This window comes from Sceloporus occidentalis, unplaced genomic scaffold (genome assembly GCF_023333645.1).
Source record: "Sceloporus occidentalis isolate IW3139 unplaced genomic scaffold, rSceOcc1.0.p SCAF_114, whole genome shotgun sequence".
Lineage (NCBI taxonomy): Eukaryota > Metazoa > Chordata > Lepidosauria > Squamata > Phrynosomatidae > Sceloporus > Sceloporus occidentalis.
This window is the reverse complement of record NW_028317094.1, coordinates 2,992,304-3,053,251: the sequence shown is the minus strand read 5'-3', so window position 1 is coordinate 3,053,251 and position 60,948 is coordinate 2,992,304. Positions and strand designations below refer to the sequence as shown.

General features: G+C 42.8%; 4 protein-coding genes across 4 annotated transcripts; 1 reads left to right on the top strand and 3 right to left on the bottom strand.

Moving 5' to 3' along the window:
* Window positions 1-8,375: 8,375 nt before the first annotated feature.
* Window positions 8,376-12,384, bottom strand: LOC149282498 (uncharacterized). The gene is made up of 2 exons (XM_089498184.1): window positions 12,369-12,384; window positions 8,376-9,193 (listed from the first exon to the last, which is right to left on the bottom strand). The coding sequence occupies exons 1-2, from the start codon at window positions 12,382-12,384 to the stop codon at window positions 8,376-8,378; spliced, it is 834 nt and encodes a 277-aa protein (XP_089354310.1).
* Window positions 12,385-25,995: 13,611 nt separating this feature from the next.
* Window positions 25,996-30,033, top strand: LOC149282497 (uncharacterized). Its single transcript, XM_089498183.1, has 3 exons — window positions 25,996-26,070; window positions 26,921-27,041; window positions 29,486-30,033. The coding sequence occupies exons 1-3, from the start codon at window positions 25,996-25,998 to the stop codon at window positions 29,797-29,799; spliced, it is 510 nt and encodes a 169-aa protein (XP_089354309.1). The 3' UTR covers window positions 29,800-30,033.
* Window positions 30,034-45,096: 15,063 nt separating this feature from the next.
* LOC149282496 (uncharacterized) lies at window positions 45,097-46,897 on the bottom strand (the record flags this gene model as incomplete). Its single annotated transcript, XM_089498182.1, has 2 exons — window positions 45,097-45,183; window positions 45,739-46,897. A coding segment is annotated over one exon (1,074 nt), but the record flags the coding sequence as incomplete, so codon positions are not given.
* On the bottom strand, window positions 46,870-59,647 carry LOC149282495 (uncharacterized). Its single transcript, XM_089498192.1, has 4 exons — window positions 59,620-59,647; window positions 53,840-54,006; window positions 51,373-51,493; window positions 46,870-47,701 (listed from the first exon to the last, which is right to left on the bottom strand). Exons 2-4 carry the CDS (start codon window positions 53,912-53,914, stop codon window positions 47,058-47,060), a joined length of 840 nt encoding a protein of 279 aa, XP_089354318.1. The 5' UTR covers window positions 53,915-54,006; window positions 59,620-59,647; the 3' UTR covers window positions 46,870-47,057.
* Window positions 59,648-60,948: the final 1,301 nt, after the last annotated feature.

Genomic DNA, 60,948 nt, shown 5'->3' with positions numbered 1-60,948 from the left:
AGAGCCTCATGTGGCAAACACCATAAAGGTATTTTTGGGCTTATTCTACACTTGTTTTTCCCCCAGATCTTCAAAAGAGCTTTTCTTACTAAATGATTTCTGCTTTCTTTATGAACTTTCTCTTTACCGTAAATTAGGTATCCATTCAACCCAAATCTTAAATGTTCACCCTCCAGACATAACAATTGTTCTTTCTCTAACAGAACCCATTGTCTAATCCAAACTAAACAACAAGCAGCATAATAAAGTTTTAAGTTTGGTAAACCCAGACCTCCTCTACTTTTGTCATCACAAAGTATTTTCGTTTTTATCCTAGCTCTTTTTTAATTCCAAATACATTTTGAGATTTCCTTTTGCCATAGATTCAATGGTTTTTCATTCTGGATGATGGGTATCGCTTGAAACAGAAATAGTATTTCAGGAAGGAAACTCATTTGGATCAGTGATATTGTTCCTAATAGCGATAAGTGTAATTTCCCCCATTTTTCTAGGTCTTTTCTGATTTCCTTCCATGTGTCTCATAGTTATTCTGAAATGGATATGAGTTTTTATTTGTTACATTTATTCCTAAATATGTAACTTTCTTTCTCACTTTAAATCCACTAATTTCTTCCAGGATTTGTTCTTCCTTTTCCCCATATTTTGTGTTATTAATGTTGTTTTGTCTCTGTTTACTTTTAGTCCTGAAACATATTCCAATCCCACTATTACATTCATCAATTGTCTTGTGCTCTTTTCTGGATTCTCCAGGGAATACAAATGTCGTCTGAGAAGACTCTCATTTTAAACTCAGTTGTTTTTAATTTTTATCCCATTGATCTTATTTTCTAATCTTATCCTATTATTCAGTGCTTCAAGGATCAGAATGAACAAAAAGGGTGAAAGTGGGAAAGCTTGCCATTTACCTTTAGAAATCTTAAATTCCTCTGGTTTTTTAATAGTTAATAATTAGTTTGGCTCTTTGATCTTTATACATTGCCTTTATCCATCTTAAAAAAGAAGCTCCTATTGCGATTTTTCAAGTGTCGCAAATAACATATCCCATCCTATGTTATTGAAGGCCTTTTCTAAATCAACAAAGAGAAGTGCAAGTTGTTTTTTGTTGTGCCTTTCAAAATATTGAATTATATTTAAGATGCTTTGTATGTTATCACTGAGTTGTCTGTGAGGGAGAAATCCCAATTGGTCCTTTTGAATCCAGTCTTTAAGAAATTTTTTGAGTCTATCGGCAAAAATCATAGAAAATAGTTTATAATCCATATTTAATAAAGAAATTATAGCTCTTTACCTCAGATGCATCTCTATCTTCTTTTAACAGCAAAGTTATATTATATTGTTTCCATGTTTCAGGATAATGGTTTTCTTTGATGGCATTTAATTTTAATTTGAGTGGTGTTAACAATTGATCCTCAAATACTTTATAATAACTGACGGTGAAGCCATCAGTCCTCGTGTTTTCCCTTTTTTAAACTTTTTCTTATTACTTCAATGATTTCTGCTGCTGTGATCAGTCCATTTAATCTATTTCTTTCTATTTCTATACTCATTTTGGGGATATGTAAATTCATTTTATAAACCCAGTGAAACTAGTAACTTACAAAGCTCTAGTAAACAGCATGTACACACACAATCCCCACACAAAGGACTCACTGGCGCACTGTGTGTCTGGGGTCTGGAAATCTCACTTCCACCTTCTGGGAAGACAATGCTGCCAGAGACTGAATTTGGGGCTTTATTGTTGGGGCGTGGAAAGATGCGCTCTGTCCACCATGACCACCTGAAAAAGTTGAACCACGTCAACAGGACGCCACGGAGAGGGAATCTGAAGAGATGTCTGCAAAGATATTCAAGGAAAATATTTCTTCACCACTGCAAATGGTCTTGAGCTCCCGGCTTGAGAAATAAGAACAATAGCACTTCAAGCTTTCACCCTACACGAGGGCTTTAATAAATAAGTTACTTTGTCAACCAATCAACAATAACAACAAAACAGAGAGGCGGTTACTCTAACATCCAACTGTCATAATTGACACACTCTCTCAGAAGGACTGGCAGCATCAACATTCCATAATGCAAGTGTCAACTGTTAACTGCCACTGGAATTTGACTGTTTACAATACTTAGCTCACAGCTGGTCTTGTGGTCACACACGTGTCATTTTCTAACATTTAAGCCTGCAAATCATGGGCTCAGTCTCTCAGCGGCAACCCTTCCACACAATCCTGGACTGAAAGATTTAAAAAAAGGTCCCCTTTCAGCTCCAGGAATAAACACCTACCTTCAACACAAAGACCCTGACTCCTGCAGCCCCAGAAAGGCCTCTTCCGCAGTCCTTTATGGCCGGAGCTTCCCTGGTTCAGAGGCCGTCTCCTCAGCCATAAGAAGGGTTGCTCTGAGTGCGAAGGAGGAGGAGGTCCACAGGGCTGAGGGAGGGAAGGCAATGGGGAAAGGTCAGTGCCAATGGCTATGGAGGACAGAAGGTGACAATGCCTAAGAAACCCCTCTGAGTCCCAGCCATTCTAGGAATGAGTGGCAGGAGTGAGTCCAGGGGGCTGAGGGGGTCTCCTTTCCCAAAGGGGGAGGAAAGGACCAGTAGGACCCTCCCCAGCTAGGGCCCAAAGGGAGGGTCTCATTCTCCACCTCTCTCTCCCAGCCTCCAATGGACAGCCTCCCCACTGGCCCTGAGTCCCTGCCTCCCCTTCCTCAGACCCCCACAGGTCCCTCCCTCCCTCCCTTCCTTCCTTCGCCCCAAAATGGAGGGCCAGAGGCAAAGGGACACACTTCCTCCCTTCTGGCCCAAGGAGCCTGGCCTCCTTCTCTCTCTGGAGCCTCAGGAGAGAAAGAGAAGCCTCTGTTCAACTGAGGCCTCAGAGAAGGTTCCAGAACATTATTCCCTACAGTCACAAGAAGCACAAAATGGCCACTGGAACACAAAATGGCTGCCTCTGCCTCAGCGCTTGGCAGTTCTGGCCTTCTGGGAACCCAAAATGGAGGACAAAAGGGCCCCAAAGTCGGAAGGGACCCCAAACAGGATTTCCAAACCTTAACAACACCTAAAATGCCAAACCAAAAGAACATTCCCAGAGTTCCATAGCACTGAGCCATGGCCATTACAGTGGTGCAAAGCAAGAATGCCTAGTGATGGTGGCATTAATGATGATTAAGGCGGCAGCTCCATCCCTCCCCCAGACCTGATAATATCATCATCATCATCTTTGCTACAGCATGAGAGCCACCATTAAAAGCATTGAAATCCCTTTGGGGAGTCCCACTCTGCCACCTTCAGAGAGAGTGGGCCATGCCTAGAAGGACTGCTGGGCCTCCTTCCTCCCCTCCTTAATGGCAGTGGCCAAAGAAAAGCAGCAGAAATAGTAGAACCAAGCCAGGCCCAGCCGGACCTCAGGGCAGCAGTAAAGCCTAGTAGTTCCAGGCCTTGTCTCTCTGCTGTTGCTTCACTCCTCCCCTCTCTCTCTCTCTCTCCTTCCTGTCTGTCTGTCTATCTCTTTCTCCCTCTAAAACTCTGCTGCTCTCTCTTCCGCACGCAGAGCTAAATAGAGAAGCAGAAGCTCTGCCTCTTTTTGAGGCTGGCCAATGGGGCAGAGGACCTGGAAGACCCTGCCCCCTGCCATAGACTCATATTTTGTTCTGGCAGCCATTTTGTGTTCTGGAGGCCATTTTGTGCTGGTTGTGACTGTGGGGAACAATGTTCAGGAACCTTCTCTGAGGCCTCAGTTGAACAGAGTCCACTCTTTCTCTCCTGAGGCTCCAGAGTCAGAAGGAGGCCAGGCTCCTTGGGCCAAAAGGAAGGAAGTGTGTCTCTTTGTGTGTCTTTTGTGTCTCTTTTTTTCTTCTTTTTTTAATATAAATTTTATTAAACATTCTAAAAGAAAAAAAGTACAATACAATCTTATTCACATTAATTAAAATACATTCCACTACATCCTATAAGATATTTTTCTTCAGTTCTTAATAAAGTTGTTTACTTCCTAGATTACTGACTTATCTCGTTAGTCCTTTATTATCTTAATTATTTCAACTGGACTCTACAAAAACCCTTTTCCCCTATTAAATCCTATATAAAAAAGAAATATCTTATTCAAACATCCTAATACATTAGCGTTTTCTACTTTCCCCTTTTATTATTAGCTTATCCATCCTTAAATATTTCAGTTCTAGCTGTGGCCAAAGCATACAATAATACTTTTTCATTTATTTCTTTACCGTATTCCTTGATGTCAAATATATTTAGGAGGTAAAATTTAACGGTCGGTCTTCCCTTTAATCCAAATTATTTTTCATTTCGATATGTATCTTTTTCCAAAATTGTTTCGCTGTCGGACAATTCCACCAAATATGTAAATAGCTACCTGTCTCTTTGTTACATTTCCAACACAAATTTTTATTTTTTTAAACATTTTTGCCAATCTAAGTGGGGTAAAGTACCACCGATACATGGACTTAGATATGTTTTCTTTTACGTCAACACTTATCATATTTTTTATTTTTCCCCTCCAAAGATTTTCCCATTCATCCAATTGTATTGTTTCATTTATATCTTTGGCCCATTTAATCATGAATTCTTTTACTGTTTCAGATTCTAATTCATATTCCAATATTTTAATTTATATAAATTTGAAATTTGTTTTTTTGGGTCTTTTATAATCTTTTCTAGATTTAGGTCACCCTCCCCAATTCCTTCCTCTTTTGTATCCACTAGAAAGCGTTCCCGGATTTGTCTGTAGGCAAACCAGTTACTAATAATATCCTCATCTTGTAATTCCTCCTGTGTTTTCATAATCCTATTTCCCTCAACCATTTTAGTAATATCATTGTAAGTCACTCAATCATCCTTTTTATATTGCTCCCTTCCAAACATAGCCTCGTTCATTGATGCCCATAAGGGGATTTAGGACACCACTTTCTCTTAAAGTTTTGCCAGATCCGTAGTAAAGATTTTCTGATAATACGATTATTAAAAATTGTATCTAATTTTATTTTGTCATAGATTAAGTATCCATGTAAGCCAAATTTTAATTCGAATTTTTCTAACCTTACCCAATCCAGAATCCAATCTAAAGAGCATTCCTGGTAGTACCATTTTAAACTTGGAAGTGCCATTCCCCCCCTATTCACCGAATCATACAATATTTTCATTTTAATTCTGGGCTTTTCCCCATTCCAAATAAATTTAGATAGATCTCTCTCCCATTGTTTGAATGGGACATCACTAATTATAATAGGGAGGCTTTGAAAGAGGAAAATCATTTTGGGGAGTACATTCATCTTAAAGAAGATCCTAATGATCAGGGCTATGATCTTTCATGGTTCTTTTACAGACAATTAGAGAGCTCTTCCTAATGGATAAAAAACAATCCGGTATTGCCAAATCAGAATCTGATCTAGAACAAGAAATAATGTTGAATAAAGATGCCTTGTTAGCAAGACTTTATAATTGTATTCTTAAAATCTGTACACAAGAGAATTTTATTAGAGAAACTATGATCAGATGGTGTCAAAACTTTGGTTTTGTAATTGAATTAGACCATTGGGAATAAACTTGGAAAAAAAGATTGAACTATACTTTTTGGGGGGACTAGCCTCCTCTTAGAAGCCAAAGCCCAATGTTTGTGAATAATAAGAATAAGGATTGTATTACAACTATCTTCCTATTTCTGATCCCTTTTAAAACCCATGTTCCCCAGAAGGAGCAGAGCTGTGTAATAAGAAAACCCTCTCAGAAAAGAGACACAAAGAGACACACTTCCTTCCTTTTGGCCCAAGGAGCCTGGCCTCCTTCTGACTCTGGAGCCTCAGGAGAGAAAGAGAGGACTCTGTTCAACTGAGACTCAGAGAAGGTTCTGTAACATTATTCCCCAGAGTCACAAGCAGCACAAAATGGCCACCAGAACACAAAATGGCTGCCAGAAAACAAGGAGGCAGGGGCTGAGATTCTAGCCAATCAGGGCCAGGGATGGTGGGATGGACAGGAATTCCAGCCAATCAGAGCCAGAGACTGTGGGAGGGACAGGGAATCCAGCCAATCAGGGCCAAGGATTGTGGGTGGGACTGGGATTCTTGCCAATCAGGGCCAGGGATGGTGGGAAGGACTGGGATTCCAGCCAATCAGAGCCAGAGACTGTGGGAGGGACAGGGAATCCAGCCAATCAGGGCCAAGGATTGTGGGAGGGACTGGGATTCTTGCCAATCAGGGCCAGGGATGGTGGGAAGGACTGGGATTCCAGCCAATCAGAGCCAGAGACTGTGGGAGTGACAGGGAATCCAGCCAATCAGGGCCAAGGATTGTGGGAGGGACTGGGATTCCAGCCAATCAGGGCCAGGGATGGTGGGAGGGACTGGGATTCCAGCCAATCAGGGCCAGGGATGCTGGGAGAGACTGGGATTCCAGCCAATCAGGGCCAGGGATGGTGGGAGGGACTGGGATTCCAGCCAATCAGGGCCAGGAATGGTGGGAGGGACTGGGATTCCAGCTAATCAGCGCCAGGGATGGCGGGAGGGACTGGGATTCCAGCCAATCAGGGCCAGGAATGGTGGGAAGGAGTGCGATTCCAGCCAATCAGGGCCAGGGATGGTGGGAAGGAGTGCGATTCCAGCCAATCAGGGCCAGGGATGGTGGGAGGGTGCGGACTCTAGCCAACGGCAGCAACTCAGAGGAGACAATCATGTGTAAAATACATATCATAAAAACATCACAAAGTATAGACATTCCAGTTGCAGGAGTCGCAGGGCAGTTATGCTGTTATGACCGGAAGTAAACATGTATACAATTATAATTATATCTACATGCTGATGTTGACCAGAACCTGTGGGGTGTATACATGCGCATTCATATGTACTTACATATTCCTCTATGCATTTCCTTATGTTTAAATTGTATGCAAGTAGAAGAGTATATATAAATATATAAATCATATATATATGATCCAACATAAATGTGTACATGTGTTTGCATCTCTCTCTCTCTCTCTCTATATATATATATATATATATAAAAATACATGTGCGTACACAGGTATCTATGGGTATGTATAGATGTATCTATGGGTATTGTATGCAAGATCTATAGACTTTAAACATTCCATGTCTGTGTGTGTAGGCTCTTAAAAGTATAAGTCTGAATGCACTTAGATAGAGATGCCTCCACATACATACATATATATACAGATGTATATATACAGAGGTATATGCACAAACACACATGCCACATACATCTGTTGTTGTCCATTGTTCTGGTCCGTTGTTCCAGGTGATGCTGGAGAAGAAGCCCTGCCTCCAACGGAACCAGAGGCTGCAGGCGATGAGCGAGCCCCCATATTTTAACCCAAACCTTACGGCTGGCAGTGGATCAGAACTCCAAAGCCTGTCTCTTATAGTGGAATCGTAATGGGTTAACAAAGGAAGTGTGTCCCCACTGCTTGGTTAGTTCTCTTTCCGCTTTCAGGGATCAGTGCAGAAGCTCCAGAAGGTGAAATGAGAGATCACACTCCTGTCACCAATCTAGGTGTTCTTCTTTACATCTAGAGTGGTGAGTAAATACAGAATTGGACTATAAAACTTTTAATCAGACACATAAGAGACCAGATCTGGGTTCAAACACTTTGTATGTAACATTTATTCTAACATTAGGGACATTCATTCTAATATATTACATATCAAGAGGCCTCAAATCATGCACACATTCATACAATGCTCATGCACACAAATCTTCCCAGAGGTCCATCAGTTTTCTGAAAGAGCGATGGGTGCCAGTTCCAGCTGATTTTGGCACACTATCACCATGGTTTTGAAGATTCCTTTATGCTTTTTAATATGTGCATCATTTTTCCTGATGAGTGACGTCTTGTTCCCATTCCGTTCTTGTTCTGGTGCTCTTTACATCAAGTTGTGTTATACAAAGGCCATTCTTCATTTAGTACATTCGGTTTCATGTCCTTGCATTATGGTGTCTTTATCTATTGCATATTCACTTTGAGTTTTTCTTGCTTCTCTGTGCCAGATCCTTCATCTCATCCTTCATCTTCTAATTCTGTCATATTCACACATAACACACCTACCCACCATGCTACATCTTCCTATATGGCAGGGGCTTGGACTAGAAGGTGCTTGTGGTGCCTTACAAAGCCAGAATCCTATAAATCCATGCTTTGTCATCCTGTGTGTCGGGGGTTGGACTGCATGGGTCTTGTGGTCCATTCTTATTCTAGAATTCTATAAAAAAAATAAAAACAACAACATACCAAAATCAATAACTTTATGAACAGACAACCCTTAAAAACAAAATCACAAGGGCTTTCTCTTATCACCAATGCATTGAAAATATTTTTCTTGTAATACTTCTTAACAAAAACAGTGTTAGTTCACTGCTGGCATTTATGTGGTTTCTCTCCTGCATGGACTCTCTGATGTATCACTAAGTTTGACTTCGAAGAGAAACATTTCCCACAATGCTGACATTTGTATGGCTTCTCTCCTGTGTGGACTCTCTGATGTCTCACTAGGTATGACTTCTGAGAGAAACCTTTCCCACAATGCTGGCATTTGTGTGGCTTCTCTCCTGTGTGGACTCTCTGATGTTTCACTAGGTTTGACTTCTGAGAGAAACCTTTCCCACAATGCTGGCATTTGAATGGCTTCTCTCCCGTGTGGACTCTTCGATGCATGACAAGGACTGGCTTATAGGCAAAACATTTCCCACAATGCTGGCATTTGTGTGGCTTCTCTCCTGTGTGGATTCTCAGATGAATCAGGAGGCTTGATGTCTGAGAAAAACCTTTCCCACAATGCTGGCATTTGTATGGCTTCTCTCCTGTGTGGACTCTCTGATGTGTCACTAGGTTTGACTTCTGAGAGAAACATTTCCCACAATGCTGGCATCTGAATGGCTTCACTCCTGTGTGGATTCTCAAATGTTTCACTAGGTGTGGCTTCCAACAAAAACATTTCCCACAATGCTGGCATTTGAATCGCTTCTCTCCTGTGTGGATTCTCAAATGTGTCACTAGGTTTGACTTCCAAGAAAAACATTTCCCACAATGCTGGCATTTGAATGGCTTCTCTCCTGTGTGGACTCTCTGATGTCTCACAAGGTCTGACTTTGAAGAAAACCATTTCCCACAGTGCTGGCATTTATGTGGCCTCTCACATGTATGGACTCTCTCAAGACTGACATGTTCTTCTGAAAAGAAAAAAAGAACAATGACACAGAAGACTGACTCTCTGAATCAAGAGAGGAATGTGTTACCCCAAGATTTAGCCACCTGTTAACCCTTCCCTATTTGATATAAAATTAATAAAGTTGGAGTGGGTGCCCTGAATTTAGCATTTTTGCAGGTATGGATCCCTACTCATAGGAGGTAGCAAAGAAGAGATTGTAGGAGAACCTGCCTTGAGAAAATGAGTGGATTTAGCTGCATGATCCATTTATGTCTGTAGAGGTTGAAGGGATTATGGCTAAGGAATGGGACTGAAAGGAAATAGTCAGAAAAAGGCTCTGAGAATCAGTGTGCTAATCCCTTTTGTCTGAGGTACTTGCACCAATAATAATAATGATGCTGATGATTTATTTATAGCCTGCCCAATCACAAGGAATCCAGGCGGGTTACAACAATAAAAATAAAGAGAATAAAATAAAATACAAAAATAAATAAAATACAGTAAAATAAAAGAGAGCGATGTGAGTTACAGTAAAATTCACAGTTAGGCCTGATGGAAATTGGGCCTGTCTTTTTCACTCCCTCCCAGGTCTGATGATGACAGTTGGGGCGGAGGGAGGGCTCTTCTTTTTGAGGCCAGAATATAATTTTAATTTAATTTAATTTAATTCTCCTCATTAATTTAAGAGAAGAAGTGATGGACAGAGTGAAGGAAGTCACAGTAAATGGGGAGAGCTTAAACCAAGCCCTCATTGCATTAAATTTGGTTTCAGACCATTCTTTCCTCACCCAGGAAACATTCTAAAGCAATTTAAACCTTTCATACCCTCAGTTTCTGCCACTAAGGAACAATTACAGCATAAATATCTGCTCCTAGTGGCTGTTCTTCAGCCTCAGTCCAGTTGCAGGCAGACACTCTGCTCCCTATTGCATGGGGTAAGAAAGACAGGGTACCTTTCCCAAAGAGAATTTTAATTTGGGCTATGTCCGGGTCCAATCTTATGTAAATCACTGCTGAATCTATTGGCCAAATCCATCCCAGATGTAGCCTGTGTCCGAGGCATGCTCAGCCATCCCCCTCTTTTTTAAGCGGAAGCTTCCAACATTAAAAAATGGCCCTGAAGTGCTGCAGGGATTTGGGCTGAATCCAGGATGGATTTGGCTGGTGGATTTAGCGGAGATTTACATAGGACCCGGATGCAGCCCGAATCAGAATTCGGTTCAGAAAAGTTAAGCTGGCTTTTTTATCCCATGCGATAGGATCCTCTGTCGGTTTACATGGCTAAGCACCTCAATACACTCTCCAACCCGACTTGCCATGGGAGCTACTGACTTCTCTCCCCATTCCGGATTCTCAGCAACTGGGATTGAGATCCATCCAGGCAACATATTACCATTAGCAAAGTCTTACATTTATTCACCACTCCCACCTTTGTTACATAATTCTCTGTGTGCATGTGTGTGCATTTTGCCTTTCAAATGCCTCTGGAGTTCTGTGTGATTGCAGACCTGCTATAGCTTTGCTGGATCCTGAGGTCACTGTTGCCTCAATCAAACTATATCTCCCCTTTGAGCTAAGTATCTAATTCCCCTAAAAGCATAGCACTTGCAGGTGTCTTCCCCAAACTCCAGCATTTCAGGTAAAAGACCCTAAGCAAGCTCAGGTAGGAAAAAGAAACATTAGAGAAAAAGGAATTTTTGTGTTGCCTTTCCTTTCTTCATAGACATTGTTCATAATTGCTAAATGGAAGCCCTTAATATGTCTGAAAACCAGGGTCTGAGCCGGTTCTCACCAGTTCAGTTCTTAAAACCTGTCAGGTTGGTGGCTGCCTCCCAATCCCCAAGGCCCCTCTCTTGACCCTTCCCAGAGGTCCTTTCCTGTCCACATACCTCACCTTATTTCCCCTCACCTTCCCACTAGGGCCCTCCCTTCTGGTAGTCAAGCCTGCTGTCCCAGCCCAGGATTTCCTCTGCCCCATCTAGGATTCGCCCCTTCTCACTCGCTGCCCCTCACTCCTGGAACCTTCTTCCCCCGCGAGCAAGAGCCATCACTTCATTAACCAGCTTCAAAACGGAGCTGAAGACCATCCTGTTCAGAGAAGCGTTCCCAGGCATTGCATAATTGTCACTTGCTATTTGATGTTCTTTTCTTGTCTGTTTTATTGAATCATTTCCGGTATTGCTATGTATTTTATATGTATTATCTTAGTAGACAGGCCCCTTAGCCACCACCACTCCCTTCTCCTTCTGTGTCATGTCTTTTTAGATTGTAAGACAGAGGGCAGGGAACCGTCCAATTAAAAAGATTGTATGTACAGCGCTGTGTAAATTTACAGCGCTTTATAAATAAAGGTTAATAATAATAATAATAACAACAACAACAACAACAACAACAACAACACAGAGCTAGGCAATCCTGGCTTTGCTCCTGCTTTCCTTTCCTGGCTCCCAGAGACCTGTTCCCTTTCTCCCTCCACTCTCCAACCTTCCCTCTTGCCCATCCGCACTGCTTTACCATTTCTCCTTCAGCATCTCTTTCCTGCCTTTCTGTTTTTCCCATTCCCTCCATCTCTCTATCACAGACACACATCCACAGCATGTGATGCACAAAAGGGACATTCTGAGTCCCATTTGTTGAGAAAGGCAGGATAATCAATATACAAATAAGTCATTGGGAAAGCAAGAGCAAGGGGGCTGGGGATCTGGTCTCCAATTTTGGTGAGGGTCAAGTGCCAGCCTTAAGGCATCTATAAGACAGAGATGGCCTAATGTTGGGGATGGGGGGGTCACACTGGCCACAGAGGATCTCAGGAGCAACCTAACATTGTATTGTCTGGGGGTGAAATGAAATACTATTTTGGTCCTCAATATCCCACAGCATCCTTTTGGGGGAAAAGAGGCCATTTTGCCACTATTGGGCTCTCTCTGAGCCATTGTAGGGCCAAGGGAGGCCTTTTCCCCAAGAAGACACTCCTGAGCCTGAAAAGCCTGGAAGAAGGGCTAAAAAAGCCAGGAAACATTGGCCCTTTCCAGAAGGGCACCCTAGTACGTAATATGTACATACTAGGGTTGCCCGGGGGCATCTCTTTCAGACGCCCCCAACCCTAGTACACACACAGTACGTACACAATGGTGGCGCCCATTCTACATGCAGATGGTGGTGCCCATTAGGACGTCACGATCGTGCTGACTCCAAACGGAGCAGCATGGACATGACGTCCTGGCGTCGCGAAAGGGCGCTTGTGGCGCCCTTTCCACGGCGCAGGAAGGAACTCCATTTCGGAGCTCCTTCGTTCATTTGTGTCACTGGCGCAGCCTTTAGAAAGCTGCGCCAGCGATACAAAAGAGAAAGGTGCCGAGCAGCCCCTTTCTCCTTTCCCCACCGCTGTTGGGGTGTCCTTGGGGCTTGAAGCCCCAAGGACACTTTTTCCAGGCCACGGCCTGGAAAAGCGGCAGATTGGGGCCTCAGGGCTGCCGCTGTGGCAGCTGAGGCCCCGATCCGTTGATGAAAGGGGCGGGTACAGGCCACCCCAATGGGGCGGTCTGTAAACAGCCCTACTCAGGGATGTGCTGAGGAGCATTTGTGGGTGAAAAGCATTTATTTCCATAGTTCCTTCCCACAGAATCCTAGAATTGGCAGTTTAGAATGGGATATTTAGAATCCTTAGAAAGTGGAGAGCAATAGTGCCTCACCAAACTACAAATTCCAAGATTACACAGGATATTGTTATGACAATTAAACTACGTGTGAAAGTAGCTTAGGACTCATAGTAGACCACAAGTTAAACATGAGGCAGCTAAAAAGGTCAATATGATCCTAGGCTTTATCAATAAAAGTATAGTGTCTAGATCAAGAGAAGTAATAGTGCCACTCTATTCTGCTTTGGTCAGGCCTCACTTGAAATAACCCTGTGTCTAGTTCTTGGCACCACAATTCAAAAAGGATGTTGAGAATCTGGAGAGTATCCAAAGGAGGGCAACCAAAAAGGTGAAGGAACTGAAAACCATCAAGCCCTATGAGAAGTGGCTTAGGAGCTGGCTATATTTATCCAGGAGAAGAGAAGGTTAAGAGTGGATATAATAGCCCTGTTCAAATATTTGAAGAGATGTCACCTTGATGGATCAAGCTTGCTTTCTCCTATTCCAGAGAAAAGGAGAGGAACAGTGGATGCAAGCCACAGGAAAAGAGATGCCACCTAAAGATTAGGAGGAACTTGCTGACAGTAAGGGCTGTTCGAGAGTGCAATATACTTCCTCTGAACGTGGTGGAGTATCATTATTGTTATTATTGGCCTGGTACAAATGGGCACTTTGTGGCATGCCGGCGGTGATTTTAGGGTTTGGGAGCGTGCAGTAACTGCACACTCCCAAAGCCTAATACTTATGGGCAGCACAATCTTGACGCAGCGCCATCCATACGGCGCATGCATCCATGACGTGTCTTGTGTGACGCGTCCAAACAGCACGGCGCATAAGAGATATCACCGTGACGCTCCAAGGTGCAAATGGCGCCTTGGTGGCATCACAGGAAGGAGTTCCATTTCTGAGCTCCTTTTGGCTGCAGATCGTTCTTTCAGCCATGAGGTTGCTGCGGCAATGATCCGGAGGAGAAAGGGACAGCCTGTGGCCACCCCTTTCTTCTAATCTGTACTGAGCCATTGTTATTATTATTAAGATTTATTTCTAAAGCGTTCCTCCTTTGGAGATCTTTAAACAAAGGCTGGATGACTATCTGTTGGGGGTGCTTTGAATGTGTATTCCTGCATGGCCAGGGGTTTAACTGGATGGCCCTTGTTGCCTATTCCAACTCTATGATTCCATAATTCTAAAGTAGAAACATAACACCATAACAATGTAGTATGAAAGGACCTTCAGTCTTCACAGGAAGGGCAGTGGAGTCAAGTTCCTTACCCACAGAGGCCACATTCTCATAATTCGCCATCATAACATCGCTGTACAGAAGTCTCTGCTTCTTTGTCAAGAGTTTCCATTCATCCTCGGTGAAATATATCGCCACATCCGCAAAAGTCACCTGAAATAGAAAATAGCCCTGATCCACAGAGTGACTAATAAAAGGGAAGGAAAGCACACGGTGCATCCCAAATATTATTTCATTACTTCAGAATTTATCCCAGGAAACAAACTTTAAATAATGTTAGCAAGCAAAAAGCTACTGCCTTTGAAATCCAGTTTGTCTCGAATCCTTTGTGAGGCTACAAGCCCCTCTGTTTGGAAGAGAAAACTGAATTTCTCAGGCAGGCTCCATGCTTTTACACAGGAAAACTTGTAGGTGTTGATAAGGTAAAACATGCCAATGCTGTCCCAATTTAAAAGATATTTTAAAACCTTTGTTGGAGGTAGCAACCTCCAATAGTACAGGTCCCATCCATTGGCCTTCTCTTTATCATTCTCCCGTGAAGCCTAAAATGTGGTATATTCACATCCATATAACATATCCGATATCCTAGATTTGTGGATTTGGGATGCTACTGCTATATGGCCAACATGGCTCCCGCTGGATATGTCAATTGTGTGTGTGTTTGTGTAGGATAAAATCTGGGAAGCAAAGCTCTGAGTTTCTGACATTCTCTGGGTGTCAATAGGAAGGTCTTTTCACATCATCCTGTTTCCCATCCATTTCCTCCTGGGTTCACCCCACTCCATTTTCTTCCAGAGCCCCCCAGCTCTCTGTCCCTTCCAAGGGACTGACTGGGTCTGTGGCCTTCAAGTATGGCCTCCTTTGGAGGAAATGGTGAGCTAACAGGGAGGGCTGAAGGACAAACTCTGCCAGAGCTGGAGAACCATGGTGGCTGCATTACTGGCTCTGGTCGAAGGTGGGGCAGCCCTTGAGGAGGGTGAGGAATGCCTGGAAAAGACACCCCAGTCCCACCATCACCAGAGGTTAGAAGTCAGGTGCTCTGCCTTCCCTGAGGCCATCTCAGTAGCAAGAGCCCCACAGAGTGAGAGTCCAAAAGGACAGGGGGCTACCTGGGTCTTGGACATTTCCTATCCCTTCTTGTTCCTCCCAGGAATGGTCTATTGCAGTTGCTTGCATGGCCAGAGGAATGTAGCCCATAGCAATGTGTTGTGGCTGGGAAGACCCGTTTCTGTCCCACTTACCACTGGGGCTGAGCTCTGGGGGGGTGAGAGGAGAGGGTCAGGGGACTGTTGCCAGAGGAAGGGGCACAGACCAGGTTCAATGCTGCAATATCTTTCACACAGTTGGTCTCAAGGGTGCTGCAAAATCCCTCTGCACACAATCACTACATCTTAGAAGTATAACCCATCCAATCATATTTGATTCACTATTATTCAGTCTGAACCATGAAATGATTTTCATTACCATGATAAGGGCATGAATCATACTATTAGTCTCAGTGCAAGAAGACCTATTGATCCCATAGGATTTACAACCATGTGTGGAATAAGCTGAGTTTCACAAGTATTGTGATTTCACATAAGCAAAACTGCCTCTGTTCCTCACCAGAGTAGACCCACTGAATCAGCTGAATTTACCTATCTGTTGAAGAATCATTTAGTAGTTGATTGAAAGGGTCTATTCTAGCTCGATATACACAATATATCATATATAAACCAAAGATAAGATATAAACAAAATAATTTAGGCTATGGCTGGGATATTGAGGATAGATTAAGATATTGACTATCCCAAAACATATACTACATTTAGCCACCAAAGAATTATAGTGCATTTATCCATTTGTTGCCAAATTTCAGTGGCAAATGTCATATTTAAAAAACAGTTCTGGAGAACGCTGTGGGCTTGAGGGCAACAGTTTAGATCCAGAGATGTTCCCCCATATCCCCCAACATTTCACAGATGGAAAAAGAAAGACACACGTGGACAAACAACACCAGAAGGTGGTCAAGATGGCCAAAGATGTTTATGGGGAAGGTCACAAAAGCGGGGAAGGGCACAGCAGTTTGCTTTTGCCTCAGACTCCTAGCAAGGACTCCCTGCTCCCTTCTTTCCTCTTCTCTCCCCACTTTTGAGTTGATGGGGTTCAAAATCCTTGGCACTCATTTTGTAGGAACTGAAGTGAGCTGAGGACAAAGGGGAAAGTGGGAGGAGGAGAACAAAACCGGGACATTTTTGAAAGCCCCTGAAAAAGTGGGGTGACAGAGGATTTACCAGGACTGTCTCTGCCAAATTGGGAGAGTATGTTCTCCACTTGCTTTCATGATCTGGCCCAGCAGTGAAACACATGACACTAATAACCAGGATGGGGACTCACCAAAGAGCTGTTGTACCTCCGCAGCCTCCTTCTCTTGGAGCCCAACCCCCTCTGCTTGGCCTCTGTGTCGGCCATCAGGTGGGCAGGGGTCCTGGTTGCCCTACTCTTGGGTCAATTCCAGCAACAGAGGCCCAAAGCCGTGTACAAGGAGTCCGAGATGAGGTTCCTGAGGAAAGGGACCAGGATTAGGATTGGCTTGGAAAGAAACTCTGCAGCACTCAAAGACACAGAGAACAGCATCCTGCTGGTGACATACACAGGTGAGCAGAGCTGTGTAATAAGAAAACCCTCTCAGGAAATATACACAAAAGACCCACAAAGAGACACACTTCCTTCCTTTTGGCCCAAGGAGCCTGGCCTCCTTCTGACTCTGGAGCCTCAGGAGAGAAAGAGAGGCCTCTGTTCAACTGAGGCTCAGAGAAGGTTCTGGAACATTATTCCCCACAGTCACAAGCAGCACAAAATGGCTGCTGGAACACAGAATGGCCACCTCCACCTCAGCGCTTGGCAGTTGGAGGCCTCAGCACAGCAGTGAAGCCTACCACTTCCAAGCCTTGTCCCTCTCCTCCCTCCTTGTCTCTCACTCTCTACTCCTCACTCACTCTTCTGCGCAGAGAGCTAAATAGAGAGGCAGAAGCTCCTCCCCTTCTTCAGTCTGGCCAATGGGGGCAGAGGAGCTGGAAGGCCCCGCCCCCTGCCCCACCCTCACAGGCTCCTCCTGCAGTTAATATGGAACAAGGCAGGAGGGACTCTGGAGCCCCAGCCACACGGACGCTGGCCAAAGGCACACGTTCCCAGAGCCTAAGACCCATGAAATGCAGGGCAGGACCCCTCCTCTTTCTGGCCATGTGGATGCTGGGAGATCCAGTCAAGCAAATACACTGTAAATCCCATTGGCAAGAGAAAAGGCTGCTACTGCCTTTCAGAACCAGTTTGCCCCAAATCCTTTATGGGTCCAGAAACCCCTTTGTTAGGAAGCAACCCCAAATATCTCAGGAAAGCCCTATATCTCCCAAGGCCCCTTCCCTCCAGGACCTCCTTCCCTCAGTCTCTCTCTCCCCTGAAGGCCTCAAATGTCAACTGCCAAGCACTCAGGCAGAGACAGCCATTTTGTGTTCTGGCAGCCATTTTGTTTTCTGGTGGCCATTTTTTGTTCTGGAGGCCATTTTGTGTGCTGTTTGTGAGTGTGGAGAATGTTCCAAAACCTTCTCTGAAGCCTCAGTTGAACAGAGGTACACTGTTGCCAATTTTGTGACTTTCACACGGAAATTGGGATTTTTGAGTGCTTTCCGTGTGATTTCCTGCCTGGCTCTATTCTGTGGAGATTCAGGGACTTTTGCACATTTCAGCTCCAGCCCTGAAAAAAAAAAACCCAATTTCCGGGACAAACCCCCGAAATTGGCACCAGTGGCCCTGACTCTGAGAGCGAGGCTACAGAGCAACCAGTCCTGTTGGGAGTCACACTGAGAGTTTTCAGGCAATCAGAGAGAGGAGAGTAGTCGTCCGCCCCCCCCCCCCCCCCCCCGCCCTCAGGAAAAGCTCAGCCAGGGCAGAAGTGCGGGAGACAAGGCTCTTATACACACACACACACACACACACACACATATATATACACACAACACACACACACATATATACACATACATGTCACAACAAACTACAATTCCCAGGATCCCCTGGTTTGACAAGGGAATTGCCTCCACACTTAGAGATCACAGCCCCAGAGAAAGAGTCTACAGTACATCAGTGTTGCCAATTTAAGTCCACTTCTTCTGCTGCATTTGGATTTAATAATGATAATAATAATGGTGATGATGATAGAGAGATAGATCTTGTAGAAAAGTTGCCAGCATGAGCTTTCCTAGACTTAAGCGTACTTCCTCAGATGCATGGGAATTGTAGTTTATTCTGGCACCAGAGCTCTTTCTCAGAAAACTACAATTCCCAGGGTTCCCTAGCACTGAGCCAGGGCAGTTAAAGCAGTCTCAAACTGGATTATTTCTGCAGTATGGATTGGATCTTGAGCATTTATAATAACAAAGGTCCAAAACACACTGCAGAAATAATCCAGTTTGAGACCGCTTTAACTGCCCTGGCTCCGTGCTAAGGAATTCTGGGAAATGTAGTTTATTGTGGCACCAGAGCTCTTTCTGATAGAGAAGGCTCAATGTCTCACAAAACGTTTCTATTTGGCACAAAGCTTCCTGGACCCCCTTCATGTCAAAATAAATATCTTAAGGGTATTAGAAGGACTGAAAGATTCTTTGTTTGGTCCAATGGTAATTTTGAGAGTTGAAATAAGTTACAATTATTTTTATTCAATTAGGGTTATGTTTATTTGCAAAAGATCTGCCATATTAATAAATATATAAATACATCCATTTATTATTACGATTATTATTATTAACATTACGGGAACGTTACAGGGATTTTGACTGAATATTCCGTGTAATATTTGGGGGGGGGGGGGGATTCCGTGGATTTTGGTAAAACATGCCAGGAAATATTTTTGAGGATTGTTAGCAACACTGGTCCTGCCGTGCAGTAAGGCCCCTCCAATCCCTCTGAACCGAGGACTACAACTCCCATATCTTCTTATCTTCTTTCTTTCTTTCTTTTTTTCTTTGTTACTTTCCTTCTTCCTTCCTTCTTTTCTCCCTAGCTGCCTTGTGTTAGTGGTGTTATTGCTCTTGTTGTCATTGTGTGCCTCCAAGTTGTTTCTAACGTATGGCGACCCTAAGGGAAGCCCTTCTCAGGCTTTTCTTGGCAAGATTTGTCCAGAAGAGGTTCTGCAAGTGCCTCCCTCTGAGGCTGAGAGAGTGCTACTTCTTGCCTAAGGTCATTCAGTGGGTTTCCGTGGCCAAGAGGGCATTCGAACCCTGGTCTCCAGGGTCATAGTCCAGTGCTCCAGCCACTAAACCACGCTGGCTCTTCCTTGAGGCTTTGTAGTGTTTTGTGGAGTGCTCCAAGTCATTGCTGACTTCTGGGGAACCTCTCCTGGAGTTTCCTTGGCAAGAGTTGTTCAGAGGAGGTTTGGCATTGCCTTCCCTGAGGCTGAGAGAGTGTGGCTTCTTGCCCAAGGGCACCCAGCTGGTTTCATGGAGGAGTGAGGCACTGGACCCTGGCCTCCAGAGTTGCAACCCAACACTCAAACCATTGCACCACACTGCCTCGCATTCCCATGTACAACCTGAGAAATAAGTACAGACTTTTTTCTGTTCTTCATGTATGTCTTCAAGTCGTGTCCAACTTATGGCAACCCTAAGGCAACCTTATCATGGGGTTTCCTTGGTAGGTATCTTCAGAGAGGGGTTGCCATTGCCATCCTCTGAGGCTGAGAGTGTGTGACTTGCCAAGGGTCAACTAAGTCCGAAACACACTGCAGCAATAATCCAATCTGAGACCGCTTTAACTGCCCTGGCTCAGTGCTAAGGAATTCTGGGAAATGTCATTTTGTGAGACATCAAGCCTTCTCTGTCAGAGTGCTCTGGTGCCACAGTAAACTCCCTTACCCAGGATTCCCTAGCACTGGGCCAGGGCAGTGAAAGCGCTCTCAAACTGGACTATTGCTGCCGTGTGTTTTGGACCTTTCTTGGCTGCAAACTGTCCATAGCCTGCAATGCATCTCCTAATTCTGTTGGCAGTCCCTCCCTCCCAACACTTTCTGATTTCCCCCCAAAACCAGGGCACAGCTGGCAGATGGAAAGAGGTTTTAAAGCAGCATTTAAATCCGCCATATTTGTTTTTAAAATCCTAAATGTCGCAAATGCTATTATCAGTTGTGTAGCTACTATTACAGAAAGACGTAGAGTACAAACTCCTCAAGTACCTTTATTTTCTGGAGTGAGATGGGCTTTTCCAACTGACTCACTGTGATGATCTCCGGTCGTCCAAGCAGCCAAACTGCAGCCCTGTAATAATAATAATAATAATAATAATAATAATAATAATAATGTTTTTATATCCCTCTCTTCAGCCAAAAGGCTATCAGAGTGGATTACAAATTGTTAGTTAGATATTTAGACATTATGGCTCTTAGCCCAGCAGACCCTTAACTTCCTTAAATCCCGCTGCCTCCATCCAGTGAATTATAAAAGGGTTTCCCTTAACCTACACTGGGACCAGTTAAGGAACCTTATTTCTCTTTCTTTACTGATCTTCCCAAGCATCAACCGAGCCAAGAGAAGTGTAAAAGGAGCGTTGAGTAGTAGATACTCCAAGGAGGTATTTATTATAGATAACAAAATATAACTAAAATATAAGTCCTACAAGATATTAAGAACCTTGCAGGTACAATATTTGTAAGTATATAATGTTCAATTCATACAAGCTAACTTCCAAGATCCGCTCTTTAACTCTCTCTCTCTCGATCTCCAACCGACACAATTCCCCCAACTGTCTCTTGGTCTCTCAGGCCTTATATCTCCTTCTCATGGAAGCTTCCAGAAGAAGCTTTATCTTGCTCTCTGATTGGTCAAGAGAGCCTTCCGTAGCAGTGATGTCACTCTGCATTTGCATAAACCTCCCTTTACTGCCTGAAGAAGACCTCCATTGACTGGAGCCCAGTCATTACACTTTCCCAAGGCAAGGCTTGCCCCTATTTCCCAATGTTGCTCTTGGTGTCTGCCTTCCAGTTGTTTCCAGGTCTTATGGTGACCTTATGGGAGTCTCTGAAGGGGTTTTCTTGGCAGGTTTCTTCAGAGTGGGTTTCCCATGGCCATCCTCTGAGGCTGAGAGAGTGTGACTTGGCCAAGGGTTCAGTCCTTTTGGAAGCCTTTTTGCTTTATCTTCTAGAAGGCAGCTGAAGTGTTGCTTCTTGCTCTGAAGAATGAGAGGAACCTTGTGGCATCCAAAAGGCTAACATTCTCTGGAGTTATGTCTGATGATATGTATATATAGGATTGAAATACTTGTTCATTTATCAAAAGGTTTATAGTGCACCCCATATCATAGAATCTCATAGCTATGTCCCTTAATAGTTAACCAAATTAAACAGTATATAAAACAAAAACATGAAACAAGCTAGACAAGGAAACTGTTACATGGATTTATAATTGGTTGACTGGCCAAACCCAAAGGATAGTCAACAGTGGCTCCTTTTCATCCTGGAGAGAAGTGACCAGTGGGGTGTCCTGTGGGGCTCTGTCCTGGGCCCAGGGCTATTCAACATCTTTATCAATGACTTGGAGGACAGAAATAGGGGCATACATATCAAATTTGCAGATGGCACAAAATTAGGAGGTGTAACTAAAATCCCAGAGGACAGGATCAAAATTCAAAATGACCTGAACAGACTAGAAAACTGAGCCAAAGCTAACAAAATGAAATTTGACACAGAGAAATGTAAGTTACTGCATTAAGGGCATAAAAATAAAATGCACAGATACAGAATGGGGGGCACCTGGATGAATGAAACTATGTGTGAAAGGGATCTAGGAGTCTAAGTAGACCACAAGTTGAACATGAGTCAACAGTGTGATGCAGCAGCTAACAAGGCAAATGCAATTTTAGCCTGCATCAATAGAAGTATAGTGTCTAGATGAAGGGAAGTAATAGTCCCATTCTATTCTACTCTGGTCAGGCCCTACCTGGAATATTGTGTCCCATTCTGGGCCCCACAATTCAAAAAGGATGTTGAGAAACTGAAGTGCATCCAAAGGAGGGCGACTAAAATAGTGGTCTGGAAACCATATCCTATGAGGAACGACTTAGGGAACTGTGGATGTTTAGCCTGGAGAAGTGAAGGTTAAGAGATGATATGACAGCCCTGTTTAAATATTTGAAGGGATGCCATATTGTGCAGGGAGCAAACTTGTTTTCTGCTGCTCCAGAGAACAAGAACCGGAGGAATGGATGCAAGCTCCAGGAAAAGAGATTCCACCTCAGAATTAGGAGGGACATTGGGACACACTCCTTCCTCAGAGTGTATTGGAGTCTCCTTCCTTGGAGGTTTTTAAATAGGGGCTGGATGGCCATCTCTCACTATGCTTTGATTGAGAGTTCCTCCATGGCAGGGGGGACTGGATGGCCCCAGAGGTCTCTTCCAACTCTATGATTCTCTAATTCTCTGATTCTGAGATTACAATGGGACAGTCTTAATGCTTAAGGTAAGGAGCAGCAACCTGAAGTAAAAAATAGCACCATCTGAATACTTCAAGCAAGGTGCATCAGCCTGAAATCAAAATGGGCCGACTCAATGCATGAGGGTAGGAGCATCAGCCTTAGGTCACAATGGGCCATTCTCAATCCTTCAGAGAAGGTGCTTCAGGCTGAAGTCACAATGGGCCAGTCTCAATCCTTCAGCTAAAGAGCACCAGCCTCAACTCATAATAGTCCTATCTAAATCTTTAAGGCAAGGAGCTTGAGTCTGAGATCACAATGGGCCAGTCTCAGTCTTCAGGAAAGGAGCATCAGCCTGAGATCACAATGGGACACTATCAATGCTTCAGGTAAGGAGCATCAGACTGAGGTCACAATGGGCCAGTCTCAAAATGGCTGCTGGGCCACAAAATGGCTGCCAGAACACAAAATGGCCACCTCAACCTTAGCACTTCACAGTTGGCAGTTTGAGGCCTTCAGGAAACCCATAATGGAGGATGTAAAGTCCCTAAAGTCAGAAGTGACACCAAACAGGATTTCCCAACCTTAACAATACCTAAAGGTTTTCCTGATGCTCTAATATTGAGACTCCCTGAGATAGTCAGTATTCGCAAGCAAAGGAGGGCCAAGAGAGCCCTGGAGAGCCTTGCTTTGGGGTGGCTCTGGATCTCTGGTGCCAAAACAAACTACAAATCCCAGGATTCCACAGGATGGAGCCAGGAGAGTTAACACAGTTTCGAACTGGAATATATCTGCAGTACAGATACAGCCTGAGCTGGCTGTAAAAGGGTCGAAGCACCCAAGTCTGGTTTTTACCCTCTTAATAATGGTTTTACTTTAAAAAAAGTAAGCACTTTGTTTTTCTGTCTAATCCTTATTTTTGTTGTTGTTTGTTTGTTTCTATATTTGTTTGTTTTATTCTTGGTAATATGAGATGGTCGGGTTTGTCAACTTCCTTCATCCATAAAAATCTCTTAATGAGAAAACTGAGGAGACTTTTAAAAACTCCCAAAGGAGCTACTTTTGGCCTTGTTTGGGGGACTATCCTCCTCTTAGAAGCCAAAGCCCAATGTTTGTGAAGAATAATAATAAGGCTTGTATTAAAACTATCCTCCCATTTCTGATCCCTTTTAAAACCCATGTTCCCCAGAAGGAGCAGAACTGTGTAACAAAACCCTCTCAGAAAAGAGACACAAAAGACACACAAAGAGACACACTTTTGGCCCAAGGAGCTTGGCCTCCTTCTCCCTCTGGAGCCTCAGGAGAGAAAGAGAGGACTCTGTTCAACTGAGGCCTCAGAGAAGGTTCTGGAACAATATTCTCCACAGTCACAAGCAGAACAAAATGGCCGCCAGAACACAAAATGTGAGTCTGGGGCAGTGGGCGTGGTCTTCCAGCTGCTCTGCCCCATTGGCCAGCTTCAAGAAGAGGTGGAGCTTCAGCTTCTCTATTTAGTTTTGCGCGCAGAAGAGTGAGAGAGGAGTAGAGTTTTAGAGGGAGAAGGAGACAGACAGACATTAAGGGAGGAAGGAAGGAAGGAGAGAGAGGGGAGTGAAGTGAAGTGAAGCGACAGCAGAGAGACAAGGCCTGGAACCACTAGGCTTCACTGCTGCCCTGAGGTCTGGCTGGGTCTGGCTTGGTTCTACTGCTGCTGCTTTCCTTTGGCCACTGCCATTAAGGTGGGGAGGAAGGAGGCCCAGCAGTCCTTCTAAGCATGGCCCACTCTCTCTGAAGGTGGGAGAGTGGGACTCCCAAAGGGAATTTCAATGCTTTTAATGGTGGCTCTCATGTTGTAGCAAAGATGATGATGATGATGATGATGATGATGATGATGATGATGATGATATCAGGCCTGGGGGGGAGGATAGAGCTGCCCCCAGACCTTAATCATCATTAATGCCACCATCACTGGGCCTTCTTGTTCTGCACCACTGTAATGGCCATGGCTCAGTGCTATGGAACTCTGGGAATGTACTTTTGGTTTGGCATTTTAGGTGTTGTTAAGGTTTGGAAATCCTGTTTGAGGATCCTTCTGACTTTGGGGCCCCTTCATCCTCCATTTTGGGTTCCCTGAAGGCCTCAAACTGCCAAATGCCAAGTGCTTAGGAAAACGCAGCCATTTTGTGTTCCAGAGGCCATTTTGTGTTCTGGCAGCCATTTTGTGTTCCAGAGGCCATTTTGTGTTCTGGCGGCCATTTTGTGTTCTGGCGGCCATTTTGTGTTCCGGAGGCCATTTTGTGTTCTGGCGGCCATTTTGTGTTCCGGAGGCCATTTTGTGTTCTGGCGGCCATTTTGTGTTCCGGCGGCCATTTTGTGTTCTGGCGGCCATTTTGTGTTCTGGCGGCCATTTTGTGCTGCTTGTGACTGAGGGGAATAATGTTCCAGAACCTTCTCTGAGTCTCAGTTGAGCAGAGGCCTCTCTTTCTCTCCTGAGGCTCCAGAGAGAGAAGGAGGCTCCTATCTAATTCCTCTTGAGAGTTTGTCCATTTTGTTTGTTTGTTTGTTGTTTTTTCTGTTTTTTAAATATTGCTTTGGATTTAATACTTTTTTAAGGAGAGGAGGGTACCATTATTATTATTATTATTATTATTATTAACCTTTATTTATGAAGCGCTGTAAATTTACACAGTCTGGTTTTTAAAGGCTGCAATAGATTCCTCCCAGAGGACCTGAGGGTGCAGTGGGGCAGATTATATGGAAGCAGGCGATCCCTCAAATAGGTTGGACCCAAGCCATGTAGGTTTTTAAAGGTTATAATCAACACCTTGTACTGTGCCCAGAAACTAATAGGCCTGGAAACTAATAATAAATCAACTTCCAAAATTGTATCGCTTTCCCACAATTCCACCACATTTGATAGATTGAGCCCTGCTCCTTTTCACAATGCCAACACAAATTACTGCAATGCTTATACATCTTGCTTATTCTCTCTGGTGTTAAATACCATCAAAATGTTTTATAATAACTCTCTGTTTGATGTTTTGGCTGCAAGTATAGTTCAATCTTTTTTTCCAAGTGTATTCCCATTGGTCTAATTCAATTACAAAACCAAAGTTTTGAGACCATCTGATCATATTTTCTTTAATAACTTCTTCTGTATAGATTTTAAGAATACAATTATAAAGTCTTGCTAACAAGGCATCTTTATTTGACATAATTTCTTGTTCTAGATCAGAGTCTGATTTGCAAATACCGGATTGTTTTTTATCCATTAGGAAGAGCTTTCTTAATTGTCTGTAAAAGAACCATGAAAGATCATAACCCTGATCATTAGGATCTTCTCTTGTCTTTACTCTATAACCAGTTCTATCTATTTGGATTAATTCTTTATGGGAGATCCAATTTGTGTCCTTTTTTGAATCTCTGGACTCTTTTCTCAGGAACTGCATCTCGGCCCCTTGGACACAGCTTTGGGGCACCTTTTGCTGGAAGTGACCCAAGGGCCAGACCACCAGGACCCCTGCCCACCTGATGGCCGACACAGAGGCCAAGCGGAGGGAGTTGGGCTCCAAGAGAAAGAGCATGCAGAAGTACAAGAACTCTTTGGTGAGTCGAGGTTCTTGACTATTAGTTTCATCTGTGTCACTGCTGGGATAGTTCATGAAAGCAAGCGGGGAACATACTCTCCCAATTTAGCAGAGACAGTCCTGGTTAATCCTCTGTCGCCCCACTTTTTCAGGCGCTTCCAAACATGTCCCGGTTGGTCTCCCCTCCTCCCACTTTCCCCCTTCTCAGCTCACTTCAGCTCCTGAATGCCATTCAGTTTGCCCCCCATCAACTCAAAAGTGGGGAGAGGAGGGGAAAGAAAGAGGCAGGATATTGCCCTTCCCAGGAGACTGAAGCAAAAGCAAACTGTTGTGCACTTCCTAGCTTGTGTGATCTTCTTCATAAACAACTTTGGCCATCTTGACCACCTTTTGGTGTTGCTTGTCCACATGTGTCTTCCTTTTCCCATCTGTGAAATGTTGGGGGACATGGTAGAACATGTCTGGGTCTAAATATGGGGTGGTCCCAGTGGCCCTCAAGCCCACAGTGCTCCCCAAAACAGTTTGTTAAAATTAACTTTGGCCTCTGAAATGTGGCAAGAAATATCTAAATGCACTATAATTCTTTGGTGGCTAAATGTACTGTATGTGTTGGGATAGTGAGTATCATAATCCATCCTCTATATCCCAGACATGGCCTAAATTATATTGTGTATTATATTGTATATTATATTGAAAGGATTCAAGACAAACTGGATCTCGAAGGCAGTAGCTTTTTTTCTTGCTGACAGAATTTAAAGTTTATTTCCTGGACTGAATTGTGAAGTGATGAAATAATATTTGGATGCACCATGTGCTTTCCTCCCCTTTTGCTTAGTCACTTTCTGGATGAGGGCTATTTTCTGTTGCAGGTGACCTTTGCAGATGTGGCTGTATATTTCACTGAGGAGGAATGGAAACTGTTAACAAACAAGCAGAGACTGATGTACAGTTATGTGATGATGGAGAATTATGAAAATGTGGCCTCTGTGGGTAAGGAACTGGAATCCATTGTCTTTTCTATGAAGACTGAAGTCGCCTTTATGCTTAATTACCATGTTGCTATGATTCCACTAGAACTAGAGTTGAAATAGACCACAAGGGCCATCCTGTTCAACCCCCTTCTGCCTCTGTTTAAAGACCTCCAAAGAAGAGGACTCTGCCAAACTCTAAGGGAGTATATTCCACTGTCGAAGAGCTCTTACTGTCCCAAAGTTCCTTCTAATATTTCGGTGGAACCTCTTTCCCTGTGGCTTGCATCCATTGTGGTGTCTCCTTTTTTCTGTAGCAGCAGAAAGTATGCTTGCTCCATCCTCAATACGACTCTTTCCGATATTTAAACAAGGATATCATATCCACTCTTAACTTTCTTTTCTCCAGGGTAAGCATTCCCAGCTGTCTAAGTCGCTCCACATAGGGCTTGATGGTTTCCAAATCCTTCACCACTTTGGTTACTCTCCTCTGGGCATGTTCCAATTGTCAACATCCTTTTTGAATTGTGGGGCCCAGAACTGGACACAGGATTATTCCAAGTGAGGCCTGACCAAAGCAGAATAGAGTGGCACTATTACTTCCCTTGATCTAGAAACTATACTCGTATTGATGCAGCCTAGAATCACATGGGCCTTTTTAGCTGCCGCATCACACTGTTGGCCCATGTTCAACTGGTGGTCTACTAGGAGTCCTATATCCCTTCCAAGCGTAGTTTAATTGTGATAGCAACATCCTGTAGAATATCTGAATGCGAAGTTTAGTGAGGCACTATTGGAGAGACACCAAAGGAGAGGGGTCTTGGGGATTGGGAGCCAGCCACAAACCTGACAGATTTTATGAACTGGTTTGAGGGAACCTCTGAGAATTGGTTCAAATCTTTGTTTTCAGACATATTTAGGGGTTGCATTTAGCAATTATGAGTGATACCTATGAAGGGAGGAAAGAAGGACACAAAACCTACATTTTTCTCTTAGGATTCTTTTCCTACCTGAGCTTGCTTAGTTCCATGGTTGATTCCAGAGGCCCTTTGTTACCCAGAATGCTGAAGTCTGGGGAAGACACCCGCAAGTACTATGCTTTTAGGGAGAATTTGGTACTTAGCTGAAAGCAGACATATAATTTGGTTGGGGCAAGAGCGACCTTGGAATTCAGCCCAACTATACTAGGCCTGGAAGCACAGAGAACTTCAAAGGCATTTGAAATAGGTTTTTATGTTTTATTTAGGGGAAAAGCAAAATACCCGCATACACACGCACATACAGATATAAGTGTTCACACACACATACACACACACACATACACACCTGAACTAGGTAACAAAGGTGGGAGTGGTGAATAGTGTGAGGCTTTGCTAATGGTAAAACTTTACCTAGATGGATCTTGATTGCAATTGCTGAGGGTCCAGAAAGGGGAGAGAAGTCAGTAACTCCAAAGGCAAGTGGGGCTGGTGAGTGCATTGAGGTGTTTAGCAATGTAAACTGACAGACTGTCTGTCTGTAATTGGACTGACGTAAAAGAACAGCCAGTCTGGGCAGATATTTATACTGTGGTTGTTTCTTGGGGTCAGAAACCGAGTGTTCAAAAACGTTTAAATTGCTTTAGAAAGATTCCTGGGGGAGAGAATGGTTTGAAACCAAATTGAATGTAATGGGTGCTTGATGCAAATATCTCAGACAAAAAGGATTAGCACACTGGATCTTGGTCCTTCTTGGCTCTGAATTCTGATCACATTAACAAGCCGATATACAGCACAATCTGAGGGTAATGCTCCCAGATGCAGCCAAGAATAACATAGCAGAGTATGGAAACAGATGTCCAGATATAGATATTGGCAAAGCACTGGCCACTTTTCACTTAAAAATAAGACACAAACGCAGTTGATTTCATCGAAATACTTGTAGGTTCTCTATTTTGAGTTGCAAAATAATACAAATATTTGCCAGCTCTCCTCTCTGACTTCCATCAACTTCACCATCTCTTGTACACACAACTCTGGTCCAATCTACACCAATCCGCATGTGAGCTGTATACTGTATTGGTTGGGAGTCATCTCCTGGAGCCAAACAGCATGAAGTGTCCTCTGCAGTTAGGTCGCATCATCCCTTGGGCTCTGACTCTGTACTCTATGGCAGTCTCACAGGATATGATGCCACTTTTTAATCAAAATATCTTTACATATATTTAATGGAATATGTTTCACCAGCCTAACTCTCTGATTCCAGTTATTTTCTCATAAAAGTTCCCTCAATCTCTTCTTTGCTAGCTCCTATGGGTAAGGATACAATCATTATATGGATTTGGGGGTATCCAGAACAGGGTCACTCACACCAACTTTATTAATTTAATCTGAAATAGGGAGGGGTGAACGTGGAGCTAAATCTTTGGGTAACATCTTCCTCTCTTAACGCTGAGATTGTCTTGTCTCTCATTTTCCTTGTTTACAGAAGAACTTGTCAGTCATGAAAGAGTCCACACAGGAGAGAAGCCATACAAATGCCAGCATTGTGGGAAATGTTTTTCTTTTAAGTCACACCTAGTGAAACATCAGAGAGTCCACACAGGAGCGAAGCCATACAAATGCCAGCATTGTGGGAAATGTTTTTCTCGGAAGTCACACCTAGTGACATATCAGAGAGTCCACACAGGAGAGAAGCCATACAAATGCCAGCATTGTTGGAAATGCTTTTCTCGTAAATCAATCCTAGTGACACATCAGAGAGGCCACACAGGAGAGAAGCAACACAAATCCCAGCAGTGAACTAACATTATTTTTATCAATAAGGAATACAAAAAATATATTTTTAATTCAGAGGTGCTACGAAAAGGCCCTTGTGATTTTGTTTGTAAGGTTTGTCTGTCCATATGTCTGTTTGTATTTTAAAGTTGTATTTCGATAAGTTTAGGTTTTATTTGCTAATAGTATAGATCGTTGCTTTGGGTTACAAATTTGGCTGGGGATTGTGGGTCATGGTATAGGTTTGCTAGATGGGGGGCTGGGATTTGTTGCAGCTATCTAGAATAATTATAGCAATGATAGCTTTTGCAATGTTGGCTGAAGAAAGTTGGAGGCCGGTATTAACAGAAAGGGGTCTAGTTTCTGGGAATGGCAAAGAGGGGCTTGTTACCTTTGGGGCATGGACTGTGGGAATTGGAGGTGGGGGGGTTGGTTTGGAAGAGGGTGGAGTTTTAGGTTTTGAAGTTTTAATGTATTTGCTTGGAATGGGCAGTTCTGGCTCAAACACTGAATTCCTAAGTGTTCTCAATAAAGTTCTTTGCTATTTCAACACACTGGACTCTGATGCACAGAAGTTCTGAATTTGCCCAAAATGGACACTTTCTTCTCTCTTCAGTCCTCAGCTCCATTCCCAGCCATAAGAACAGCAGAGGCAAACACATACACAGACATAGAAGATACATACAGAGAGCTTGATTTCCAAAGCAGAGCCTTCCTTTCCTGCCTTTCCCTCTGCACCTTGAGCTCTATTGCGGTCTCTTCAAAGGAGGAAAGGAGGGAAGGAAGAGGAGGCCGCTGAACCCCCAACGCATACCTTCTTTTCCCACAAAGGCCTTAGCTGAATAAGCAGCAGCAGTACCTAGGCCCTGGCAATCCCTGCGCATGCTGAGGAGGGGCATCGAGGAGATGTTGCGATCGCCCAAGACCAAAAGCCTAGGTGACTCCAGCAGCAGCTCAGTGACTAGTTGTCTCAGCTTGGCTAGGGAGTCTGTTAAGGAACAGGACGGACCTTAAACCGACAGAATCCCCAGACTTTCCCTAGTCTTTAAGCTTAGGTAAATGCATTAGATGTGGTCCATCATACGGATAGGTATCCTGCTCAAGCAAAGATTGTCTTTATGGACCAAAGGCACTCCCCTTACCTGCTCTCTGATGGAGAACCCGGATGGTAAGGCCCGATCCCAGGTGGCTGCGCTATCATCACCCAGCCAGGTCTCCGTGAAACAAGCCAAGTCAGCCTCTTAGTCCAGTAGGAGATCATAGACTATGTGCGTTTTATTTTGGACTGACCTGGCATTACACAAGAGCAGGGAAAGGTTCTGTGGTTGGCTCTCCAGCCCTTTTGGGATAGCAGGGTGAATGGAAGGGGAGAGAGATATCTGTCAGGGTCTTAATTGCAGCCCCTCTTGCAACACAAAAGGCAGTACTAATGGAAGTGAGTTTTTTGTTAGGAATGAAAGAAAGTATCAACATATCCCTTTTATAACCATATGAATCCACCGCACTCCATTCACCAATAAAGCTAATTGATTGGATAGCCCTTTCCCGCACAGCGTTCTCCCGCCCTTTTCTGCCCAGTGTCCTCCCATCTGGGATTCTGGCACTTTTCTAAAAGCAATTAAGCTCTCATGTGCCTTTTCTCAACCACTGCACCTCTGGCCTTGGACCACAGAACTCAGCCACACAACGGTTTTCATTAACATTATGGCTTAACTATATAGATAGCTATCTATAATATAAAACCCTATCAATCTCCACATAATATGATACCATATGAAAATATAATAAGCACAAACCTTATACTTTGAATTATTGCATTCTGGGAGTCACTGCTGGGAGGAGTCTCAACTTTAAATTCTACAGAAGGCTGGCAGAGGCGCGCACCGTTAGTTCTGATCTCAGCCTGAGTTTCCTTGCCTGAAGAATTGAGATGGTACTATTGTGACTTCAGGGTGGTGCTCTTTACCTGAAGGATTGGGACTGGGCCATTGCATGTCAGAAACAGTGTATAAGGGTTCTGTCATAAACAGTAAAAATATTAGGGTTTGATTATTAGAGTTAAAGTAGGAATTACAGTTGTAGTTCATAGTAGGTAGTGTAGGTAGTTATAGAAAGCATGTAGTGGAAGATTTTAGAAAGACAGATAGAGGGGCTTTTAGATGAAGGAGGGCGTTTGGAGAGGGGCTGGGGTTGCAGCTGGAGAATGGTTATCAAGGAGGAGTGAAGCTGGCTTGGGAAGACCGCTCTTCAAGGTGAGGCTGTCTGGGAAAAGGGAAGGGGAACTATAAACAACCTTGGTATCTATGCAACCTCCGCTTGTGTTGCTTTAGTTTGGGAATTGGGGGCTGGCTTAGGGAGGGGTTGAGCAAGTTCCTTTGGACTTCAGACTTTGCAAAAAGGTGTTAATGGATGTTTCTGCCTGGATTCATCAATAAAGCTTCTTTTGTTTCAAATGAGATTTATTTTTGAGCACAGGACTGACTCCAGATCTCACCGATTGCAAAGTATCACACTTTTAACTCCAATGGAGACCCAGGAACAAGAAGAGTCCTTGGGGAACCCAGTGGTTCTGGAGATCCCGGTGGTGGAGGAGCAGGTGCCTTCTTCAGAGGAACTAGGGGCCAAGCCCAAGACTGGGAAACCTCCTGAAGCTCACACCATCCAGGCCACCACTGGAGGATTTGGGTTTCCGGCCCCAGACTGGGGAAAGGAAGGCCATTGGGGGGAGAGTGACAGCCTGGGACCTGGCAGTGGGGAAGTCGCTTGATAGCCGCCCCAGGACAGAAGAACCCCAGGTAGACGTTTATCGAATGGAGGAAGACATAAAGGAATTAAAGGACCTTATGAAGTGGATGGTGCCCAAGTTAAAGATACGGAGGAGGAAGATGTGAGAGGCGAACCGAGGGCAGCTGATGCTCCTTGCCTGAAGCATTGGGACTCTCCCATTGTGACTTCAGTCTGATGCTCTTTGCCTGAAGCATTGAGACTATCCCATTGTGATCTCAGGCTGACCTCCATGGATGAGGAAGCTGGGCCAAGTCCATGACATCCAATGACCCAGTGAAACGATGTCCATGTTGTAGGTGCCAATGTCACCTAGTGGTTTGAGCATAGTGGAACTATGACTTTGGAGATCAGGGTTTGAATCTCAGCTCCAACATAGAAACTTGCAGGATGACTGGGTCACACTCTCTCAGCCTTAGAAGAAGGCAATGGGAAACATTAAATATAGACATTTAATATTGTGATTGCTATGGTTCTTATTGGGTTGTTGTTGTTATTGCTGTCTATCTATACAGTATGATTTTATGTAGCTTATTTTAAGAAAAAAAATAAAAAATAGACCCATTAAAATCAATCAGACACATGAGTCCCACCCAGCCCTCCTCCTATTGACATCTTTGGAGTGATGAAGGCTGGGGCCAACCCTAGGACTCCAATCCTAGCCCCATTTTCTGGAAATTAAGGGGATGTACAAGCTGCCCCTTTTAGCGCCAGATCAGGGCCAGGGCAAACATGCTGTTTTTTGCAACTCCTTTTTGCATTATGGTAAGGCTACGCTGTGGCCCTGATGTAGCCTTTCCGTGGTGCAAAAAGGAGCCCCTTTCTGTGCCGGGGGGAAAGTGCCATATTCACCAATGGTGTGGCTTTTCTGCACTCCTTTGGCACTGCATCATCTGGATGTAGCGCCAGATGAATGCCGTGACATCACCTGCAATGTGGTGCAGTGGGCAGCGTCACACCGGCATGCGTGAAGAGTCAGGGAGTGCGCTGTGCAGACGCCATCTTCGCCCTCATGCTGGCTAAGGATGCTGGTCTCTACGCCCCGAAAGGCCCAGTGAACTGTCTTAGTATTTCAGCATTCACTAGATTCTCTCTCTGAGGATTTGGAGGTGAGACTAATAATAGTAATAATAATAATAATAATAATAATAATAATAATATAATCACTAATTTATATCCTGCTTTCCAACAGATTTATTTTGAATTTTAGGGCAGGTTCAGGTTTGATTTGCCCTTAGCGCTGTTGAATTGTATTTTCAGTGGTCTGTGAAAGATTGCATAAATGTGTGCACATAAAAACACTTTGTATTTTCTGCAGGTGTGGAAAGAACCAAGATGGCTTCCAGAGGAAGGGAGAGAAGAGAAAGGACCCTCAATTCCTCCTTTGTGGAAGAAACTGGAGGAAAGAAGACCTCCGGAAGGGTTAGTGTCCAGACCTCCTTTTTTGTGGTGGAGCCATTGGGAATTTGACTGACTAGGATGCAGTGGGGGTGTTATTTACAATCCTCTGTCTTTCAGCGAAGGCTATTTTCTATTGCAGATCACCTTTTGAGATGTGGCAGTCTTCTTCTCAGAGGAGGAAGGACCACTCTTGAGTCCAAAGCAGAAATTTCTGTACAAAGAGGTGATAATGGAAACCTATGAAAATGTGTCCTCTGTGGGTAAGGACCCATTGCCATTCCTATAGAATGGGGCAAGTGCTCTAGAAAGCTACATTGCATGCAACACTGGCTCCAATTTAATTTTTATAGCAACATCCTGTGAAATCATGGAATTTGTAGTTTGTAGTTTCTAGAACTGCCCACATTACACCGGATCTTAAATCCCTCCATTGGCTGCCCATTAGTGTCTGGGCAAGATACAAGGTGTTGGTTGTAACCTTTATTTGTTTTATTATTTTTTATTAATTTTACATAGAAATAAATACTACATAGCATATTATTACACAGTAAACCATATTGAACAATATTACATTGTAGCAATACTTCAATATTACACAGTATCTATTTACTGTTTCTCTTTCTTCCCCACTTCTCTTTCTTCATTCCTTTATAAAATACCACTCGTTCATCTTCTCGAAGTGCTATGTAATAGCAAATAATACTAAATTATTTATTTATTTATTTATTTATTTATTTATTTATTTATTTATTATTTCAATACAATTCATAGTGTTGTGAAGTGCTGGCCACGTGTTGTTTCAATCCTTATAAAACATTTGTGAACAGGGGAATTGATATTCTTACTTTGCATGTGGTGTAGGTTTGTAGTACAAAATCATATATCATTGCCTGGAAGTCACTCTTAGTGTATTCAGTGGGGCTTACTCCCTGTCTATTGGATCCAGACTTTAGTCAATACATGGCTGGAAAACATGTATTTTTCAGCTCCCATCACTTCTAGCCAGCACAGCTATCCAGAAGACTATGCATTACCTACCCTCCTGGTCAAAGTTAAATATGACTAAGAGTGTGTCTGGGCCACTGTTATTGCAGATTTATCCCACTTTAACTATCATGGTTCCAGCCAACAGAATCCTGGGTCATATAGAATCATAGAATCGTAGAGTTGGAAGAGACCGCAAGGGCCATCCAGTCCAACCCCCTGCCATGCAGGAAATCCAAATCAAAGCATCCCCAATGACAGATGGCCATCCAGCCTCTGCTTAAAGACTTCCAAGGAAGGAGGCTCCACTACACTCCAAGGGAGTTTGTTCCACTGTTGAACAGCCCTTATTGTCAAGAAGTTCCTTCTGATGTTGAGGTTGAATCTCTTTTCCTGGAGCTTGCATCTGTTGCTCTGAAAGGAAGGAGAGAGGCGAAGGAAAGAGAAATGACTATAGTAGTCATAGTAGCAGTAGTATTTCCTGGAATTCTAAGAAGAGGCATTAGTATATGCTTTTTGCCTTAAAACAGTAAAACTTTTGTTCACATCAATCAAAAAAATAAAATAAAAAAAAAACTTTTTAATAACTTCCTGTCTTTGCAAATCTTCTTTATACTACTAACATCTTTCTATATACCTTCTTGCTAATCTTATATACAACCCTTAAATAGGTGAAAAATAAAAAGAAGCCAAACAATTTGTGTTGCATAGTCTTTTATGTATTCTCCCAACATCTTTAACTATCTGTAGCCTTGTTAAGAAAAACCAAAAGAGCTGGTCATAAATATTTTGTTTTCCACTTCACACACAAATATTTCTTTAATAGTGACCTACATTCATTTATATTATCCATTCGACCAGTCTTTCCTCCAAACCCCATCTTTTTTGCAAAAATAACATTAATTTTTCCCATTCCAGTTACATTTTCTCTTTTTTATCCTCGTCAAGTCTATATGAGATCAAATCTAACTGCTTGATGTTATTTAATTTTGACAACCATTCCTCAATTTGCAGCTCTTCAGAGTCTTTCCAATGTTTAGCTATGATTAATCTTGCTGACGTTATCATATATAAAATTATTTTCCAATATCTTCTTTCATCTTCTCTTTTCACAAAATAAGTCATATTTAGTAAATAAATCTCCGGTTTCTTTTATAACTAATATTAAATACCTGTTGGATTATACCATGTATATTGTTCCAGAAAGGTTTTATCTTTTCACATCCCCACCACATGTGCACCACTGACACCTTTTCCTTTTGACATCGCCAACATTTATCACTCTCTAATTTAAACATTCTTTTCAATCTTGCCGCGGTATAATACCATCTGTGACTGATCTTAATGAAGTTCTCCTTATAATCCAAACATTTTGTGAAACCATTTGTCCTTTTCCACGCCATTTCCCATGCCTCCATGGGGATTTCTCTTCCAAAGTCCCTGGCCCAATCCACCATGTATTGATTGATCGGTTCCATCTCTAAGGCCTGTTACAGACTGCCAAAATAAAGCTGCTTGGGGTCTCTTTGGAGGCATGCTGTTTAAATGATGCATGCATCCAAAGAATCTGGAAGCTGCATCAAAGCTGCACTCCTGTGCTTAGCAATGGAGTGTGGCTTTGGTGCAACCTCCGGACTCTTAGGACCCATGCATCATTTAAATAGCATACCTCCAAAGAGACCCCAAGCAGCTTTATTTGGCAATCTGGAACAGGCCTAAGTCTCTTTGCCTTAAAATATTATAATATTTAGTTATCTTTTTTTCCTCATTTTCCAAAAGAAGTTTATCTAATTCTGATAATTTTGTCTCAATTCCAATTACTTTCTTATCATTATCAAATCTCATTTTTATTTGGTAATAACTAAACCAATTTAGATTTTTCCCTTCTCCTGAAAGCACATCCCTAGTTTTAATACATATTTCCTTACCATCTTTAACATCAAGCAGGTCCTTATATGTTATCCATTCATCTTGCCTATCCCATCTGTTAGCGAAGGCTTCCTGAGTTGAAACCCATGCCGGCACATTTATATAAAACTTATTTTTGATTAGTTTCCATGTGTTCATCAGGGCCCTCCTTATCGGATTATTATAGAAGTCTTTATTAATGCTGTCCTTACCATACCAAAGATATCCATGCCAGCCATACCTAAGATCCGCACCCTCCCAATTTAATATATCTTTATCTTTTAGTCTAATCCACTCCTCCAACCAGCTCAGATTGCAAGCTTGTTTATATAGTTTAAGATCAGGGAGCACACATCCTCCATTTTCTTTCCTTTCCTTCAAACAGTTCCATTTAATTCTGGCTTTGCCCCCCTTCCAAATGAAGTTCTTTAAATCTTTATTCCATTGATCTAACGTTTTATTATTAATATTAATTGGTCAATTTGAAAAAAGATATAGAATCTTAGGTAGGACTGACATTTTGATGGCGTTAATTCTTCCCAGTAATGATAGATTTAGATACTTCCATTTATTTAATTTTCCCTTGATGTTACTCCACATTTCTTTGTAATTATTATCGTATAGATTCATATTATTATCCGAAATATATATTCCCAAATATCTGACCTTTTTAGTCACTTCACATCCCGTTTTTTATGCAATATTTCTTTCTCAATATTAGTCATATTTTTAGTGATTATTTTAGACTTTTCTCTATTTATATTAATGCCAGATAACCTGCCAAACACATTTATTTCCTTCATCAAACTTTCCACATGACGGAGGGGTTCCTCCACTATAACCAACAAGTCGTCCTCAAACGCTTGTATTTTAAGTTCTCTTCCTTTTACTCTAAATCTTCTGATTTCTTTATTTCTCCTAATATTATTTAACAAATATTCCAGTATTATAATAAACAGGAGGGGGGAGAGGGGGCAGCCTTGCCTTGTTCCTCTCTTAATATCAAAATCTTCTGATTGTTCACCATTTAATATTAATCTTGCCGTTTGTTTAGAATATATTTCCTCCACATTCCTCACAAAGTTATTTCCCATGTTCATAATTTTTAGTAAGCAAAACATGAAATCCCACCTAACAGAATCGAACGCTTTGGTTGTAACCTTTAAAGCCCTTCATGGCTTGGGTCTTGACTACTTGCAGGAGTGCCTTCTTCCACACAATCCTCTCACACTGGAAAAAGTCTCCTGAAGCCCAAGAAGGCTAGATTGGCTACAACAGGGGTAGGCAACCTGCGGCCCATGGGACGGATGCGGCCCGGCAAGGCCTTGGGACCGGCCCCCACCTGGTCGCGCTGCCGATTGCCACCAGAGCCTTTGGCCTGTCGCGTGAGGGCGTGGGGCCTTTGGCCTATCAGGAGGAGGTGGGCAAGGGGGGGCAAGCGGCAGGCAAGGGGGGCAAGCGGTGGGCAAGAAGGGCAATTGTCTATAGAAGCCTCCGAAACATAAATGTATATTAACATTTTTTAAAAAATCAGCAATTTTTTTTGCGTGTCCTCCATTTAAAAAAAGCATCCTCCATTTGAAAATTTTGTCCTACATTTGTCCCAGTTTATTTATTTAATTACTTTTTTAAAAAATTATTTATTTATTTATTTATTTATTTGGCTTTGGCTCCCTAGTTTTCTGAGGGACAGCAACCCGGCCCCTGGCTCAAAAAGGTTGCCTACCATTGCGATACAACAACCCAGAGGACCTTTTCTTCTGCCACTCCTAGGCTTTGGAATGACCTTCTGGAAGAGATCCTTCACATCACCACCTTAGAAGCCTTTTAAAAGCTTGTTAAAATGGATCTCTTTTGGCAGGCCTTTCCAGATTAGGGCTTTTCACTGTCACCGACACAGTTATTGATACCGATACCCCGGCTACCCTGCATAGATAGTTCTCCCCTCAGCCTCTCCACCCAATCTAGTTTTCACATGTGGTTTAAAGAATAAAGGAGGTAGGAAGGAGAAAGATGTAGATGGTAATAATAAGAACAAAAATAAGAACAAGTGTGATGTATGTTTGAATTGTAATTTTATTGATTGTATGGCTGTTTATTCTGAAAATAAAAAGAATTTGAACATTATTTACAGTTTGACCTCAGTATCTGCTGAGGTTTGGTTCCAGGACCCCACTTAGTAACCAAAATCCATGGATGTTCAAGTCCTATTACAAACAATGGGGTTGTAGTATGATGAGCCTTACATAAAATGGCAAAATCAAGGATGGCTTTTGGGGATATATTGAGATGCAGAATCTGTGGATACTGAGAGCTGACTGTGAAATGTTAAAAAGCAGTTGAAATCATCCTATTAAGAGAAACGCAACCCATGTAATTGGACTCATGGAGAAGTGGTCAGATGGGACCAATGAGAATGTGTTTCTTTGGTTGGTTTCCCTGGAAAGAACTGAGAATCTTGGCCAAGGTGGGAGTTGAGTCAGTTGAGGCTGAGAGAAGGAGGAGAGACCTCAGGACAAGAGCATTTCTCTGGGTTAGTTTGCCTGTTTCCTATTTTATGTTAGTGTTTTGAGTACTGTCTTCCTTACAGTGGAACCTACTCCTGCTTTGTGAAGGCATCACAAGTTGGACTGGTTGATCTCACCTGAAAGCATCCTTCTTAGTCATTCATTCCTATTGTACCTTCTTTGAACTGTATGGTTGTGTTATCTATTACATTTCATCCCACCTTTTTCCCATGGGTGAGTCTCAAGGTGGCTTAGGATACAAAATAAAGAATGAACAAAAGTGTTGTTTAAAAAAGAACCCATGGTAGTAAAATAAGGATATTGCTGTTCCTTCGGTTGGAGGTTCGTTCTCCAAGATCTGCAAGGGACAATCTACAAATGTTAACTGGGAGGGAAAGAGGACATTGGAGGACAATGGCTTGGAGTTATATCACATAGACAGTAGTGAATGGAGACTTCCATGTTAGTGGGTTGGTGAATCTGCTCTGTCTTTTAGTCTGAGCTCTCTCTGGGGCTGACTCTATTTTGGAAATGGGCTCCAGCCCCATGGATGAAAACCTGGAGGAAATTCAATGCCCCAATAATATGGAAGTCACAGTCTGACAAAGTTTACATGAAATGTGTGAAATGTGGTTTTTGTTTTGCTGCTGTCTGTCCTGAATTTCCCATCTCCACTAAATGACCCCAAGATCAAGCAAGAAGAGAGAAGGAGAAAACCGTGTCTCCTTCCACTTTCTCAACCCCATTTAGAAATGTATGAACCTCTTTCATAGCCATGTTTAGACACAGATTTGCTTCTTAAAAAACACAAGGCTTGTAATCTTTCACAGAAGACATATTATTTGGGAGGCAGTTCAAGAAAAATCCTACCAGGAAGGTGCCCTCAATTTCTTTTCTAGGCATATAGGCTGCTGGGCTTTTTCATCCACAGTTAAACGGTGGAGGTGGCCTATGACAAACCTCCTTTGAACACAGACAAATGGAGAACTGCCTTCAACTTAATCACTAGTTAACCTGTTAAAAGTTTACATGATGAAGTGAGTTCTGCCTGATATATCCTATGATGCTTTTTCTGAGTTTCACTTAATTTGCTGAGGTAAAATTGTATTTATTTGTTAGACTGTTCTTATCCTTTAAAAAAAATCTTCTCCAGACAAAGGACTTGGAAAGAAGAAAGGCCCCTCCACAAAATTGTCTGGCCTTAAGATGAATGAGAAAGGCATCATGCAAAATGAAGAAGAGACGGTGATCCTGAACTAGACAATTCTTTCTGACCCAGAGGAAGGGAGCCAAGTGAGTCTGGGGCACTTTTATGCAATAGGTTATTGGCCTTAGGAGAAAAGACGCAATATGGAAAAGGGGCACCAGCTCATCTTTCTACTCTTTGTTCAAATGGACAGGTTTTCTCTGACCTACGGAGTCAAAGCAGCCCATTTGGATGTTGAATGCGGATTGGAGTATGACTCACATTTGCCGCTGGGATCTTACTGGCATGGCTGCAGAAACATGGATCTCATAGAATCAGAGGATGACCTGGAACTAACTGAAAAGGTACATAAGAAGCCTATGCACTTTCCATGGTGTTTTAGACTTGGGCAGCGTGTTTGCATCTGGCTGTATTGGAAAGAGAGTTAGTTATTCCTCCCCACTGAGAATTTATCCTTTAAGTAACAGAGGTCAGGGCAGGGCAACATTAAATCCACCCTAAACTTTTTACTGAACTCTCTTCCCCCCAATTAATTCAATGCCTTGGACAGTCAGAAAACCAACGTTTTCATGTTTAAAATACCATTCAAAAAATATTTTGTAGTAGTTTTTCCTTAGGGCTTGGGAAGCTGTGTATTTTATCCTCCTTTTCCAGGTTAACTCCCATTCTTCCATCTCTTTTTTTTTTTAAATAATCTTTATTAAATTTCCAAAATAATATACATATAAAAAACATATAGATATCCAATCCATTATTGCATTTCACCAAAAAAACAAATTTCATACAATGAAGGAGCTTCATCCTGTTAGACTGGTATCTAGTGGCCTAAGTTGACTTAGGCCATTCTTCCATCTCAATATTGTGTCCTGGTTTCTTGGCCATTGAACCATGTTTTCTTTAACCACTTCAGATTCCATCTCATGTTTTAACAGGATTGTATACAATCTCACAAGTGAACATTTCCTGATAGCAAGCACATTTCCTAGTATTTCTGTACTAATTATTTCTGTTCCATATGTTTTCATATCCAACAAAAACCTCTCTCTTATTTGCCTGAAAATAAGCCCATTACATTGTTTACCTTCTTCTCTTATTTCCTCTAATGTTTTTAATTTAATCATATTGCCTTGGTTATTTAACAAATCATTGTATTATTATTATTATTATTATTATTATTATTATTATTATTATTGCACTTCTCCAAACAGATCAAAGAGGCTAACAGTAAAAGCATAAGTAAAATACAATAGCAACTTATCATTGTTGCATCCAAAACTCTCCCAATTCCTCCCATCCACATTAAAATACAATTAAATTCTTAAACAATTATTAAAATAATTATTAAAAACAGAGCAGAGGCAGTTAGAGCAGTTGTTGAACAATTTATTCAATTAATTGGAGATTGCTGTAATGTTAATCTGAAAAGGCCTGCCGGAAGATATACGTCTTGATCGCCTTTTTAAAGCCTTCAAGACGGGTGATATATCAGACCTCTTCCGGAGGCCATTCCATAAACTGGGAGCAGCAGAAGAGAGGGTCCTCTGGGTAAATGCAGAGAGCCTTGTTATGGTTGGCTGCAGTAACCTTTTACTAGAGGACCTCAATGTGTGGGGCAGATTGCGTGGGAAAAGAGGATCCTGTAAGTAAGCTGGACCCAAACCATGAAGGGCTTTAAAGGTTATAACCAACTCCTTATACTGTCCCCGGAAATTAATGGGCAGCCAGTGAAGAGAGGTTAGTATAGGTGTGATATGATCACCTCTAGATCTTCCAGTGACCACTCTGGCTGCCATATTTTGGATTAGTTGAAGTTTCCGGACTTGATATAAGGGTAGCCCTATGTAGAGCACATTACAGAAGTCAAGATGTGAGGTTACCAGTGCATGCACCATAGTTTTTAGGTCTTCAGGTTCCAGGAAGGGACGCAGTTGGTGTATCAGTCAAAGATGATAACAGGCATTCTTGGCCATCGCATCTATCTGAGCTGACATCTGGAGCAATGGATTCAGGAGCACCCCCAAACTGCAAACACAGTCCTTTAGGGGAAATGTGACTCCATCCAGGACCGGTTGACAAACCTCCATACCCAGATTAGGACCTCCAACAACATGCACCTCCGTTTTATCTGGATTCAGTTTCATTCTTTTCTTTCCTTATCCAGCCCATTGCTGCCTCAAGACATTCATTCAGAGGGAGATGCCTTCTTTAGTTGACACTGAGATATCTCTGGATGTCATGAGCATACTGATAGCACCCACCCAATGCCTCTGGATGAACCCTCTTGGTGGTTTCATGTAGATGCTGAATAGCATTGGGGATAGGAAGGCACCCTGGGGAATGCTGGATTTAAGCTCCTTTTTAGAGGAGCAACTGTCCCCAAGCATCTCCATCTGGAATCTGCTTGAGAAATAGGACCGGAACCATTGCAATGCATTGGCCCCTATTCCCAATTCTCTCAGGAGTTCCAGAAGGATGCCATGTTCACTAGTATCAAAAGCCACTGAGAGGTCCAAAAGCATCAACAGGGTCACACTTCCCCTGTCAATACTCAAGTGGAGATCATCTAAGGTGAGCATAGCAATCTTGACTCTGTATCCCATCCTGAAGCCAGTTTGAAATGGGTCTAGATAATCTGATTCTTCCAAGACTACTTGGTGTTGAAGAGCAACTGCCTTCTCAATCACCTTGTTTAGAAATGGAAGATGGGAGACCGGTCTGTAATTCTTCATGTCCAAGGGATCTAGGGAGGGCTTTTTCAGAAGAGGCCATATCACCGCTTCTTTTAAGCAAGATGGAAAATAGCCTTAACTAAGAGATGCATCTATGATATATCTCAGGTGAGTCCTCAAAGCATCTCCTCCTTGGATGACCAGCCATGAAAGGCAAGGGTCGAGAGGGCAATTTGTCTTCTTCACACTTCCAAGGAGCTTGTCCACATACTTGGTACTCACAGATTCAAAATGATCCAGTATGATCTTATTCACAGAGTCACTGGACACCTCACCTATAGCCTCTAATCGAATGTTTTTACTGTTTTACTGTTTTTATACTATCATTGTTTAATCCAGTTTTAGTATTGGGATCGGGGTGGGCATAGGGATTGATTTCTTTTGGATGTTATTGTAATCTCAATGTATTTTATTGTTGTAACCTAGAAATAAATCTATTATTATTATTATTATTATCATCATCTTATGCTGGTATCGAAGTTGGTTCTTCTGTGAGAGATTTTATCTGCGAAATCAGGGGTAGGCAACCTGCGGCCCGTGGGCCAGATGCGGCCCAGCAAGGCCTTGGGACCGGCCCCAGCCCGGTCCTGCCGCCGATTGCCGCCGGGGCCTTTGGGGGGCAATTGTCTATAGAAGCCTCAGAAACATGCATTTATATTAACATTTTTTTAAAAATCAGCAAATTTTTTCGCGTGTCCTCCATTTTATTAAAAAAAGTGTCTTCCATTTGAAAATTTTGTCCTACATTTGTCCTGGTTTATTTATATATTTAATTTTTTTTAAAAAAAATATTTAATTATTTATTTTTTGGCTTCGGCCCCCCAGTTGTCTGAGGGACAGCAACCCGGCCCCCGGCTCAAAAAGGTTGCCTACCCCTGTGCGAAATGGTCATTTAAAGCATCACACTGAGCTGTGGTGGGCTCTAACAATGGGTTCTGGGAGGTGGATTTCTGGATCAGGTCCCAGATGCTCCCCACTTCAGCAGTCCCTTTATGCTTCTCTGCCCTTGGCACTTTCCCTCCCTCCCTCCTCCTTCCCATCCTTTAACCTACATCCCTTCAAGGGGGTCCAAGGCCCTTTCAGCATTTTCCCAGAACCGGGAGGGGGGTAATCTTTCAGGGGCTGAAGGTCTTTCTCCTTTTCCTCCTTTGCAGGGTTGTTGTGAAGGAAAATCCAAATCTTGTGGGCCTCTATGCCTAGTTCCGAGGTTACCATGGGGGTGTCCCTCTTCCAGAGGGGGCTTTGGGTCCCTCCATCTGCCTTCTCTTGTCTGTGTCCTAAATTTGGGCTCTTCTCTCCTGCCCAGATAGAGCCCCTTCCACAAGACCCCAGGGAAAACTCCTCCCACCCAAAAAATGTTATTTCCAATGAGGCATAAGAATGGAGGGTCTTTCCTCTGCCCCAGTTTCCAGGAGGAAGGGGGCTCCTCAAAGCCCTTTTTACCTTTGGATCCTGATCCCCTCCATGGCCATACCTCTCTCCAAGGGTCCCTCCTGCCCTCTTTTCTCCTAATAACCCCCCAATTACCTAGGCCTCAAGGAATCCCCTGAGGAGAACAAAGGGAAAGAAAGAAGGAGAGGAGGCCTGGGAAGCCCTCTCCCCTTTCTTTGGGGAGAGAAGAGGGGCTTTCTTCCTTCTTATAACCCCGAGCCCTCCCCCCCTGGGAGACCCTCTAGCCATTCCTTCAATAGAACGAGAGCTCTCCCCACTTCCTTGCCTTTCTCAGAACAGACTGTGAAAGCAGCAATGGCTTCAGGTGTGAGACTGCACAAGCACACATACATCGAAAGGCCCCTTCTGATCATGCACAGGGATCACCAGGGCCTTACTGCTGCTGCTGTTCATTCTGCTGGCGGCCTGTTCTTATAACTGGGAATGGAGCTGAGGGCTGAGGAGAGAAGAAGGTGTCAGTTTTGTGCAAATTCAGAACTTCTGTGCATCAAAGAGTCCAATGTGTTGAAATAGCAAAGAACTTTATTGAAAACACATAGTCAGAAATTCAGTGTTTAAGCCAGAACTGCCCTCCCCAAGCCAAAGGATATATTGAAACCCAAAACCAAAAACTCCACCTTCTACCAAACCTAGCCCCCACCTACAATCCCCACCATCCATCCCCCACTATTAACCAGCCCCACTTTGCCATCCTTCTCACACGCACAATCTCTCCCTGCCCCAGACATTTGAAGAAGCTAGCTCCCTTTCTGTTACTACCGGTCCCCAACTTTCTTCAGCCAACATCCCACAAATTCTGAATGCTATCATTGGTATTCTAGCTAGCTCCAACAAATCCCAGCCCCCCGTCTAACTAACCTAAACCATGACCCATAATCCCCAGCCAAATTTATAACCCAAAGCAATTATCTATACTAGTAGCAATTAAAACCTAAACTTAACAAAACATAACTTTAAAATATAAACAGACATATGGACAGACAAACCGTACATATAAAATCATAAGGGCCGTTTCTTAGAACCAGTGGATTGAAAAAACATTTTTGTATTCCTTCGTTACAAAAAATAATGTTGGTTCACTGCTTGGATTTGTGTGGCTTCTCTCCTGTGTGGATTCTCTGGTGTGTCAGTAGGGTTGACTGCCGAGAAAAACAGTTCCCACAATGCTGGCATTTGTATGGCTTCTCTCCTGTGTGGATTCTCTGGTGTGTCAATAGGGTTGACAGCTGAGAAAAACAGTTCCCACAATGCTGGCATTTGTATGGCTTCTCTCCTGTGTGGACTCTCTGGTGTGTCAGTAGGGTTGACAGCTGAGAAAAACAGTTCCCACAATGCTGGCATTTGTATGGCTTCTCTCCTGTGTGGATTCTCTGGTGTGTCAGTAGGGTTGACAGCTGAGAAAAACAGTTCCCACAATGCTGGCATTTGTATGGCTTCTCTCCTGTGTGGATTCTCTGGTGTGTTAGTAGGGTTGACAGCTGAGAAAAACAGTTCCCACAATGCTGGCATTTGTATGGCTTCTCTCCTGTGTGGATTCTCTGGTGTGTCAGTAGGGTTGACTGGTGAGAAAAACAGTTCCCACAATGCTGGCATTTGTATGGCTTTTCTCCTGTGTGGATTCTCTGGTGTGTCAGTAGGGTTGACAGCTGAGAAAAACAGTTCCCACAATGCTGGCATTCGTATGGCTTCTCTCCTGTGTGGATTCTCTGGTGTGTCAGTAGGGTTGACTGGTGAGAAAAACAGTTCCCACAATGCTGGCATTTGTATGGCTTCTCTCCTGTGTGGATTCTCTGGTGTGTCAGTAGGGTTGACAGCTGAGAAAAACAGTTCCCACAATGCTGGCATTCGTATGGCTTCTCTCCTGTGTGGATTCTCTGGTGTGTCAGTAGGGTTGACTGGTGAGAAAAACAGTTCCCACAATGCTGGCATTTGTATGGCTTCTCTCCTGTGTGGACTCTCTGGTGTGTCAGTAGGGCTGACAGCTGAGAAAAACAGTTCCCACAATGCTGGCATTTGTATGGCTTTTCTCCTGTGTGGACTCTCTGATGTCTCACTAAGTCTCCCTTCAAAGAGAAACATTTCTCACAATGCTGGCATTTGTATGGCTTCTCTCCCGTGTGGATTCTCTGGTGTGTCAGTAGGGCAATTATCTATACTATTGGCAATTAAAACCTAAACTTAACAAAATCCAAATTGAAAACATAGAGACATATTTACAGACAAATTTTACAAATAAGATCACAAGGGCCTTTTCTTTGCACTGCTGGATTGAAAATATATTTGTTGTATTCGTTATTGACAAATATAATGTTAGGATTTGTGTGGCTTCTCTCCTGTGTGGACTCTCTGATGTTTCACTAGGTGTGACTTCTGAGAAAAACATTTTCCACAATGGTGGCATTTGTATGGCTTCTCTCCTCTGTGGACTCTCTGATGTGCCACTAGGTGTGACTTCTGAGGAAAACATTTCCTACAGCGCTGGCATTTGTATGGCTTCTCTCCTGTGTGGACTCTCTGATGTTTCACTAGGTCTGACTTTGAAGAAAAACATTTACCACAATGCTGGCATTTGTATGGCTTCTCTCCTGTGTGGACTCTCTGATGTCTCACTAGGATTGACTTCTGAGAAAAACCTTTCCCACAATGCTGGCATTTGTATGGCTTCTCTCCTGTGTGGATTCTCTGGTGTGTTAGTAGGTGGGACTTTTGAGAAAAACATTTCCCACAATGCTGGCATTTGTATGGCTTCTCCCCTGTGTGGACTCTCTGATGTGTCACTAAGTTTGACTTCAAATAAAAACATTTCCCACAATGGTGGCATTTGCATGGCTTCTCTCCGGTGTGGACTCTCTGATGCCTGACAAGGATCGACTTGTAAGCAAAATGTTTCCCACAATGCTGGCAGTTGTATGGCTTCTCTGATGTGTGGACTCTCTCATGACTGACAAGTTCTTCTGTAAAGAAGGATAATGACAGATAATACTGAATATCAGATTTAAGAGAGGAACGTTTTAGCCCAAGCCCACCTCTCTATGAGGTGAAGAAACCCAAATATCAGTGTTTGGTAATATGCAAGAATCAATGTATATATAGATGGAATAAAGTATGAGAGTGAACCAAAGTACACATTTTAGAATAGAGGCCTCTGGGAGAGTGGAATGCAGAAGGGGGGCAGATGTGAAGTTGTTCAAGGTGAAGCATTTGTCCAAGCACTTAAAGACAACAAAGAGCATTAGGAAAAGACTGATATAGAATGTAATTTCACTGGCAGAGGTTCCTCTGAGTGCCACCATATCTGATAAGGGGCAATGGGGTGTAGCCAAAGGTATTTTAAAGTATATTTAAATGTATTCATGTATCTAAACTATGATTGTTGGAAATGTATATGTTTGGAGTGTGAAGTGCCCAATAAAGTGATGAAGATGAGTTTTCATTGTTTGTTTTCCTATAAAGGTAGCCATTTTCTTTGGCTCTGGGCCTCAGTTTTGTTAGAATGGGAATTCTACTGAGGACAGCTAGCTTTGAATAAATCTGAATTGTTAACAAAATCTGGCTCCTCTGCCTTACTCTATTCTGTCACAACCTTTTAAAGCCTATCATCCACAACACCTATTTGATATTAAATTAATAAAGTTGGAGTGGGTGACCTGAGCAATGCCCTGCTGCTTATGCCCCTAAATACATGGAACGATTGTATCCTTACTCATATGAGCTAGCAAAGAAGAGACTGGATGGGGACTGCCTTGAGGGAGTCAGTGGAAGCTGATAGTCAAAGAGCTGTTGAAAAAATATTCCATTAAACATGAGTAAAAATATTTTGATTGACAGGTGGCATCATTTCCTGTGAGACTGCCATAGATTCTTAAGTCAGAGCACATGGCATGATGCAAGCTAACTGCAGAGGATGCTTCATGCTGTGTGGCACCAGGAGATGAATCACAGCCAATACAGTATACTCCTCACATGTGAATTGCTGTGTATAGGATTGGATTGGAGTTGTATATACAAGAGATGGCGAGCATGATGGAAGTCAGAGAGGAGAGCTTGCAAATACTTTTATTATTTTGCAACTCAAGATAGAGAACTCCCAAAGATTCAGATGAAATCAACTGTGTCTGTGACTTATTTTTAAGTGTGAAAAGTAGTCAGTGCATTGCCAAAACCTGTACCTGGAATTTTTTTTCCATACTTTGCTAAGTTGAGCTGCATCTGGGAGCATCATGTCTTGTTGCAGACAGACTCTCTGTTGGTTTACATTGCTAAACATCTCACTACACTCACCAGCTCCACTTGCCTTGGGAGTTACTGACTTCTCTCCCCATTGTGGACCCTCAGCAATTGGAATCAAGTTCTGTCTAGGTTATGTATTACCATTAGCAAAGCCTAACATCTATTCACCACTCCCACCTTTGTTACCTAGTTCTTGTGTGTGCGTGTGAACACTTATATGTGTGTGCAAGCGTGTACAGTGCACCTATGTCACATGCGGGCACGCCTTGGGTGGATTTCAGCATACACTAAAAGCCACACTAGGAAAAAGGGAGGTGTGCCCCATAAGGGTTAATGGCGCCTGTGACTGTGCCGGGCACGGACATTCCACTGCGCGGAGCACCATTCATGTAAACAGGGCTTGAGAATACACTGAGTTCCCCTAATGCCGGGGGGGGGGGGGGGGCGGAACGGGATGACTCCCGAGGCCACTGTTGCCTCAATCTCTCCTTTGAGCTAAATATGAAATTCCCCTAAAAGCATAGCACTTGGGAGTGTCCTCCCCAGACTCCAGCATTTCGGGTAACAAAGAGCCTCTGGAATCAACCATGGAGCTAAGGAAGCTCAGGTTGGAAAAGAAACATTAGAGAAAAAGGAATTTTTCTGTTGCCTTTTCCTCTATTCATAGACATTGCTCATAATTTCTAAATGGAACCCCTTAATATGTTTGAAAACAAGGACTTGAGCCGGTTCTCACCAGTTCAGTTCTTAAAATCTGTCAGGTTGGTGGCTGCCTCCCAATCCCCAAGGCCTCTCTCCTGGCCCTTCCCAGAGGTCCCTTCCTCTCCGCACAGAGCTAGGCGATCCTGGCTTTGCTCCTGCCTTCCCCTCCTGGCTCCCATAGCCTGATCCCCTTCCCTTTCTCCCTCTGCTCCCCAACCTTCCCTCTTGCCATCTGCACTGCTTCAGCATCTCATATTCAGCTTCCCTGCCTTTCAATTTTTCACTTTCTCTCCGTCTCTCTATCACAGACACATACCCACAGAGTGTGATTCAAAAAAAGGATACTTTGAGGCTCATTGGTTGATAATGGCAGGATAAGCAATATACAAATAACTAATTGGCAAAGGCAGAGCAAGGGGGCTGGGACTTGGACTCCAATTTTGGTGAGGGTCAAGCACCAGGGAGCAGCCTTAAAACATTATAAGATAGGAATGGACTACTGATGGGGTTTGGAGGAGACCTCAGGGGCAACCCCACATTGTATTGCCTGGGGGAGGTGAGTGAAATAATATTTTGCCCCTCAACATCCCACAGCATCCCTTTGGGGAAATGGAGGCCATTTTGCCACTTTTGGGCCCTCTCTGAGCCATTGCAGACCCAAGGGAGGTCTTTCCCCCAAGAAGACTCTCCAGAGCCTTTAAAGGATGGAAGAGGGGCCAAAAGAGGTAGGAAACTTGCCCAGGGATGTGCTGAGTACCATTTGGGTGAGAAAAGCATTAATCTCTATGGCTTTTCCCCACAAAATCCTATAATAGGCAGTTTAGGATGGAGTATTTAGAATTCTTAGAAACTGGAGAGCAATAGTGCCTCAGTGAACTACAGATTCAAATATTCTACAGGATGTTGCTATCACAATTAAACTAGGCTTGAAAGGGATCTAGGACTCCTAGTAGATCGCAAGTTGAACATGGGCCAACAGTGTGATGAGGCAGCTACAAAGGCCCATGTGATTCTAGGCTGCATCAATACAGGAATAGTTTCTAGATCAAGGGAAGTAATGGTGCCACTTTATTCTGCTTTGGTCAGGCCTCCCTTGGAATAATCCTGTGTCCAGTTCTGGGCCCCACAATTCAAAAAGGATGTTGACAAATTGGAGCATGTCCAAAGGAGGCCAACCAAAGTGGTGAAGGGTATGAAAGCCATCAAGCTCTATGAGGAGCAGCTTAGAAAGCTGGTTATGTTTATCCTGGAGAAAAGAAAATAAAGAGTGGATATGATAGCCATGTTTAAATATTTGAAAGGGTGTCATGTTGCGCAAGCAGCAGGCTTGCTTTTTGCTGCTACAGAGAAAAGGAGACACTACAATGGATGCAAGACACAGGGAAAGAGGTTCCACCAAAATAGTAGGAGGAACTTCATGACAGTAAGAGCTCTTTGACAGTGGAATATACTCCCTTAGAGTTTGATGGAGTCCTCTTCTTTGGAGGTCTTTAAAGAGAGGCTGGATGGCCATCTCTTGGGGGTGATTTGAATGTGTATTCCAGCATGGCAGAAGGGGGTTGAACTGGATGGCCCTTGTGGTCTATTCCAACTCTATGATTCTATTATTCTAGTGGAACCAAAGCAACATGATAATATAGTATGAAAGGACCCTCAGTCTTTATAGAACGAGCAACGGATTCAGGTTCCTTACCTACAGAAACCACATTTTCATAATTGTCCATCATTACATAATTGTACATCAGTCTCTGTTTCTTGGTCAACAGTTTCCATTCATCCTCTGAGAAATATACTGCCACATCCGCAAAGGTCACCTGAAATAGAAAATAGCCCTCATCCAGAGAGTGACTAAGCAAAAGGGGAGGAAAGCACATGGTGCATCCAAATATTATTTCATCACTTCAGAATTCAGTCCAGGAAATAAAGTTTAAATTCTGTTAGCAAGCAAAAAGCTACTGCCTTTCCCCCCTTTTTTTATTGTGGTAATACATCTTTTTTTTTTTTTTTTTACAAAGCTTGCATGTTTACAACAAGATAAATAAAAACATATATCAACAAGCTATAAATCTGTTAGGCTTATTCCTGATAACTCTCCACAAGAAACTGTATAATTTTATCTTTTAATACAACATCTTATTCCCCTATCTCTAGGTATGAATAGAAAGGTTTTGTTTCTTGTACCTCTCCTTACTGAGCAGCGGCTAAATAAAGTCTTACAGCTTCCCAATCCTTTCCCCATTTAACCATATCCTTCTTGTTTATTAATGCTGTTAATCTGTCTAGATCTTTCAATTCTTGAATTTCGTTTTGCCAAGTCTCCATTTGTGGGATTATTATAGGTAATTTCCAGTTCTTTGCTATTATCCTTCTGGCAGCCGATATTAAGTATAATAATATTTCCCAATATTTCCTTTCTTCCTCTGGGTCTAGTAATGAGGTCTTGCTTAACAGATATATTTCTGGTCCAAACTCAAAATCAATTTTTAATATTAACTTTATTTCCAAATGAATCTTCACCCAAAAAGACTTTATATATGTGCTTTGCCACCACATATGTAAATATGTACCCATTTCTTTTTGGCATCTCCAACACCGGTTATCCTTTAATTTATAATTTTTTCTAGTGAGTATGGTGTTTGATACCATCTATTTACAACTTTCAAATAAATTTCTTTTATTTTTTGTGCTACAGTAATTATTTTGTTTTTAATCTAGCTTCTTCCCATTTTTCCAAATCTAAATTGTATCCCAATTCTTGTGCCCATTTTGTCATAGAATCATTAATTTCCACTTCTTCAAGGGATCTTTTCAGTAAGATGTTATATATTTTACATAATATATTTTTTCATCTTCTTTCATTAATATTCATTATATTCTTTCTCAAAACCAAATAAACTCTTATCCTTTGTAAATCTGGCTTGGTAAACCTATTGTGACAAGGTCTTATCATGCATATGATGAATTGGGCACCAGGCCATGAAGGTTCATGTTGCCAATCTCTTACTTTTAGTTGGTTTCAAGGTGCTACAAGATTCCTTTGCAGACTGTTGGGCATGCTTTGATGGTGAATTCCTGCATGGCAGGGGGTTGGACTTGATGGCCCTTGTGGTCTCTTCCAATTCTACGATTCTATGATTCCTTCTTTAAGTTGGATATAATTCAACCAATTCATATGGCCTAGTTTAGTTATGATTTCTTCCTTTAATCTTAATATAACATTTCCTTCATTATCATGAGTTCATATTTCTCTGTACCTTATCCATTTCTGATCTTTTCCCCATTGGCCTAAAAAAGCCTCCTGTGGGGAAACCCAAAGTGAAAGTCCAATGTAAAACATTTTTTCACAGTTAGCCAGTTATTAATGAAAGGTTTCCTCAATAGATATCCATTAAAGACTTTGTCCCGTTTGTGCCCATCATACCCATCATACATATGCAAAAAAGGTACTGCCTTTGAGATCCAGTTTGTCTCAGATATTTTCAACATAATATACAATATAATGAACAGTATAATTTAGGCCATGGCTGGGATATTGAGGATGGATTAGGATACTGACATTCCCAACACATATAGAACATTTAGCCACAAGAGAATTATGGTGCATATAGCCATTTCTTGCCAAATTTTGGAGGCAAATGTCATTTTTAAAAAACAGTTCTGGGGAGCACTCTGGACTTGAGGGCCACTGGGCCCACCCCCAATTTAGATCCAGAGATGGTCTCCCATATCCCCAACATTGCACAGAAAGGAAAAGCAATGCACATGTGGACAAGCAACACCAGAAGGTGGTGAGGATGGCCAAGGTTGTTTATGAGGAAGATCAAACATACTAGGAAGGGCACAGCAGTTTGCTTTTGCCTCAGCCTCCCGGCAAGGGAAGACCCTGGCAATCTATCTCCTCTCCTATCCCCCCTTTTGAGTTGAAGGGGTCCATACACCTTGGAAGTCATTTTGCAGCAATCCAAGAGAGCTGAGGAAAAGGGGGAAAGTGGGAGGAGGAGAAAGGAACGGGACATTTTTGAAAGCCTCTGAAAAAGTGGGGTGATAGAGGATTAACCAGGACTTTCTCTGCCAAACTGGGACAATATGTTCTCCACTTGCTTTCATGAGCTGGCCTAGCAGTGACACAAATGAAATTAATAGTCAGGATGGCGACTCACCAAAGAGTTGTTGTACTTCGACTGTCTCTTTCTCTTGGAGCCCAACTCCCTCCGCTTGGCCTCTGTGTTGGCCATTAGGTGGAAAGGGGTCCTGGTGGCCCTGCACCTGGGTCTCTTCCAGTAAAATATGCCCCAACGCTGTGTACAAAGAGACCGAGATGAAGTTCCTGAGAAAAGAGACTAGGGTTAGTGCTTGGTTTGTCAAGAAACCCTGCATCACTCAAAGACACAGAGAACAGCATGCTGCTAGTGAAATACACAGGTGACATATGCCTCCTTTGGGCCAATGCAGAGGTGGATATCCCCTTCCTCCCTCTTCACCAAACAAAGACCTCTGGACCTAGCATAGATTCACTGCAGCTCCCCTACACAACAGATACTCCATGTTAAAACGCTTTTAACGTTGCTATGTTGCGCAGCACGTGAGGCAACACGTTAACTTATGGCACCAGATTCTTCACCTTGACTGTAGTCAGTAGCTTGTGAGCTGAAGAAACACCTGTCGCTTTCTCAGTGAGCAAAGAGACACAGTAATCTTCTCTCAGATGAGGCTTTTATTCATATAAGAAGTTCCACTGTGTGCAACACTATATACATCGACACCCTCCACCATCCACACCAGTAACAACCCACTCTGAGGCACACACTGTCTGACTCTTCCTCAGTGACAGTTGAGAATGACAGTTGACAGTTGCATCAACATTCCAGTGATGCTCTGTTTAAATGCTGACACATCTAACTGCCACTAGAGCTGTAAATCACTTCCACAACAGCTCCATCTAGTGGCCACATGCCTGTCATTTCCTCAGACCTGTTCACCATGGTCCTGACACTCCATGCCTTGTGAGAGTGGAGGGGGGGTCAGGGGAAGGGGAATTGGAGAGGACCCTGGCTATGTCCCTGTAGCTAGATGTGAAATGAGCGCATCATCTGCTGAAACCTCCTGACCTCCCCAGTGGCCTCAGAGGAGAATGCCTTCCTTTGGCTTCTGGCTAGAGAAACACAGCTGGAGGCTTCTCCAATGCCTCGCACCCAACACTCTCATCAGGCATGGAATGAACATGGAGCATGGCTTCCACAATTCCCATGTTTCATTTTGTATTCTTTCTAATTTCACATCTATTTTAAACCTCTCCCTCATTTGATGATAAAGATACCAGTGACAATCTAGGCCAGATTCTTTAGGTTCTTCTTGTGTTTTGATCTCTAGTTTTCCGTGTGATTCTTTCAGTACATCCTTGTATCTTAACCATTTAGTTTTCTGGATGCATTTCCTCCCGAAAAGAGCCTCATGCGGCAAACACCATAAAGGTATTTTTGGACATATTCTACACTTGTTTTCCCCCAGATCTTCAATAGAGCTTTTCGTATGAAATGATTTCTGCTTTCTTTATGAACTTTCTCTTTGCCGTAAATTAGGTATCCATGCCACCCAAATCTCAAATGTTCACCCTCCAGACATAACAACTGTTCATTCTCTAACAAAACCTCTAACAAGCAGCATAATAAAGTTTTAAGTTTGGTAAACCCAGCCCTCCTCTACTTTTGTCATCACAAAGTATTTTCGTTTTTATCCTGGCTCTTTTTTAATTCCAAATAAATTTTGATGTTTCCTTTTGCCATAGATTCAATGGTTTTTCATTCTGGATGATGGGTATCGCTTGAAACAGAAACAGTATTTCAGGAAGGAAACTCATTTGGATCAGTGATATTTTTCCTAATAGCGATAAGTGTAATTTCCGCCATTTTTCTAGGTCTTTTCTGATTTCCTTCCATGTGTCTCATAGTTATTCTGAAATAGATCTGAATTTTATTTGTTAAATTTATTCCTAGATATTTAACATCCTTTCCCACTTTAAATCCACTAATTTCTTCCAGGATTTGTTCTTCCTTTTTCCCATATTTTTTGTTATTAATGTTGTTTTTTCTCTTTTAGTCCTGAAACATATTTGAATTCCACTATTACATCCATTAATTGTCTTGTTCTCTTTTCTGGGTTCTCCAGGGAATACAAATGTCGTCTGAGAAGACTCTCATTTTAAGAAATCTTAAATTCTTCTGGTTTTTATAGTTAACAATTAGTTTGGCTCTTTGATCTTTATACATTGCCTTTTTCCATCTTAAATAAGAAGCTCCTATTTCGATTTTTTCAAGTGTCACAAATAACATATCCCATCCTATGTTATCAAAGGCCTTTTCTAAATCAACAAAGATAAGAGCAAGCTTTTTTTCGCTGTGCCTTTCAAAATATTCAAGTATAATTAAGATGTTTCCTATTTTATCACTGAGTTGTCTGTGAGGAAGAAATCCTGATTTGTCCTTATGAATCCAGTCTTTAAGAACTTTTTTGAGTCTATCGGCTAAAAGCTTGTTTCCATGTTTCAGGATAATGGTTTTCTTTGATGGCATTTATCATTAATTTGAGTGATTGACCCTCAAATACTTTATAATAACTGGCGGTGAAGCCATCAGTCCTGGTGTTTTCCCTTTTTAAACATTTTCTTATTACTTAGATGATTTCTGTTGTTGTTATCGGTCCATTTAATATATTTCTTTGTTGGTCTGAAAGTGGCTTTAAGTTAGCTTCTTTCCAAAAACTCCTCTATTTTGGCTCTAGACGTTTGAGATTCTTTATAGAATTTAGCATAGAATACTTGGAAGTTCTTCTTAATTTTATTTTGGCCAGATGTTAATGTCGAATCTTTATTTATGTCCGAAATTATGTTTCTTTCTTTTAACTTCCTTAAAAGGAGGAGGAGGTCCACAGGGCTGAGAGAGGGAAGGCAATGGGGAAAAGGTCAGTGCCAATGGCCATGGAGGGAAGAAGGTGGCAATACCTAGGAAACTCCTCTGAGTCCCAGCCATTCTAGGAATGAGTGGCAGGAGTGAGTCCAGGGGGCTGAGGGGGTCTCCTTTCCCAAAGGGGGAGGCAAGGACCGGTGGACCCTCCCCAGCTAGGGCCCAAAGGGAGGGTCTCTTTCCCACCTCTCTCTCCCAGCCCCCAAAGCCCAGCCTCCCCACTGGCCCTGAGTCCCCTGCCTCCCCTTCCTCAGACCCCCACAGCCCCCTTCCTTCCTTCCACCTTCCTTCCTTCCTTCCTTTGCCCCAAAATGGAAGGTCAGAGTTCTGTTCAACTGATGAGGCCTCAGAGAAGGTTCCGGAACATTATTCCCCACAGTCACAAGCAGCACAAAATGACTGCCTCTGACTCAGCGCTTGGCAGTTTTCAGTTTGAGGCATTCAGGGAAACCAAAATAGAGGATGAAAGGGCCCCAAAGTCAGAAGGGACCCCAAACAGGATTTCCAAACCTTAACCACATCTAAACATTTCCCTGATGCTATTGAAAGGAGGAACCTGATCCCCTCCTTAATTACAATCAATAGTGAAAGATATTGATATTAATATTAAGAGAGCCCATCGTCCACAACCCAGCTCAGGTCTTGACCGCTCAGGGAGGCCAGTCCAGCTGCAGGTGGCCCTCTGTCCGTCCGTCCGTCCATCTTCCTTTCCTTCTGCATTCCTCCTCTTTTCCCCAGCATCAGCCCCTTTCCCAAGAAGGCTGCATCCGTACTATAGAAATAAGGCACTTTGACACCACTTTAACCACTCAGAGCTATGGAATCCTGGGATTTTACCTTTGGGACACTTAGCCCTCTCTGCCAGAGAGCTCTCATGCCACAACAAACTACAAATCCCAGGATTCCATAGCATGGAGCCAGGAGAGTTAAAGCGGTTTCGAACTGGATTATTTCTGTAGTGCAGATACAGCCTGTCGGTTGTAAAAGGATAGAGGCACCCAAATTGACTTATTATCCTGTTAAAAATAGTTCTGCTTTTTAAAAATATAAGCAGTTTGTTTTTCAGTCTAGTCTTTTTTCTTCTTGTTGTTATTTGTTTGCATCTTTGTATATTACATTCTTGGTCATATGGGATGGTCTGGTCTGGCTCCTTCCTTCTTCCCTGAAAATCTCTCAATATTGAAACTGGAGAGACTTTTAAAACCTACCAAAGGAGCTACTTTTTGCCTTGTTTGGGGAACAAGTCTCTTCTTAGAAGCCAAAGCCCAATGTCTGTGAAGAACAAGGCTTGTATTAAAACTATCATCCTATTTCTGATCGTTTTTAAAACCCATGTTCCCCAGAAGGAGCAGAGCTAAGAAAACCCTCTCAAAAAAGACACACAAAGGGACACACTTTCTTCCTTTTGGCGCAAGGAGCCTGGCCTCCTTCTCTTTCTGGAGCCTCAGGAGAGAAAGAGAAGCCTCTGTTCAACTGAGGCCTCAGAGAAGGTTCCGGAACATTATTCCCCACAGTCACAAGCAGCACAAAATGGCCACCAGAACCCAAGATGGCTACCTCTTCTACACAACTTGGCAGTTGTCAGTTTGAGGCCTTCAGGGAGAGAGAGAGTGTGACTTCTTGCCTAAGGTCACTCAGTGGGTTTCTGTGGCCAAGAGGGCATTTGAACCCTGGTTTCCAGGGTCATAGTCCAATGCTCCAGCAACTAAATCAGGGGCAGGCAACCTGCAGCCCGTGGGCCAAATGCAGCCCAGCAAGGCCTTGGGACCGGCCCCAGCCCGGTCCTGCCACCGATTGCCACCGGGGCCTTTAGCCTCGCGCACAGGGGCAAGGGGGGCAATTGTCTATAGACGCCTCAGAAACATGCATTTATATCAACATTTTTTTAAAAATGAGCAAATTTCCTTGCGTACCCTCCACTTTTTTTTAAAAAAGGGTCCACCATTTGAAAATGTTGTCCAATATTTGTCCCGGTTTATTTATTTATTTAATTTTTTAAAATTTTTTTAATTATTTATTTTTTGGCTTCGGCCCCCCAGTTGTCTGAGGAACAGCAACCCGGCCCCCGGCTCAAAAAGGTTGCCTACCCCTGAACTAAATAAACCACACTGTCTCTTTCTTGAGGCTTTGTAGTTTTTGTGGTGTGCCTCCAAGTCATTGTCTACTTCTGGGGAACCTCTCCTGGGGTTTTCTTGGCAAGAGTTGTTCAGAGGAGGTTTGCCATTGCCTTCCCTGAGGCAGAGAGAGTGTGACTTCTTGCCCAAGGGACCCAGCTGGTTTCATGGAGGAGTGGGGCACTGGACCCTGGCCTCCAGAGTTGTAACCCAACACTCAAACCACTGCACCACACTGTCACCCGTTCCCATGTACAACCTGTGAAATAATTGCAGACTTTTTTCTGTTCCAACTTATGGCAACCCTAAGGCAATCTTATCATGGGGTTTCCTTGGCAAGTTTCTTCAGAGAGGGGTTGCCATTGCCATCTTCTGAGGCTGAGAGAGTGTGACTTGCAAAGGGTCACCTAAGTCCAAAACACACTGCAGCAAAAATCAAATCTGCTTTAACTGCCCTGGCTCAGTGCTAGGGAATTCTGGGAAATGTAATTTTCTGAGACATTGAGCCTTCTCTGTCATAGAGCTCTGCTGCCACAATAAACTCCAGTTCCCAGGATTCCCTAGCACTGGGCCAGGGCAGTGAAAGCGCTCTCAAAATGGACTATTGCTGCCGTGTGTTTTGGACCTTTCTTGGCCGCAAACTGTCCACAGCCTGCAATGCATCTCCTAATTCTGTTGGCAGTCCCTCCCTCCCAACACTTTCTCATTTCCCCCCAAAACCAGCACAAAGCTGGCAGATGGAAAGAGGTTTTAAAGCAGCATTTAAATCTGCCATATTTGTTTTTAAAAGACTAAATGTCCCAAATGCTATTATCAGTTTTGTAGCTATTATTACAGAAAGACATAGAGTGCAAACTCCTCAAGTACCTTTATTTTCTGGAGTGAGATGGGCTTTTCCAACTGACTCACTGTGATGATCTCCGGTGGTCCAAGCAGCCAAACTGCGGCCCTGTAATAATAATAATAATTATTATTATTATTATTATTATTATTATTATTATTATTATTATTTTATACCTCTCTTTTCAGCCAAAAGGCTATTGTTAATTAGACATTTAGACATTATGGCTCTTAGCCCAGCAGACCCTTAAACTCCTTAAATCATGCTGCATTCATCCAGTGAATTATAAAAGGGTTTCCCTTAACCTACACTGGGACCAGTTAAGGAACCTTATTTCTCCTTCTTTACTGATCTTCCAAAGCATCAACCGATCCAAAACACGTGTAAAAGGAGTGTCAAGTAGTAGATACTCCAAGGAGGTATTTATTATAGATAACGAAATATAAGTAAAATGTAAGTAATACAAGATATTAAGAATCTTGCAGGTACAATATTTGTAAGTATATAATATTCAATTCATACAAGCTATTAAAATAATAAATAAACCTAAGTGTCCAATTCTGAGACCAACTTCCAAGATCCACTCTTTAACTCTCTCTCTCGATCTCCAACCGACACAATTCCCCCAACTGTCTCTTGGTCTCTCAGGCCTTATATCTCCTTCTCATGGAAGCTTCCAGAAGAACCTTCATCTTGCTCTCTGATTGGTCAAGAAAGCCTTCCGTAGCAGTGTTGTCATTCTGCGTTTGCATAAACCTCCCTTTACTGCCTGAAGAAGACCTCCATTGACTGGAGCCCAGTCATTACACTTTCCCAAGGCAAGGCTTGCACCTATTTCCCAATGTTGTTCTTGGTGTCTGCCTTCCAGTTGTTTCCAGGTTTTATGGTGACCTTATGGGAGTCTCTGAAGGGGTTTTCTAGGCAGGTTCCTTCAGAGTGGGTTTCCCATGGCCATCCTCTGAGGCTGAGAGAGTGTGACTTGCCCAAGGCTTTAGTTCTTTTGGAAGCCTTTTTTCTTTATCTTCTAGAAGGCAGCTGAAGTGTTGCTTCTTGCTCTGAAGAATGAGAGGAACTTTCTGGCATCCAAAAGACTAACATTATCTGGAGTTATGTCTGATAATATGTATATATAGGATTGCAATACATGCTCATTTATTAAAAGTTTTATAGGGCACCCCATATCATAGAATCTAATAGATATGTCCCTTAATAGCAGTTAACCATATTAAACAGTATACAAAGCAAAAACATGAAACAAACTAGACAAGTTAACTGTTACATGGATTTTTAATTGGTTGACTGGCCAAACCCAAAGGATATTGAACAATGGCTCCTTTTCATCCTGGAGCGAAGTG

Excerpts from the sequence above, each read along its gene's own strand:
- LOC149282497 (XM_089498183.1), top strand. The coding sequence starts at position 25,996 with ATGGCCGACACAGAGGCCAAGCGGAGGGAGTTGGGCTCCAAGAGAAAG. Across the intron at positions 26,071-26,920 it reads AGAAGTACAAGAACTCTTTG|GTGACCTTTGCAGATGTGGC; the intron begins GTGAGTCGAGGT and ends TTTCTGTTGCAG. Across the intron at positions 27,042-29,485 it reads TGAAAATGTGGCCTCTGTGG|AAGAACTTGTCAGTCATGAA; the intron begins GTAAGGAACTGG and ends CCTTGTTTACAG.
- LOC149282495 (XM_089498192.1), bottom strand. The coding sequence starts at position 53,914 with ATGGCCAACACAGAGGCCAAGCGGAGGGAGTTGGGCTCCAAGAGAAAG. Across the intron at positions 51,494-53,839 it reads CGAAGTACAACAACTCTTTG|GTGACCTTTGCGGATGTGGC; the intron begins GTGAGTCGCCAT and ends TTTCTATTTCAG. Across the intron at positions 47,702-51,372 it reads TGAAAATGTGGTTTCTGTAG|AAGAACTTGTCAGTCATGAG; the intron begins GTAAGGAACCTG and ends CCTTCTTTACAG.